Source organism: Oryza glaberrima, chromosome 3 (genome assembly GCF_000147395.1).
Source record: "Oryza glaberrima chromosome 3, OglaRS2, whole genome shotgun sequence".
In the NCBI taxonomy this organism is placed as follows: domain Eukaryota; kingdom Viridiplantae; phylum Streptophyta; class Magnoliopsida; order Poales; family Poaceae; genus Oryza; species Oryza glaberrima.
In genome coordinates this window covers 15,436,322-15,508,045 of record NC_068328.1, presented here as the reverse complement: position 1 = coordinate 15,508,045, position 71,724 = coordinate 15,436,322, and the positions used below count along the sequence as shown (strand labels likewise).

The window sequence follows — 71,724 nt, the reverse complement described above, 5'->3', positions numbered from 1 at the left end:
GAGGACCAGTCCAACTGGCTTGGGATGCCTTTCTTACAACTTTACCGTGCTCTAAACAAGCAGTGGTGTCGCTCAAACAGGTTTGATGCTCTCAATGAATATACTCCTGTTCATGTTTCTTTTCTTAGGACGGTGGAGCGCCAGGTTGGGCCCAAATTTCTCTTTCCAATTGGTGTTAATGACACTGTTGTTGGGATTTATGATGATGAACCTACTAGCATCATCTCCTATGCACTTGCTTCCCATGAATATCATCTTCAGCTATCAGATGAACTGGAAAGCGACACAACAGATAATTCACTCTCAGTAACTGATTTGAGAGGTGCTTCATTAACTGAATCAGTGGATGAAACTGCTTCTGAACTTCTAAGAAGTTTTGTTTCTACAGAGGACAATATCCTCTATATGTCAGGAGGCAAGAATCCATCCCCTTCAGATCCACTCGCATACAGAAAAGCAAGTCACATAAAGGTGAATTTTGGAGATGAAGGTCCTTTAGGACAAGTGAAGTATACTGTAATTTGTTACTATGCAAAACAATTTGATGCTTTGAGGAGAATATGCTGCCCATCAGAGCGTGATTTTGTCAGGTCACTTAGTCGTTGCAAGAAATGGGGTGCTCAAGGAGGAAAAAGCAATGTATTCTTCGCAAAATCACTCGACGATAGATTTATAATTAAGCAGGTTACCAAGACCGAATTAGAGTCTTTCATGAAATTTGCTCCAGAGTATTTTGGATATATTTCAGAGTCAATTGTGACTGGCAGTCCTACTTGTATTGCGAAAATTCTTGGTATTTATCAGGTAACTTCATTTTTCTGATTGCAGAACCTGCTCATAAAAAATAATTGGTATCACAGTAAAAAAATAATGATTGCTAGTAATTTTTTGACAGTCGTGGGGGAGCAGTGTCCCGAATTGTAGTCGTCCACCTTTTTGGTACTTTAATACATGTAAAGCTGCGTAAAAATAGTATTGATAAATTTTTGTATTGCAATATACTTCAATCATATATAATTTTTAATATGTACTGCTATTAGAATATATAGTCAAAGTCTTCCATTGGAGACTGTTAAAACGTTGATAACGGTCTATATTTTGGTACATGGGGAGTATTTAAGTACTAAATACTAATAAAATTAACTTGGCATAGTTTATTGCTTGATTAAATTAAAAGATGATCAAATGATACCAGAAAGTTTTATAACTATTGGCATTTATTTTTAGAGCAAAATTTATGTAAGCAATCGATACCTGCAAAAACTTCATTTTTGTTCCAAATCAAGTTTCTCAATACTACCAAGGTATTAACTACTCCCTCCGTTCCATAAAAAACAAACCTAGGATAGGATGTGACATATTCTAGTACTACGAATCTTGACAGAGGATTGTCCAGATTCGTAGTACTGGATGTGTCACATCATGTCCTAGGTTTGTTTCTTATGGGACGGAGGGAGTGTATCCTAATCATCCAATGAATGATCTGACAGCCTTAAATTGATCGAGACACTGAATCCAAGCTTCGTTGATTTTTCTGTAGTCGCAACCTTCCTATATATTTCAAAGGATTGAAAGCATCATCTCACTATTGCATCCAGAATTAAAGTTATCTTGTTAACAGTGCTGTTTTTGGATTTTGTATATAACATTTGTTTTAACCTTCAGTACCTTTTGTGAAATTTTTTTTACTGAGTCTAATCCTATGATGTCACATAGGTTAAGAGCCTGAAAGGTGGAAAGGAGATGAAGATGGATGTTCTAGTGATGGAAAATCTTCTGTTTGAACGTCATGTGACAAGATTGTATGATTTAAAGGGATCTACAAGATCAAGATATAACCCCGACTCAAATGGTAGCAATAAAGTACTTCTTGATCAGAACTTACTTGAAGCTATGCCAACCTCCCCCATTTTTGTTGGGAACAAGGCAAAGCGGCTGCTAGAGAGAGCCGTTTGGAATGATACTGCATTCCTTGCTGTGAGTATAAATCGGGCTTTTACTGCTAAGTGCTTACATGTTGACATTTGTATTTTCTAGATACTATATACATTCATCATTCGAGGATTTGCACTTACCATGAGAAGGCATTCTAGTTTACATCTAGATCAAGCAAATCCATGCAAAATCCCAATTTTGGGCAAACAAAATTGGAAGGAAGATTTTTTCTTTTTTTCTTTTTATTAAGAACTACTTGATTTTTTTCAGTCTGGTTGCGAGGTCTGAATAGTTAATATGAATCATAGTTTCATTTTTTTTCTTGATCCATTCTATCTATTTCGTGTTCCAAATACTAGAATAAATAATATCCGACGAATTAGAATCATCTTGATAGAGATAACAGGCCCTTTCTATGTATTATCAATAGGAGCAAATTCTAACAAGTCACCCACTCATATTCCAGAGATACCGAAACCAAAAAAATCACGGTCGAACTACCAGAATGTCTAGAAATATAGAGCTTAAAGTAGAAAGAGGCTCTTTTGGATGGAGAAACTATAGAACTTAGTAGTTCTCGTTAAGGTTGTTTCTGCTGTAACCCTTTAAGGTGACATTCTTAGAAAATCATACCCATTAAACCATGCCTTTTTAACATTAACCACAATTATTTTGTGAGAAACATATAAAGTTTATGATAATAACAAAAATAGTCCAAATTATGCTAGGGAGGTGTGACTCTCTGGCAGGTAATGCTATGTATGCATCAGGATACAATTGATATTGGAACAGATCGGCTGGCTTGTGTAAGTATTATTGTAATCTAGCTCAAGATATTCGCCAACTCTTTCAAATTTGAAATGTGCCTCTTGTTTTTGTTTCTCCTTAAGACTCTTCTTCTCTGCTTTTATTAATTAATTACACATTCTTCATGTTGGTAAAGGAGTCTAGTATTATCTTGAATTCTTGACTGAAAAAATAGAAGAAAAGCACTAGTAGAGAACCTGTTGGAAATATGTGATCACAATATGAAATATGAGAACCTGTTGGACCCAATGCAATCCGTTTCTAAAACATAGGGGGCTTGCCTTGTACCAGCAGCGCAATTCTTTTATGCAGATGAATTCTATGCATAAAAAAAAGGAAATGGTCAGCATTGATGCAATGTTTGCTTACAGTTGGTGGTGCCTCATCTTGACAGTTTTCTACTTTCGATTGTTAAATATGTGCTGTTGCCTGATAATTCCTGCTGAGTTTATATGGCATGCTTTTGACCTTGCAATTTGTCGGTGCAACTTTTGATGTAATTTGGCAACTTTGCTGCAGTCCATAGGTGTAATGGATTACTCTTTACTTGTTGGTGTTGATGAGAAGAAGCAAGAACTTGTGATGGGCATCATAGATTTTATGAGGCAATATACATGGGACAAACATCTAGAGACATGGGTGAAAACCTCAGGAATATTGGGCGGACCAAAGAATGTTGCACCTACAGTAATATCACCGAAGCAGTACAAGATGAGGTTCAGAAAAGCCATGTCGACTTACTTTCTTGTTGTTCCAGATCAGTGGTCACCTCCAGCAGTAGTCCCTAGCAAGCAAGGGGCTGAGAACAACCAAGATAACGATTAAATTCTCTCAACGAGGTCATGAAACATTGTGACCTTTTAAATGCAGGGAAGTACTCGTTAAATGACCCATTTTTTGGGGTGACGTGTATAGATTTTGATTCATTACAATTTTGCTCATTTCGATTGGGTAGCGCTATTTATATGGTGCCTTTTTGATTCCCTATTTATTATTTGGGAAGATCAAGTGTACAAATGTTAGCTGAAGTATTTGGATGCTCTAGATAGAATTCAACCAGTGTTGTATAGGACTATATAAATATTTTTCTGCACATCATATAGATCAGTAAGCGCACTGAGATATAATATACAATGTATAAGAAAATAGAAACATCCATTTTTGCCGTTGCAAAAAAATTTGTACCCTCTTGTTTATCCATGTTTAATATAATTTTATGGTGGGTAATTCCCGCGTACCTTGGATGGGACTGTCAAAATATTGAACAGCGGATGGAAATCTGTATTTGGGTTTGGGGCATCATTTTCTTAAAAAAACGCACTTGGGCCATGAGGCTTGTGGGGATTGCAGAGCCCTGCATTGTTGGTTACAATGTTTGCAGATGTATTTGGCAAGAATTTCGCTGTGGTACGATATCTATTTCCTCATATATGCATTATTTATTAATAATAACACAGTATTATTTCATCTTATCAAGAAAATTATAGTGGTACTAATTGGCATATTTTTTCTATACATAGTAATAACATCGTTAGCTAGAGAAATGATCCCACTGAAATATAAATATGGAGTAATGTATACAGTAATATTTGACTAGGCTTCGCCATTGGTTGGGGAGTTGCAGCAGGCGGCAATATTACCACAATATACCGCGATGAAGATCGATCTAGTGAAGGAAGAAGACAGACGCATCCGGCCAGGATTTACCCGAGACCAAGAAAGATAGATGGAGCCTGCAGCAGCAGGCACTAGTAGCATCTCCTGCTCGCACTGAAACTCTGCAAAAGGAAAAGACGGAGAAAAACAAAAGGGAAGACGAACCGCAGCAGCCACCGCATGCATGCAAATGCACATATGTGGTGTCTATAAATTTATTTTTTTTACTATGCAATAAATAGTAAAAAAATATATACATTTATTCTTGCCAGCAATATATAGATGGTGCAAGATAAAGAGCTTACCCCTATGCTTCCAGTTCCTGCTTTTTTTTGGAACAAACCGAGGCATAACCTCATATGTTTTTTTACATGTACTTGTGGGTGTTTATGTAGATATGTAATAGGTTGTTTGATTTTAGAAATTAAGTAACTCGTCGATACCTCTACAGCTGATAAGCCATGAAAAAAAATCGAATGAATTAACCAAAAATAGTAATTTATAAGTAAAACTTTTATATTTATGTTTTTAGTGATTTAAAAATTAATATAATTAATAGACTATAATGAAAAAAATCTCACAATCAACTTAAATATTAGGTTTTAAAATTCAATTTTTGGTTGCAGCTGGTAAGACAAAAGACAAACGGGAGAAGGCTAAATTATTTAGATAGATTTGTCTAAAGAGATTGGTGGTCTCTAGTCTTGTATAGCGTGGATGTATATTTTCCCACAGTCATATACCTAAAAATTCAAGTCTCCGATGTGAAACACAAAATGAGGCCTCACATTAAAAAAGTTAAATAAAAAACAAAATAGTGGATTTCACTGTAGCCTATGTATATTAACCAAAGTTGCATAATAAATCAAAGCTAATCAACCCACGTTTTCACTTAATGCTAGGTACGTATTTTGCAATCGTTGGGACGGGTCTTATAAAACATGTGGTAAATGAGATCTTCAACTTGAGGTTTGGATGGAGGACTTGTGCAAGAAGACTGGAATAGAAGACGATGAAGATCAGAAGAGTTTGTATATCCTTGTTGGAAATTCTGCTTCCAATCGATCCTCGGGTGTTCTATGTCCTTGCCTTAAGCCAATCTTGGTTCTGAGTCCTTGCCGTGCAGCGTGTGGTTTCTTAGCTGAAGGTTAATTTTGGCAGAATATTGTGGGATGGCACCTTGTTAATGCCAAAAAACATGTGATAGTTGTGTTTGATGTAAGGTCATGTTGTTTTGTAAAATTAACTAATTTCTGGTAATGGAAATGTGGGGCTTCCAGCCCTTTTTAAAAAAGAAAAAAAAAAAGAAAAAGAACTCCCCGCGAGATGGAATAACACCAAAGCAAAGCATGTGAAGTAAGCTGTAAAAAAAAGCATACGAACGCCGAGCAAAAATACACTCTCTGATTCTTTTTACATGAGGGCGAGCAAAAATATAACCAGCATCATATATTAGGGCATATAGATAGTATTACTATGAAAAATAGATAGGAGTAGCTGTGAATTTGGTAGGCCTGGTTTAGTTCCCTAATTTTTTTTTTAAAAACATCACATCGAATCTTTGGACACATGTATAGAGCATTAAATATAGATTAAAAAAACTAATTGCACAGTTAGGGAGGAAATCGCGAGACGAATCTTTTGAGCCTAATTAGTCCATGATTAGCTATAAGTGCTACAGTAGCCCACATGTGCTAATGACGGATTATGAAATTAGTTTTTTTATTCGTGTCTGAAAACACTTCCAACATTCGGTCAAATATCTGATGTGGCACCTAAAAATTTTCTTTTTGGGGAACTTAACATGCCCTTAGTAAGAGTGGTATTTGTGCTAGAGGTACAGCATACTAGCAAATCTGCAAATGCGAGTACTGGTAGAGGGAGGACACAAGAATGGGCATGTTGCAACGGAAGGGGTCGCGTACACGGTACACTAGGTATGTACGGACTGTAGACGGTGACTTTGCTACAGTACCCTCCAATCAACGAGCATGAGATGTGGGCGGTAGCAATAGCACACTGTAGTACAGTAGCCGTCTCGTAGTACTCCTCGCATCTACTGCTGCTGCTGCTACTACTCCACTCCAGCATGCATGAGACGAGACGGTGGCTGTGGGTGGCTGGATGGAGTGCAACGCGAGCGAGTCGTCGTTGTTGTGCAGAGGGAGGGGTCCCCGGCCGGGTGGCAGGACGGACAGGGCAGGGGCAGCGATGTGATGTCGTCCCCCATTTGACTTGCGTAAAGCAAAAGCATCCATCCATCCATCCACGACAACCCAACCCAACCCAACCCACAGTTGCTTGGCCGTTTGCAACCCCACTCTACTGATCAACTGGCAATGGCAGAGAGGAGAGACTACTCTACTGAGGAGGCTGTGTTTTGATCAACTTTAGATGATGGGACTGAAAAGTTATGTATGTATGACAGGTTGATATGATAAAAAAAGACTAAAGTCTGGATCTAAACACAGCCTGATCTACTGCTGCTAGTGTTTGTAGAGAGAGAAATTGAGGAGAGATTCCCCCTACGAGGACGGACGGACGGACGGACTACATGGTGAGACCGATCCGAGACAGAGAAAGGGACCGGCACGGCGAGGCAGGCAGCGCGTGTCGTCTCCTCTCTCTCTCTCTCCCTCTCCGCTGCTTTTGTTTTGCCTTTTGCCTTTGCGGTGCGTATACTACTCCCCTCTGGACTACTACTACTAGAGTAGGAGATGGTCAGCCGTGGACACTACTCCGTCTATTCTCTCTCGCCTTTGACATCCGATGCACGCGCGAATCACCATGTTCCTGCACCTGCACCACCCCGCCCTACACTACGTGCGCTAGCTGTCACCCCGGGCCCGGACCCTGCACCTGCATTTTTTCCCCTTCTCTCGCTTTCTACACTACGTAATTTTTTTTTCTCTCTTTTGCTCCCCATATGGCAAGATCTACCGATGGGTCCCGTGGGAAAATCTTGAAAAAAAAAAAGAAAGAGGATTTACAACACCGGTGTTGCTATACCCTTTGTGATCAATTCCATGGTGGAGGCTATGGAGTGCAATTGAGCAGGCGTAATTAAGATTGGTAATTCTAGATAAGGCGGTCTTTACTACTAGTAACTTACATCGTGTTTAGATCCTAACTTTTTCTTTGAACTTCTAACTTTTTTCATCACATCAAACTTTTCTACTCACATAAACTTTCAATTTTTCCGTCACATCGTTTCAATTTCAACCAAACTTCTAATTTTGGTGTGAACTAAACACACCCTTACTCCACTAAAGATGACGATGCCATTACCGCTCAAAATTAACCAAGGCAAGGGGAGAAACAGCAACCCGAATACTCACGGCTATTCGCTACAGTAATATGTATTCCTTCCTACCCCTCTCTCCCCTCCAATGGCTCTACTAGTGAAGGCTGGAAGAGGGGTCAGGTTCCTCCAGTATTAGTAGTAGCAGTAGTCGGATTCTCCCGTTGGTTCAGGTTTTTACCGTGGTCTTTACCCTATTGGTTCTTGAGGTGGTCGTTGGCGTCGGTCGGTCTCGTCCTAGCATTTGGGTGAGCACTGGCCTTCTCCCTGGAGGTGATTCACTCCATCGCTAGGCTTCTTCTCTCGGGTGCTACCAGGGTGCCTCTAGATCTGGGCAAACAAATTTATCGCCGGCCTACATCAACATCTCCCATGAGGTCTTTCCAAGGCAGACAACCTCATGCTATATTTCCGGCGACAAATTTTCACTAGGTGGCTGAAGTTTTCAAGTTGTGCCAAGGTGGCCTCAACATCCCACTCATTGAGGCCCCAATCAAGTACACCTCTTGGCTTCTTATGCAACACGCCATGCTTCTTCTACTTTCTTCACCGATGAAATACATCTAGTTGTGATCTTTGGAATAGTTATGGTCTTTGTACCGATTCTTCTCAAGAACAATGGTGGAAATCTAGAGTGGTGTTATTGAATTTCATTTTGCTCGCCAACACCTCAACCTCCATGTGTGGGAGGCCCCTTTAGGGATTGAGCAATGGTGCCACCTCATGAAGCTCACCTGGTTTCACCCTCCACATGAAAGTGAGCCTCAAATCTTTTCCATTGGTGACGAAGGCCAAAGAAAGAGATTTCTTCGATTGCTTTTTTTCTATTCTTTCTAAGTTCTTTTCTACAAAATGTTAAGAAAAAGTGTAATTTGTCCATTCACGACGAGCTTATTTGCAAAATTGGAAGTGTCCCAATTCTCCATGCTGTTAGCTCTGCAACAACTTATCTACTCCATCCGTTCCAAAATATAAGAACATAAAATTGGATGGAATATGATAATTACCAGTACTATGAATATAAACAATTAATAGAACTCTATGTAGACAGTTCTTTTAATAATTCTTATTCTTTTATTCTGAATTTCAGTATTTCTAAATTGTATTCCTAGTTGAGCTCTCATTTTTATTTTTTTTAATTTCAGCATTTATTTTTTTATTCTAATTTTTAATTATCTCGTATTTTGTTCTAGATAGCTTGTGTGTTTTTTCAATGTTCCTTATTTTTTATTATTTCCAAATTATATTCCTACTTCAACTCTTATTTTTATTTTTTTTAATTTTCAGCATTTATTTTACTTTTATTCTGATATTTAATTAATTCATGCTATATATGTTCTAGGTGGATTATTCTTTCAATATTTCTTATTTTTATTTTGAATTTCAGTTAAAACTAAATTGTATACCTACTTAAACTCTGTATTTTTATCATTGTAATTTTATAATTTATTTTATCTTTTATTGCTAATTTTAATCAATCTCGTATTATGTAATTGTGTTATAAATGGATTGTTTGTTCAATATTCCTTTTTTCGAATTTCAGTTATTTCTAAATTGTATTTCTACTTAAAAAATTTTCTCCGATAATGTGAGAATTTCTAGTTTCCACAACAAATGTATTGTCTTAAAAAGGTGGTTTTAATAATATAATTGATAAGAACGTGAGAATTAATATAATAATTGACTAGTTATACTCTCTACATTGTAAAATATAACATGCAACCATTCCTTTTATGTTATCTAATAGTACCTCCGTTTCAGACTATAAGATTTTTTAGCATTGCCCATATTTATATAGATGTTAATAAATCTAGGCACATATATATCTAGATTTGTTAACATATATATATATATATATATATATATATATATATATATATATATATATATATATGAATGTCGGCAATGCTACAAAGTTTTATAATATGAAACAGAGAAAGTACATGGCGCGCACGCATATATACATGCAATTAACTTTCACCTTCTCCTCCGCTTTAATTCATTTTATTAAATCACCCGCCCTCAAAATTCCTAATCCCGTTGAGTATTTGAGTTAGTGGTAGTTACGGGGTGTAGGGATCGAGTACGTACAACCTGCATGCGATCCCCGGCGAAAAGAGAGATCATCAATCAGTGAGTAAATTGTTTTTTACACAACACACTGCAGGCTTCGGTGGTCGGTTTGGTCACTTCGCAGATGAATATACGTGCAGAAAAAAAGAGAAAAATATGTAGCGGAAAACCTGAAACTATCGTTGATTTAAAAATAAACGCACGAGATTTATCCACATCAAGAGTACACATGATTGAATTCGCGAGTAAAATGTTTACTCAAAATGATGTGAACAAATTTCATACGTTTATTTTTAAATCCAACGATAATTCTTAAGTATTTATTATACGTGGATTGCGTTATGTATTTTTCCCTAAGAAAAGCAAGATGTACGCATGCTTGTCCCCGCAATTATATTATAGGCTCCACGTACGTTACCACTGTAGCAGTAAAACAGTACTACGTCACACGCGCGCCCAGTTGACACTTTCATAGCAGCAGTACACCAGTAGTACTAAACCCCAGTAATTAAACTTTACACATCTATTGCGTTGAATTGATCTGAGTAATTAATTAACTAAAGGAAAATCTCGTACGTATACTAGTACCACTACACAGGGACCAGCAGCTGGTTGCACGTCTAGGCCAAAAGCAAAAGTTCCAGCTAGCCTGAGCCCCCCTGAGAGATTAGGTTTATAAAATAGTAGTACTCCCAACAAAAAAAAAATAGTAGTACGTCTATCTAATTAGATTATCTACTCCTAGCAGAGCAGCGACATGCATGGGGAGACGACGAGCATGTGTGTTCCTCTTCCCTCCCTCTCCAAGCTTTTTTTTTTTCACCTTTCACATGCCAATGACACTTGTATTTTAGTCACCTTGGAATTCGTGCAGATTCCTGCAGCAGCAGAGGTCAAACCCCCTCTCCGTCATCCTGCATCTTTTCCTTGTTGCTATCCATCTGTGCTTACGAGCACACAACATATGGGGAAAATATACGGGTCACGTATCTATAAATCTGAAAACTACCGTTAAATCGAAAAATAGACGTTTGATATTCGTCTACATCATCACGGATAAAATTTTACTCGCGGATTCATTCATGAGTAAAAATTTTACTAGAACTCATGGAACGTAGACGAATCTCGAACGTTTATTTTTATCCAACGATAAGTTCTAAATTTTCACCCTCGTGATGAGTTTGCACTACATATTTTCCTGGATATTTTCTGCATATACGATGAAATCGATCGGAAAAAATATAATGTTATTTCTTCAGGAATAGTTATTTAGAAATTTGCGTATTTACTGATACTTGCTTAGATTCGTGGCCAGGAATAAATATATTTTTAATTATATTTTGAGAGGTATAATTATTTATTAGTCGCGTGCAAACCACAATTTCCTTACGGCCCATTGAATTGCATTGCAGGAAAGGAAAAACTAATGAATAAGAAAAACACAATATTTTATGTTCGTTGATGATATATTTTTTTGAAATAATACGTTTGTTCATGGTATTTATTGGATTTTCTGGTAGCTCAATATATCTAGGCCCACATCGTCTCTCCTTACAATACGAGGCTATTTTATTATCCAAATATTTTATGGCAGCATAGAGTAGGAGCGGAGAGCAGTGCAGTGCGGCAGGTCACACCACGTGGAACGATGCGTAGACATGCTACGAGCCAAACGCTGCGTTCGGTTGTGCGTGCACCTCCCCGCATTTTTAAGCAAACGGTTCACGGTCTTCCATCAAAACTCGCGCACGCTGCGCTACAACGACCATATCTACGTCACTGTATTTGACTGCAATTGATGGATATTTAGTTTACCTTTTTAGATTCTATAACTATGTATATTGTATTTGTAGAACGTAGACAAGAATTTAGACTACAGATGCTAGAACCCCTCTAAACAGGATCTACCGTACGTCTACAACTCAATGGTTTGAACAATTGAATTTTCTTCTCACGTTCCAAAAAAAATGTTGAATTTAATTTGACGAGTGATTTTTCTCAACATTTTTAAAGAGTGAACTCCGGAATACCCAAAAGAGACCTTTGTTTTTCTCTTCAAAACCTTTTTGGTTCTTCGAAATTCAATATTTTTTAACAAAAGATTACATGGGAACAAGGGATTTAACCAATACAGTAATTTTTTAAAAAACAATATTTTTAATGGTACACAGTAAATAATATGCGACAATAATCCGATAAAGCATCTAAAAATAATATAGACCTGTAAATTGCACATTTGTACATCCAACTGAGCACATAATTTTTTTGCAGTCTAAAATACCGGGAAATACTTAAATACTACTACCTCTTTGCACAAATGTATGACGTTGGTTAGTTCTTTTTAGCTAACCAATGTCAAACAAAAAAAATATGGAGGGAGTACTTCCTCTGTTTCATATTTATAAGACTTTCTAGCATTGTTTATATTCACATATAAGTTAATGAATCTACCCTCTTATAATATGAAACGGAGAGAGTACTTAAATTTTCTGCGGTCTGAAATGCAGTAGTATTTTTTTGAGCTGGGTGGACATGCATACATGCATCCTTATACTCGTCGAACGTAATATTATACAATAATTAACTACTCCCTCCGTTTTATAATATAAGACTTTCTAGCATTGCTCATATTCATATAGATGTTAATGAATATATACACATATATATCTAGATTCATTAATATCTCTACAAATGTGAGCAATACTTGAAAGACTTACATTATGAAACGGATGAAGTATAATACTATTCATTATCTAAAAAAACTACTTCCTCCATTTCATAATATAAGACTTTCTAGCATTATTCACATTCATATAAATATTAATAAATCTAGATACACATATATACCTAGGTTTATTAAAATCTATATAAATATAAGCAATGCTAGAAAGTGTTACATTGTGAAACGGAGGAAGTTTAATACTATTTTACATCGTTATACTACATATTTTTTAAGACATGCATACATGCATCATTATACTAGTCGTCGTCATATAAATAGCGGAGCCAGCCGTGCTGCTGCCTTTCACTTCACAGATTCACACACACACACTCTCTCTCTCTCTCTCTCCTCGCGTCTGCGTGTCAACGCCTACACAAACAGCTTCCTCCTCCTCCTCCATGGCGTCCATGGCGGCGAGAAGTAGCAGGAAGCGCAGGAGCCCGCCGCCGCGTGGGCTCGGGGACCTCCACGACGACGTGCTGGAGCGCGTCCTGGCGAGCCTCCCGCCGGCCACCTTCTTCCGCCTCCGCGCCGTCTGCCGCCGCTGGAGCGCCGCCGCCGCGTCGCCCACGTTCCTCCGCGCCTGCGCCCGCGTCCCGTCGCGGGACCCGTGGTTCCTCATGCTCTCCGGCGCCCGCCCCCGCCCGCCGCTCGCCTTCGACGCTGCCGGCCGCTCCTGGATCCCCTGCCGCGCCGCGCCGGGCGGCAGCTGCGGCGGCGCCGACGCCGCCGTCCCGGTGGCGTCGTCCGGCGGCCTCGTCCTCTACCGCGCGCCGGGCACGGGCGAGCTCCTCGTCGCGAACCCGCTCACCGGCGCGAGCCGTGCCCTCCCCTCGCCGCCGGGGGCCCACGGCGGCGCGCCGCGGCTCCACGCCATTGCCATGTACGGCTCCCCCTACCGCGTGGCGCTCTTCGCGGGCGAGCTCCCCGACCTGTCCATGTCGGTGTTCGACTCGTCCAGGGGCTCGTGGGAGGGCCCTGTCGCGCTCTCCCGGAAGCCCGACGCCGCCGCGCTGCTCCCCGACGACGCGCCGTCCCAGGGCGGCGCCGACGACACGGTCTACTTCCTCAGCAAGTCCGGCGACGTGGTGGCCACCAACATGCAGCGCAGCGCGTCGAAGCAGTACTCCTCGGTGGTGGTCGCCGCGTCGTCCGACGGCGGCGACGCCGTGGCCTACTTCCTGAGCCACTCCGGCACGGTGGTCGCCTGCGACACGGCGCGCCGCACGTTCGCCGAGCTCCCCCGCATCCTCCCGGTCTACTTCGAGTACTCCATCGACGTCGTGGCCTGCGACGGCGCCGCCTACGCCGTCGTGCTGGCGGAGTACCTCGACACGGCGAGCCTGCGGGTGTGGGGGTTCGCCGGCGGCGCGTGGCGGCAGGTGGCCGCCATGCCGCCGGCCATGTCGCACGCGTTCCACGGCAAGAAGGCCGACATCAACTGCGTCGGCCACGGCGGCCGCCTCATGGTCTGCGTGAGCTCCGGCGAGGCCAACGGCTGCTTCATGTGCGACGTCGGCAGCAACCAGTGGGAGGAGCTCCCCAAGTGCGTCAATGGCGATGGAGAGGTCAACGACTTCTTGGCCGCTTTCTCCTTCGAGCCTAGGCTAGAGATTAGCGTCTAATTAAGCGCGTGTGATTAGTTCTTGTGTGTTAATTAAGGAGCTCTGTTTTGTGTTGCTCCTTGTTTGCTTGCTTGATTACTTGATGTGCATTAGACATCTAGTGATCACTGTTTCTTTTTTGAGTGATCCAATTATGTGATTTCAGATTTGTTTCATGGATATCAAATTGAGTCCTTTTGTACTGTCAACTGTGCATGGTTGGTTAGTTTGGATTTTCTTTTTATGTTCTCTCTCTCTCTCTTCTTTTTATTCTTCTTGGAGAACTACATTAGTATAATCTTATACTACACATGAATTATATGAGGAAAATATAGAGAATTAACAAGTGAGGACCATCTCTTCAGAAACAAAAGGGAAAGAATGCATATTGCCTTCAATGAAAAGCCAGGAGACTGAGGTCGCATCAGGGCATCAAGAAGGGAAGGAACAGAGCATCAAGGCATTTTTGGCAAATTCTTGATTTTGTTCTTGAGGATGGCATTTACCAAGATGCCCCCTTCTTTCTTTTGATTAAAAATTGCTTTGGTGGAACAGAGCATCTAATCCCACAGGCAGTATACCTATGTAAGCCCCTTGTTTTTTAGCCACTGGCAAGACTTGTCAAAGCACCATCTTACAAAAATGTGCACCAACATTTGAAGATAAAAACTCTTCATGGAACAGGAGGTTCTCTCTCTATCTTGTTTGCTACTACTAGCAGTAGATCTCACTCACACATCTCATGTGCATGCATACATGCTTCAGGGGTGTTTGGAAACTAGGGACTAAATTTAGTCCCTGTGGAGGGACTTATGTTTTTGTGAGAGGGACTAAAGTTTAGCTCCACTTTAGTCTCTTCAACCAAACACCACCTCAGGCTGATCCAAGAAGAGCAAAACAAAATTACAAAACTTTAGTCTCTTCAACCAAACACCACCTCAGGCTGATCCAAGAAGAGCAAAACAAAATTACAAAAGGAGAGGAATAAAGAGAGAAAACACACACACAGCACCATTGTAGTAGGAAGGGTATAACTTTCTCCCTTTCTTTTTTCCCACAAGTGCAATGCAATGCAAATGCAAGGCAGAGCTAGCTATAGCTAAGCTACACAGTACTCCTTAGCTTGCCCATGCAACAGCAAAAGTTGGGACCTTTGCTTTGGAAGGAGGCAGTGTGGCTTCCACTGAGGGAAAGAGCCATCATAAGAAGATGTTCTTGCGTGCAGACTTTGGATGGAGGAGAGACAGACAGAGAGAGGAGATGCAGAAGAGCTCAATTACTCTTCTCTACTAAAAGCCACAGGCAGAATCATGCCATGTACTGCATGCTCCTCTCTACTACCCTTCTTCCTTCCTCCTCTTCTTCACCTTCTTCTTCTTCTTCTTCTGTCCTGCAGTCGAAAGGGAAAGCTAATGTGATGGTGTGCTGCTGCTGCTGCATTTGTGGTGAAGAGACAGAGAAATTGAAGCTAGTTATTTGCAAGTGCTCTGAGCCTTTGAGAGAGAGAGAGAGAGAGAGAGAGAGAGAGAGAGATGTATGTGCGAGCATGCGCGTGTGGTGCTTTCTTTCTTTAAAATTTGTTTGCTTTGATCTTTGCAGATGCATATGCCGCTTTAGCGAGTGCAAACAAGGTATTTAAAGCGTGCTTACCGCTTTAGTAGTTGCAGACTTGCAGTGCAGCGCAGCAGCCAAAGAGTGATCTACTACTACTTGCAGTAGCCTTCCTTCCTTCCTTTGCAGCTAGCTAAGCTTAGCTCCCTTTCTTTGGCGTAAATAAATAGTAGATCCTCTTGCTTAATTGCACAACATTTGCGACTGAAATCAAGTTGACAGCATGAATTCTCTTCTTGACACAGTGCATCCTTCATCCATAATATAGTAAACTAGTACTATACGAGATACAACCTATTATAGCGAATTTTAACCGTACAAAAATACGTCACATTTGATACTTAGTACGTGTGTTACTATATTTATATTTAAGGATGGATGTAACAACACATACTATAAGACGTTAGTAACTTAACCGGCATATACATCTCAACTAAATATGTACTCACTTAGTTTCAGATTATAAGTCATTTTGACTTTGGTCAAAATTAAATTACTCTAAGTTTGATTAAGTTTGTAGATAAATATACTAATATTTATAACACCAATTATTGAATCTATAATTGAATATATTTTTATAATATATTTATCCTGTATTGAAAATATTACTTTTTTTCTACAAAGTTGATTAAACTTGGAACAATTTAAATTTGATCAAAATCAACATGACTTAGGCTGCGTTCTTTCAAAGGAGATTGGGGAGATTGTCGCTCTTTTTCCGCGCGCACGCTTCCCAAACTACTAAACGGTGTATTTTGTGCAAAAAATTTCTATATGAAAGTTGCTTTAAAAAATCATATTAGTCTATTTTTAAAATTTAAAATAGTTAATACTCAATTAATCATACGCTAATGGCTCACCTCGTTTTTGCGTATCTTACCCATCTTCTCAATCCCCTCTCCCTCAAACACAGCCTAATATAATCTGAAACGGAGGGAGCAGTAAGCATGGTGATTACATACTACGTAGTAGATGTGAAGAAAGGGTGTTGTGCTGTTACAGCTACTGCTGGTGATGGGGATAATAAAAGAGGGAGAGAGGCAATGGCGACTGTGCCGGCGGCAAGATGATGGCATGCAGCATGTTGGTGTTGGATCGAAAGGTTTGGCAGGAGGGGAGGGAGAGCGGTGTGAGAAATGATGGGCGTCGGCGCGAGGGAGATGGAATGATGGCAGCGGTTGACACGGCGATAACAGAATTCCCTCGCAATCATCGCCATTTCGCTCGCGAATGCTTGATCGATGCCTGTTTGTTTGGGATCATATCATATCCTATCCTATCTATGATCATCTGCCACCATTTTCGCAGAGAAAAAGCTACATTGTCCTCAACTTTTCGTGCGACGTGCTTATTAACGGTATCTTTGATTCGCAGAGCCCATGTACTAGATAGTACCACTGTATAAACTGTAATCTACGCATACGTTGCCAGAATGCAATATAATACTCCCTCCTTATTTTTTTTTGTTTGATGAGTTAACCAACGTCATGCATTTGTGCAAGAAAATAGTATTATGGAACAGAGAGGGTGCTAAATTTGTTTTATCTCCCGTTTTTAATTTGATCCCAATAGTGGAGTTCTGGTGCTGGCCGTGTGAAGGAAGTGGCTCCCCGATGGCCAGGCTGATGTCCATTGTTGGATGCCAGAGCTGTTTTTCGCTTTGGTGACTTTCGTGGCTTCAGTGTCACTGTGGTTGTGAAGTCGGCGCTGCTGGGTCGCTTGGACGGCTAGCTCGGCAACAATAACACCTCTTATGTGATATGGGAGCTATTTAGTCGCTTTTGTGTTTAGCTTGGCGGCGACATCCTGCGTTTGGGCTCCGCCGTAGTTGTTAGTTGTGTACCGGTGGTTTTCAGCCGGTTTTCCTGTAATTAATCGTGCAATTGTATGATTTTCGGGCCCGGTTTTCCTTATAAATTGGGTCAATTCTCTTCTTCTAAATATAAAAGTGGAACAAAGTTCCGCCTTAGGTTTCAAAAAAAAAAAAGTGTGTTCTTTACTCCCTCTTCCAAACTTCTACTCTATTGTATTTCACGCATGCGCTTTCAAACACTACTACAGGAACGCAAAGAAGATGGCACTATGGATACTGGAACAACTAAAATCGATGCCTATAAACATTTTCCCATTATTGCAATAGAACCGGTACCATTCAACAACTATAGGTGCAGTTCTAAAGAAAAAATAGCACCAATATTATAAGTGTCGATTTTTCTAAAAGGATCGACACCTATAATATATTATATCAACACCTATAATATATTAAAGGTATTGGTTCTATGCCAACACAAAAAACCAAGCCGATCGACTGACACTCATATCCACTCACGTCCTTATATTATCCCTACCCTACTCTTACTCTCCCCTGCCCACCCCCCTCTCTCTCTCTCGCTAGCAGGCCTCTTCCCCCTCTCCCTCCGCCCCAAGATTTCCCGACTTCTCCTCCTCGTCACCCACCCTCTCTTCTCCCTCCTTGGTGGCGTCCCCACTGTGGCGACGCGCGCATGGATCTGACAGTCCTCTTCCCCCTCCCCCTCTGCCTCAAGCTTCTCCCACAGTGGATTTGACGATGGCGGCTTTTCTCGCAACGGATCCGGCAGCAACGACTTCTCTGGCAGTGGATCCGGCTACTATGGCTTCTCCCGCAGCAGATTCAGCGGTAGCAGTGGCGTTGGTGGCTCCCGCGGGCGGATCTGGCAGATGGTGATAGTGAGCAGTGGCGGCGTCAACCTTCTCTCCTTTCGCTCTTCCTTGATGTTATTGGATGTTCTTCGACTATGATGATGTTGTTGTTCTTCTTTCATCTTTTTTTAAGATGTTGTTGTTGTTGTTGTTGTTCCGTGGTGTCGATACTATGACTTGTAATCTACTCCCTCCGTCCCATTTTAAGCGCAACCATGAGTTTCCGCGCTCAACTTTGATCGTCCGTCTTATTTGAAATTTTTTTACAATTAGTATTTTTGTTGTTATGAGATGATAAAACATAAATAGTACTTTACTCGGGACTTATTTTTTAATTCTTTTAAAAAAATTTCAAATAAGACGGACAATCAAAATTGGGCATAGAAAACCATGGCTGCACTTAAAATGTGACGGAGGGAGTATGGTTTTGTGACGATGACTAGGATCTGTGATGGTGATGTTGACTGTTGGGAGTTCGTTGTGATTGATTTCGGAGGGCAAAGTTTGGTTGATTTTGGGGGCGACACAAGGTGGATGTGCTTGGAGCTGGCTTTTTTTTTTTATCCAAGTAACCTTAAAGTATCGGTTCCTAAACCGACATCTTTGAGGAGACTCAAAGGGGCTGCCTGCTTGATACCGGTCAGGAAATTCGGTACTTATGGTTGGTTCCCACCCGACACATAGGTGCATTTCTATACTAGTGCAAACTGGTAAACGATGTGTTTTTTCCAAAAAAAAAAAATACTCCCTCCATCTACTTTTGATAGTCATATTTCTAAATCTGAAAAATTTATTTTTGATAGGCATATTTCAATCCAACAACTTATCATCTTATTGCCTTTCTTGAATTTAATACGTGACTCTTCATTCTTCCACATAAGATTGGCTACATGAGCATCGAGAAATACAAATATTAATGAATCGCTTGTTTACGAGGAATGACTAGTAGCATGTTTAAATGGGTGATAAGTAGAATTACTTATCCTTGGTCTGTGTGCCAAGATAAAATATGACTATCAAAAGTAGATGGATGAAGTATTCTATAGTAAAGTTATTTTATAAAATAATAATAATTTATTTTTAGCTAATATTTAATTAATTATGCGCTAAATAATTACATCATTTTTCCATGCAGGAAAGGAGAGGCTTCCAACACCTTGGTTCGAACACACCCTGAAAATGCCATGGTTACTGCCCGAGAAATTTTGTTGGACAAGTTTTTCAGGAGGTATATTAAAACATGAATATTAGGGAATAACCTAATATCAAATAATTAGAAGGGTGAGGCTTTGAATCTAGGTCGCCTAACCCACCACCTTGTGAAGCTAAACAGAAAACCCCTAGGCTTTTCTCAAAGGAGGTATATTTGTAAAAGAAGTTTTTTTTAATAAATAAGCTAGAATGTAAGAAATCCAGACTGTGGAACTGAAAAGAGTATATGGGAGAAGATGAGGATCGCCTGCCAAATGCCAGCTGAGATAGCATTAGCTGATGTTTCAACTGTAATCTACTACTACTCAGGGGCGGATTTAGCGTACACACGATGGGGGCCCTGGACCCCAGTCAAAATTTACGCTCCTCGGTATATTCATAGTAGTATGACCTATGGACCCCCACTCCAATTGGAAAAAAGGACCCCACACCCCTTTGTTTTCGTTCCTTCCATCGCACACGCGCGTGAGTCAAGGGGTCGTCGAAGGTCCGCTCCTCTTCTCCGTGGACTCCGCCCATCCATCACGCTTCCCCCGCATCGGTTCATCTTCGCTCCTATCGCTGCTTCCTCCCTTCCTCGCGATCACTCTTCATAATCAGCACCTCAGCGGTGCTGCAGTTGTTGCTCTGTCTGTCCTCTCTGCCTCCCATGGTAAGTACTCCTCTTCCCTGTGAATAGATATAGTGGATGGATCCCTAGCCCTAGGTCTCCCTCTTCATGTGCTCTATCTAATCAACCTTCTCATGATTTTATAGGAAAGATAATGGACAAGTTTTTTATTAGATATCCAACAGCTATGAACACCACAAGAGGAAGTTCTAGTGCAAATGCATCTAGACCAATACCAAGAGAATTCTGCAGTGCCGCAACCAATTGATTTGGACAACTTCCTCGGGATCCTAGTAAAAGGAAGAGAATGGTAGATTATCATCCCAATCAACATGAAGATGAGAAAGTATTTAGTTTGGGGACCATATCAGCCACGTGGTGATTTTCAATATCCGTATAGGTTGATTGGGAATAAGAAGAGATGGTTCAATCATGTATAGGTCGTGAAAAGGATACACAGGATGCCATGTATGTTCTAAACCTTATTCCTTATCTATATATATATATTACTTTCAGTAATATTTTTATTGGTTTGTGTTAACTAATAACTTATGTTGTTTTTACAGGCAATAACATTATTTAGGATTTTGGAAGACATATCTATATATTACTATTTAAGATAATGTAATATCTCAGAGTTTTTATAAGTTGCAATGAAGTGAGTTTCACTCGGCTTTCAAATTGTTCTATGAGTTATAGATGCATGCCCCCAGTCATTTTTTTTTCTGCGTCCGCCCCTGCTACTACTCCTCTCCTCTGTTACTTTTTCCTTTTTCACTAAAGGTTCTTCAACTTGTCATTGAGTTGCAAAATCATCCCCCAACCACAAAACCAGATATATGCCATCCCTTAACTTACAAAAACCGTTCACTTTTGGTCCTTCCGTGGTTTTGACACCAGTTTTATCTGACGTGGCAGCTGAGTCAGCGTGGGACCCACGTGGGCCCCACATGTCAGGCTAACAGCGTTATTTCCCTTCCTCTCACTTTCCCCTCTTCTCTCTCTTCCTATCTCTCTCACCTCTCCTCTCTGTGTGGGCCAACCCCCGGCCAGCGGGTGGCCAGGTGGGGAGGAGGCCCGCAGGGCGAGGCGACCGGTGGGTGAGGCGAGAGAGGCGCCCGGCGACGGGCGACGCGGCGGCAGCGACGCGGAAAGAGGTGCTCGCGTCGATGTGGTCATCGTCGTCGCCGCCGGCGAGGTGGGGGAGGCGGAGGTGGGGAAGGGGAAGGGGAAGAGTGGAGGGAGTGGGAAGGACGGCGACCGGCGGCGAGAGTGCGTGGAGAAGGAGGAGACAAGGAAGCCAGCGGTGAGCGCGCAGGTAGATCCTCTTCGTCGCCACTTTGGGCCGTCTCGTCACTCGCAGGAGGCGGCCTAGTCGATGTCCACAGTTCTACGTCGCCTCCATGTACTGGTTCATCACCACCCTCTCCACCGTCGGCTACGGCGACATGCACGCCGAGAACACCGGCGAGATGGTCTACACCACCGCCTACATGCTCTTCAACCTCGGCCTCACCGCCTACATCATCGGCAACATGACCAACCCTGTCGTCCACGGCACCAGCCACACCAGGAAATTCGTCAGTAGTCACTTTCTTTGATCGATCCCTTGCTATTTCTTGATCAGCAGCAATTCTTTGGTGTTCTAGCTTGGTTCAGTATACTCTAGTACTCACACTAGTACTCACAAGTCACATCACATGATGGTTTCTTGGCGTGTGTACGTGGTTTTAATCACATGATCACATTTGATCTCAATGTGATCATGTGATTTTTGTTTCTTTTCAATTCTTGTTGGATGTTCATGAGTAGTTGATATCTTCTGTGGTGTAATTTAAGTGAAGGTTTCAGAGATGAGAGTACTTCGCGCCGGGAGAGGATATCATACTGCAGAATGAAGCGCCTATAGATTTCTACATCTGAAGCAGCGTGTTGACATTAGTCCTGGCTTGCTTCAGAAGTTTGGTTCCGTCGTGATGGGCGCATGGAGCGGAGCGAGATGTCAGGAGGACGCCATTTTCTTAAGATCAAATAAACAGAAATAATAGACGCAATGCAGGTTGCGAGAGTTGCGTGGAGTGCGCGGTGTGCATGTGTGTTCCAGAGTCCTGAAGAACCGGGTCGTGGGATGGCGCGATTTTTGGGCATAGGATTTGTTTTTTTTTCTGTTGAGTATATTTAGGAGAGTAGCTCTAGTTTCCGTTTTGTAAGTTTACAGTTCAGTTCAATGAAAGAAACCAGAAAATTGCCCCACAATTCCTCTCTCACTTTCGCTACTCTGAAACTCTACTTTTCTCTGTTATGAATCCCGCTCTGAATTTCTTCGTTTCTCTGTCTATTGCCGTGCTGGACGCGCACAGTTTGCACGCGAGGTGTTCGATCCAGTGCATTGTCACTAACAAGTGGTATCAGAGCTTCTCAGGTTGGGGGGCGGATCTGACACTATGGCGTTGGTTCCGGCAACGGCGGATCCAGCGAAGGGGAGCTCGGGAAGCGCGTTCCTTTACCCTCAACTCACATCAACCAACTACACTAGTTGGGTGATACGGGTGCAGGCAATGATGGAAGATCAAGGCGTATGGGAGGCGATCGAGCCGGCGGCCGGAGCGGCTGTCGACCCGAGGAAGGACAAGAAGGCGAAATCCCATCTTCTCCAGTCACTGCCGGAAGATCTCTTGATGCAGGTGGCAAAGAAGCGGACGGCGAGGGAGGTTTGGGACTGTCTCAAGACGAGGTTCGTCGGGGTAGACAGGGTGCACGACGCGCGCCTGCAGACTCTGAAAGGAGAATTCGCCAGCATGGTGATGGAGGCCGGGGAGTCGCTTAACCAGTACGCTGGCCGGATCACCACGATGGGGGTCCGGCACTCTGCTCTCGGCGCGACGTTGAACGACGCCGCCATGGTGAAGAAGCTGTTCGACACCGTCCCGGAGAAGTTCGTCAGCCTCGTCGCAGGGATCGAGCAATTCTACAACGTTGACAACATGCCGTTCGAGGAGGCAGTGGGCCGCCTCAAGGCATACGACGAGCGGGTGCGCAAGAAGAAAGCGGCAGCTGGCGGAGTGACCGCCGACGGCCAGGTGCTCCTTACTCAGGCTGAGTGGGAAGCGCGCTTCAAGAAAGGCGGGGGAGAAACCTCGTCGCCACAAAAGAACAAGCCCTCTGGTGAGGGGGCGAACCGCGGCCAGGCCGGGCGCGGTCGTGGCAGGGGTCGCGGACGCGGCGGAACGCAGAGCAGCGGTGGCGACTCCAGCGGCGGTGGCCACGACAAGAGCCACATCAAATGTTTCAACTGCGAAGAGTTCGGCCACTACTCAACGCAGTGCCCACATCCGAAGAAGAAGAAAGCCGAAGCCCATCTTGTGCAGACGGATGACGCCGGTCCAGCTCTACTCCTCGCGGTGACGGAGGCGATGCAGAACGCGCCGGGGCAGGGCATGGACTGTGGGCTGGTCGTGCACGAGGAGCGTGTATGGCCTCGCCTGATGCTGGCAGAGAAGGGAGCAGCTGCTGGTGATCTATGGTACTTGGATAATGGTGCTAGCAACCATATGACTGGGGATCGACGGAAGTTCCGGGAGCTGGACGAGACCGTTACAGGGGTGGTCAGATTCGGCGACGCCTCATCAGTACAGATTATGGGGAAGGGTTTAATCCTTTTCACATGCAAGAATGGTGACCAGTGGCTGCTTGATGACGTCTACTACATCCCCAGCCTGTGCTGCAACATGGTGAGCTTAGGGCAACTCACTGAAACTGGCCACCGAGTTGTGATGGATAATGATGACCTTGAGGTGTTCGACAAAAATCCCTGGCGCCTGGTGATGAAGGTAAGGAGAACCTCGAATCGTTTGTACCGGATTGAGTTGCAACTAGCGTCCCCTGTGTGCTTGCTGGCCAGTCTCGGCGATCCAGCGTGGCTGTGGCACGCGCGGCTTGGACATGTAAACTTCCAGGCGCTGAAACTCTTGGTGGACAAGGAGATGGCAGTGGGAGTTCCTCAAGTACATCATCCCAACCAGCTTTGCCAGGCTTGCCTCGTGGCGAAGCAGATCAGGCAGCCATTCCCTGCGATGGCGAATTATTGAGCAGAAGCACCACTCGAGTTGGTGCACATGGACCTATGTGGCCCAATCACACCGTCGATGTTTGCCGGCAATCGTTATTTTCTGTTGATTGTTGATGATTTTTCACGTTGGATGTGGGTGTTTGTTATCAAGACGAAGGATCAAGCACTGGAGATGTTCGCAAAATTCAAGCCGCTGGCCGAGAACACGGCCGGTCGCTCCATCTAAACACTCCGGATAGACCGCGGTGGCGAGTTCCCGTCCGGCGAGTTCGCGTGGGTGTGCGACGAGGCCGGCATCGAGCGACATCTGACGGCGCCGTACTCACCGCAGCAGAACGGCATTGTTGAACAATGCAACAGATCGGTGATGGCGATGGCGCGCTCCCTCCTGAAGGGAATGTCTGTTCCCGGCAGGATGTGGGGGGAGGCGGTGCGGCACGCGTGTTCCTGCTCAACCGGCTGCCAACCAAGTCGATGGGTGAACGCACTCCGTTCGAGGCATGGACGGGGAAGATGCCACACTTAGGACACTTGCGAGTGTTCGGTGTACTGCGCACACCAAGGTGACAACTCCAAATCTGAAGAAATTGGATGATCGGAGTGAGCAGTTCGTGTACCTTGGCGTCGAGGAAGGGAGCAAGGCTCACCAGCTGTTTGATCCACGACGCCGCCGAATCCATGTAAGTCGCGACGTTGTATTTGATGAAAACACACCTTGGTAGTGGAGTGCTGCTGCAGGAAAGGAGAATTCCACCGAGTTTGTGGTAGAGGAACCTGTTGGTGAGCAGCAGCCGGCGCCGGCAGAACAGTCTGTCACGGTACCGTTGTACCGGGCGCCACTGGCAGGGAGGCGAGCCGGCAAGGAGCCAGAAGTGGCGGAACAGCGAGGAACTTCTCCGGCAAGCCCGGTGAGGTTCTCACCCTTGTTGCCCAGCACGCCCACGCCTGGCTCGACATCAACATACTCTGCCGAGGTGGAGGCGTCACCGAGCACGACAGGCAGCGACGACGGCCCGTTGCGGTACAGGAGTCTGGCGGACATCATGCTGGAGGCACCACGCGTAGACTTGGTGGATGAAGAGGATGGTGAAGAGGAGTCGTCATCGTACCGCGAGGCCGCAGGGGAGCCGGCGTGGGTCGACGCAATGTAGAAGGAGCTGGAGGCCATCGAGAAGAACTCAACGTGGTCGCTGTGCACATTGCTGACGGGCCACAAAGCAATCGGAGTCAAGTGGGTGTTCAAGTTAAAGAAAAACACTACCAGGGAAGTAATCAAGCACGAGGCACGACTGGTCGCAAAGGGCTATGTGCAGAGGCACGGTGTAGACTTTGAAGAAGTGTTCGCGCCGGTGGCGAGGTTGGACACGGTGCGTACCATACTTGCTGTCGCAGTGGACCGAGGTTGGCAGGTGCATCACCTCGATGTCAAGTCAGCTTTTCTCAACGGGGAGCTAGAAGAAGAGGTGTATGTTGCCCAACCGGAGGGGTTCATTAAGAAGGGACAAGAGCACCTTGTGCTGAAATTGAGCAAGGCACTATATGGCTTGAGGCAGGCGCCACGGGCCTGGAGCTTGGACAAGAGTCTGAAGGAACTTGGGTTTGTGCGGTGCAAGCAAGAACAAGCCATATACACTCGAGGGAGAGGAGCAGAAGCTGTGATTGTTGGCGTTTACGTCGATGATTTAATTGTGACAGGGGAGAATCCTGCCAGGGTAGAAGCATTCAAGAAGCAAATGATGGGGGAGTTCGAGATGAGTGATCTAGGGCTCTTGAGTTATTATCTGGGAATTGAGGTTGGACAAGGTGTGAATGGAATCACACTTAAACAAACTGCCTATGCAAAGAAGGTTTTGTCACAGTTCGGGATGTTGGACTGCAATTCGACCTCAGTTCCTGTTGATCCAAAGACACAGCTTCAGAAGGATGCAGATGGACACCCTGTTGATGCTACTGAATATCGGCGTGTGATCGGTTGCCTTCGGTATTTGCTGCATACAAGACCGGACCTGTCATATGCTGTTGGAGTGGCGAGCAGATTCATGGAGCATCCCACCATGATGCACTTGAAGGCAGTGAAGCAAATTCTCAGGTATTTGAAGGGGACAATCGACTGTGGCCTTGTGTATACCGCAGGAAGTGGTGAGATCACAATCACGGGGTACACTGACAGCGATCTAGCCAGAGATGTTGATTATCGTCGGAGTACAGGAGGTATGGCGTTCTATATCAACAACAGTTTGATGGCGTGGAGCTCGCAGAAGCAGAAGACAGTAGCTCTTTCTTCTTGTGAAGCAGAATTCATGGCAGCCACTGCAGCTGCCTATCATGCACTTTGGCTAAGGGCATTGCTTGGAGAGCTACTCGGTGAGGAGGCAAAATTGGTAAAGTTGTTTGTTGACAACAAATCAGCTATTGCTTTGATGAAGAATCCTGTTTTTCATGGGAGGAGCAAGCATATAGATACTCGGTATCACTTCATCCGTGAGTGCATCGAAGGAAGACAAATTTTGGTCGAATTTGTTCGTTCAGAAGAACAGCGTGCAGATGCGCTGACAAAAGGGTTGCCGGCGGCGGCAAGGTTTCTGCTTGGAGTTCGTGATCTTGGAGAACGCCAGGCCTAAGGGGGAGATTGTTGACGTTAGTCCATGCTTGCTTCAGAAGTTTGGCTCCGTCGTGATGGGCGCATGGAGCGGAGCGAGATGCCAGGAGGACGCCATTTTCTTAAGATCAAATAAACAGAAATAACAGACGCAATGCAGGTTGCGAGAGTTGCGTGGAGTGCGCGGTGTGCGTGTGTGTTCCAGAGTCCTGAAGAACCGGATCGTGGGATGGCGCGATTTTTGGGCATAGGATTCGTTTTTTTTTTCTGTTGAGTATATTTAGGAGAGTAGCTCCAGTTTCCGTTTTGTAAGTTTACAGTTCAGTTCAATGAAAGAAACCAGAAAATTGCCCTACAATTCCTCTCTCACTTTCGCTACTCTGAAACTCTGCTTTTCTCTGTTCTGAATCCCGCTCTGAATTTCTTCGTTTCTCTATCTGTTGCCATGCCGGACGCGCACAGTTTGCACGCGAGGTGTTCGATCCAGTGAATTGTCACTAACACAGCGGCGAGCTTGGAGAGCTAGGGCAGGGCTCCTCGCGGCAGCCGGCCCGGAGGCAGGAAGCCCTACCTCGCGCGCCGGATGTGGGCGGCGGGGAATGGCCGGTGAGGTGGTATGTCGCGTAGAGTGCGTCATGGCGCCGACGAGGTCGCCCGCCACCGCTCCGTCGCCGCGGCGAAGAACCTCCTCACGGAGCTCCACCCGTCGCCCACATCCCCGCCGCCATGCCCTGCGCCGCTCGCACCCCCCGCTGCCCGCGCCCGCCGCATCGGCTTGTTGTGCCCAGCTGCTCTTTGCCGCCACCGCCCGTGGAAGAGAGGAAGAGGAGAGGAGAGAGGAAGCCGGGGCTGACATATGAAACCTGCGTGGGTCCTATGCTGACTCAGCCGCCACGTCAGATAAAACCAGAGTCAAAACCACTAGAGGACCTAAAGGGAACGGTTTTGTAAGTTGAGGGATGTCATATATATATATATGGTTGGAGGACGATTTTGTAACTCGATGACAAGTTGAGGGACCTTCGATGTACTTTTTCCTTTTCTAAAACGTAGTGGAGCAGTTGAGTTGGACAGATGGTTGTGTGAGCCCGGCAGACGGCGACCGCGGGCCTACGTTGTGTTCCGCAGAGCAGAGATGGGCCAGGAAGACGTACGCAGGCTGAACTATCTTTGGGCCCATTCCCTTTCGCTCGACGCCTCACCGGGTGACTGACGGTGAGGTCCGTCGTGCCCAATCGTCGCTACAGAAGACCATTGGACAAAAGCCAGGAGCCCAGGACGTACCAGAATCTCTCGACGAGATCCGTCCTTTACTATTTTTATTATCGGATCACTTAAACCTAAGGATTTTTTTCCCCTACATTTTCTCGATAAACTATTAAAACCGCTCCACTGACCATTTTATACATTTATATTAATATTTTATTTTTTATGTTAGTGCTCGCTCTATTTTTTTTAATATATGACACCGTTGAATTTTATTACAACATTTGATTATTTGCCTTATTAAAAAAAACCGTGCAAATATTAAAAATAGAAGTAATGCTTAAAGCTCCCTTAGTGCTAAATCAAACAAAAAAAAGTATTTATTTAAATTTTTTAAATAAGACGAATAATCAAACATGATGTAAAAAAATATCAACAACATCATATATAACAACATCATATATTAGAAAATGCAGATAGTATTTTAAGCTGAAACTTTTTACAACTATATATGACACCATTATCAATGTTTTAAAATATTTTCAGATTTTATGATGATTGTTTGCTTGAGCTTAATTCAAAATCTCGATGTTTTAATCAAACTTAAGTGCTTCCAAGCCAAGCAATGATTAAATTTTTAAAAATTGTTTAGTGGTAAGTTGTAACGCATATACCAATCCTACCAAATTTTAGAACAAAATATGACTTATGTAGCAAGAAACATAAAATAGAACTACCTGTTAGGAGCTAAAGTGAACCGGTTTAAAATAGTTTAGGGCATAAAATAAGTAAATTGTAGTATATTAAACGATGGGGCAAAATAGTTATGAGGGAGTGAAATGGATTTTTTTTTCTTTCTAAAAAAGCTACTTTCAAATGTGTACAATTAATGTCTTAGAGGCATAACTTCAGCTTTATAAGTTTGCAATTTCATAACAAACAATATTATCAAATACGTATGTATTTTTACACAGTCATGCCTCAGACAGATATACCAATAATCTTATCAAAATATCCTTGCATGGGTGAAATTTACTCGCTTTTTATTTTTATTTCCAAGTGGCAGCGACACGAATCGTTAGGATTACATTTTGTAGGAACTCTACGGAGTAAGAAACATGGTGAATCTTGTGAAATAAGTGATGAAACCTAGCTATACTGGTTAAATTTCCTCGTGATGACACTGACCGACTTAGCCGAATTTAAGTGCTAGACTTGATACAGATTTCACGTTGTTTATCGTCAATCTGATGCTCATAGAGATGACTAGATAAGAGAGGGAGAGAGAGAGAGAGTATTGATCTACTTCCAGCTTTGTTCCTTTCAGGCAGTTGGGAACCCATTTTTTCTGCACGAAAAACGGAGCAGTACATTAGCGCATGATTAATTAAGTATTTGCTATTTTTTAAAAAAATGGATTAGTTTAATTGTTTTAGTAACTTTCGTATAGAATTTTTTTTTAAAAAAAGTATCGTTTAGCAGTTTGAAAAGCGTGTGTGCGGAAAATAAAAGAGAGGGTTGGGAAGTGGCTGAAACGAACGCAGCAGTATGTGCTTGAACCTTGAACATGGTCCAGTGGGCTATGGCTGTTCCTGCGAGCTGTCTCCGGCAGCCCGGAGGACGGTTCCTCGTCTGGAAAAAGTACACCGAAGTCCCTCAATTTGTTATCGAGTTAAAAAACGTCCTCAAACCGCAAAACCAGATATACGGGGTCCTTAACTATGTAAAACTGGTCACCTAAGATTTCTGGGCAGTTTTGATCCCGGTTTTATCCTATGTGACACTTTTACCACGATCATCGGCGGCTGAGTCAGCGTGGGACCCACGTGGCCCCATATGTCAGCGTGTACACCTCACCCTCCTCTCCCTTTCCCCTCTTCTCTCCCTTCCTCCTCTCTATCTCTCTCTCAATCTTCTCTCTGCGGCTTTGGGCAGGTCGGCGCCGCTGGCCGACGGGGCGAGGCCGAGCAGCGGGGAGTCGGCGGCGGCGGTGTCAAGGTGGCATGCTCGCCAGAGCGCTGCTTCGCCATCGCGTCCCTCCACCTGCATCCCGAAGAAGCTCCTCCTGGCCCGCGTGGCGTCCATCTCGATCCGCTCCCCCTCTCCCCGTGTAGGACAAGGGCTTGATGGGCGGCGGCGTTGGGCTGGAGCCGGAGCCAGCGTTAGAGGAGAAGCGGAGGAGCGAGAGGAGACGATGCGGCTGGGGGTGGTGGCGGCTAGAGTGGGAGAGGAGGAGGCGGAGGTGAGCCATGGCGATGGCGGGGTGTGGCGGCGGCTGGCTTTGGGCAGGCTGGCGCCGCCGGCCGACGGGGCGAGGCCGAGCAGTGGGGAGTCGGTGGCGGCAGTGTCGAGGTGGCCTGCTCGCCGGAGCACTGCTTCGCCGTCGCGTCCCTCCACGTCGGCGTGCGGCGAGCTGCACGAGGACACGAGGAGGTCGGTGATGGCGAACTCCCTGGGGCGCATCGCGGCGGTGGAGGGCGGTGACCACGTCTGTCGCGTCATGGCGGTGCTCATCCGCCCGTCCTCCCACCACCAGCGCCGCCGCCGCCACTCTCCATCCGCGGTGGCGGCCCGTGGGAGGAGGACATGGCGACGCGGCGATGCGGGAGCAGGAGGCAGCATCTCCCCTGCCGGCCGAGCGCCGCCACTCCCCATGCGCTCTCCCCTGTCGGCCGCCATGCGCCTCCCACTCTCCCCTGGCCGTCGTCGTTCTTCTTCCCAGCCTGCTCCCGCCTCGCCGCTGTTCTTCTCCCCTGCCGGTCGCCGGCCGCCGGCCGCCGGACCTCTTCTCCTCTCCCGCCTCTCCATCGTCGTCGCCGCATCGCCCGTCATCGCTCCACCAGACAAGGAGCAAAGTGAAAGAAAGAGAGGAAAGGAGAGAAGGGAGAAAGAGAGATGACGTGGCATCCTGACATGTGGGACCCACGTGGGTCCCACGCTGACTTAGCCGCCACGTAGGATAAATCCGGCGTCAAAATCGTCGAGATATCTCGGATGACCGGTGTTGTATAGTTAAGAAACCCTGTATATTTTGCGGTTCGAGGAAGTTTTTTATCTTGCTGAGAACTTCGGTGTACTTTTCCCTTCCTCGTCCTCCTCTGGTTGGTTGACCATCAAATCGACCTGAGGCCCGTCCACGCCAGGAGAGAAGCCCAGCACACTAGTACTATAGTAGTTTACAGGGCCGTTTCTTCCACTCCAGCGAGCCCTCTTGCCCTGCCGAGTACCGACTGCCGCCGGTCTGAGGCTTCTCCGTTGGACCTACTAGTAGCATTTTGGCTGAGCAAATTGGTGACATGCAAAACGAAACAATAAGCACTTTGTCAAATATTTCGTCTCTATATTTATTTATTTGTAATGTTGTTCTGTCGCGCACTAGTTTTGTAATTAGCACTAGCACTAATGTTATATTTGTATATTTTGTAATGACGTCAGACTACGAGCACGTTGGATCAAATGCGTATCTCTCTTCACGAAGTGAGCATAGCTTAACTGTTTAGGTTTTTGTGTTGAACTAACACACCCGGGTTTAAGTCCTAAACTTGACAAGAGTACTCGTATTTACGGCTAATTATTTTTTTTAGTGATAGACGACGTGTATCCCTCGACAACGATGCGTCTGTGATGATTTCATCAATTTCAAGATATGTCAGTCCTAATCTTTTTGAGGTGCATCTTAAGATATGTCAGTCCAGTCTTTTCGAGGTGTATATTAAGACATGCTGACCTAATTTTTCAGAGATGCTCATAAGGATAAGGTGAGTGCCGCGCGTGGTGAGCTCCTGCCATAGTACTATGTTTTTCAAAGAAAAAAAAAGCATCTCTCTCTTCTGCTTGCTCCACATGTAACCATTTTGTACATACGAATTTAACCCCACAACCCCCCACCTAGCACGCATCAACATACACACGTAACGCATGGATGAGCGAGCTAGCCACCGAAGAGGCCTATCGTGACGGGCGTGCCGGTCTCCGGGATCCAGTCGGCGCCGTGCAGGAAGCGCCCCACCGTGAACTGCATGGCCTTCTCCCTGTCCAGCACGTGGAACCCCCGCATCTCCATCCTCCCCGTCGAGTTGGCGCCTTGCCCGCTGTTGCCGTACTCCCCGTAGAACGCCTCGCCCAGGTTGTCCTTCCCCTCCCACGGCATGTACCCCTGCGCGTGCACGAACCCTCCGATCACCGACTCCATCACGATCGTCCTCGCGTGCTCCTTCCACGGCCGCCCCAGGTACGCCAGCCTCGGCGCCGGCCCCGACGACGACGACGTGTTGCTGCTCCCGCCGCCGGCGCCGGCGAAGTCCTCGTCGGCGACCACCTGGCTGTGGTGCAGCACGAACCCCGTGGTCTGCTGCCGGTCGCGCCGCCCGTGCGCGGTCACCACGGCGGGCTTCCCCGGGAGCGGCGGCTTGACGAGGATGATGCAGCGCTGGAACATGGCGGCCGCGTCGCCGAAGATGAAGTCGACGGTGCCGGAGATGACGCAGCTCCGGTAGAACTGGCGGTAGGCCTGCGCGAACAGCGTGTCCTGGTTGCCCTCGATCCGGCAGTTGAAGAAGATGCTCTTGTCCGCCTTCACCCGCAGCGCCAGCGCCTGCTGCTTCTCCTCCCCCGCCGTGTTCCGTATCCCCAGCCTCATCGCCGTGAACCGGTCGCCGTCCACCGCTGCATCCATCCGTCCATGTCAATGTCCATGTCCATGTCGATCAATGCATGAATGGATATGAGTCGTCAATGGCGGTGGCGTACTGTACCGAAGGTGGCTGTCTTCCACATCCTGACGCCGTCGGCGATGTTCTTGCTGCCGGTGACGATGGATTTCTTGGAGCCGTCGCCGTACATGGTGATGTTGGCCATCCGGCTGGTGACGTTCACCGTCTCGTCGTACACGCCTTCCTTCACGTAGATGATGTACTTCCCGGCGTACGCCTCCGGCAGGGCGTCCAGCGCCGCCGAGATGTTGGTGAAGTCGCCGCTGCCGTCCTTGGCCACCGTCACGTTCGGGGTCAGCCCGGCGACGAACTCCTCGCCGCTGGTGAGCATCCTCCGGTCCTCGTCGGACAACCACGGCGGGACGGGTGGTAACGACTGATCCTCGAGGTGGCGGTCCACGTGGTGCTGGATGTCGTGGTCGACGTCGAGCTCCTCGCCTTCGGCGGCGTGGCTCTCGCTGGCGTGGAGGTCGAGCATGGCGGCGAAGGCGGCGCCCTGCTGGATGATGGCGATGGCGTTGCTGGAGATCTCGCGGGCCTTCTCCATGGCCTCCCTCACCTGGTCCTTGATGGGGCCCTGCGGGAACATGTCGACGCAGGAGCCCTGGAACGTGATCACCGCGCTGAGCCACGCCTGGAGGTCCTGCGACACGGCGTCCACGCCGCGCCACGCGATGCTGGTGAGCGCCCGGCTCACGTCGCCGCGGCAGTCGCCGAGCAGCGTCCGGCAGTCGCGGAGGGCCTCGGCGACGCGGCTGTCGTTGCTCGCCCGCACCGCCTCCAGCACCGACGACCGGTCGAACCCGCGCGCCAGCTCCCGCTCCACCGCCGTGATCGCCGCGGCGGCGGCGGCGTGGGGGTGGTCGGCCGGGTCCGACGACCGCGCCAGGACGCGCTCCAGGGTGTCCTTGCACGCCACGCGGTAGTCCGTGGGCGCGCAGAAGAGGTCCACGCTGCGCATCGTCGACTTCATGCCGCGCTTGCTCAGGCCGTCGTCGTCGCCGGCGCGGTCCACCACCACGTACGCCACCGTGCCGAGCACGATGGCGAGCAGCATGACCACGGCGGCGATGATCAGCTTGGTGCGCCCCGACCCATCGTCGTCGTCGTCCGACGACATTGCCGCCCGCGCGAGCTAGCTAGCGCGGGTCACGACGTCGACGGCCGGTGCGGCGGCGCGAGGCGACTCCTCCGATCGATGGATGGATGGATGGATGCGACAACGACGACGGCGCATCAGTTTTATATATTTCTCATGCGGAAAAACGAACGAATCCAACGATGAACAAGCTAAACTGGCTATGATTAGCAACAAAGCGTGGCTAATACAAGTTTGTTTGGTTTGTGTTTTGTTGGGTACGTGGTTGTGGTGTGTCCTTGTTCTGAGGAAGAGGAGGTCGTTGGATTTTGCTGGAGAGAGATTCCGTTCTAAAATGGGTTCAGATAGCCAGCTTCTTTCTTTTTTAGGAAAGATAAACACAACTAGTTATGGTGCCATGCAAGAACATAACATAGGATTGTAGTATTTGGTGATCATAAAAATGAACTAGATCTGGGTGTTCCGTTGTTGGATCCTGATATGCTTGGTCATTATAAGGTGGGTAAGACCCGGAGCGAGGCTGTCCACGAGCGGAGGCCCCTCGAAGAGGCGAGCCCGGAAACCACTCGTTTTTCCGTTCAGTCCATCTAACAACGGTTATTTACCAAGATTTAAAAAGAAAAAAAGTTAATTATACCCGTTATTAAACTTTTACAGTAGTTCGATTTTCCCCATCAACTCCAATACTCAAAATTCTATATCTGTCAACTCTTAACATCGGATAATTACGCATAACTCAATTTGAACGGTTTTAGTCTGACATGATGCACACATGATAGTCTAAGCTAATCAGCAACCAACCGGTGAGGGCCCACCTGTCAGTGTTTCCTCTTCTTCATATTGCTCTCCGTCAGTCTTTCCGAATTTGCACTATGGTGAGAGAGCTCACTACCGTCGTCTCTAGCTCACCTAGTATTGAGCTCTGCTCCGCTAAGACCTACCTCCACCACGCCTTCTCCCCATGCCACCTTTCCTCAAGCTTTGACTCCACCACTTGCTCCTTGAGCTCCATCATCTTCCTCCTTAATAACTCCACTACCTATTGCCCCACCAGATATGCTCGTCATGTGCAGTATGTGGGAGAGAAGGGCCACGAGCGCATGCAAGCAACTTCGAGCTTCCCCTATCACTTGTGTCATCCACGAGCCCGTTAGTTGCCATATTCGCTACAAGTACTACACTTGCTTTGCTACACGTTTCTCTTATCCTTCGTGCTTTGCATAGGCTAAATAAGTCGCTCATCATCCTTCATGGAAGAGGGGAGACATAGGGAAAGGAAAAGAGCGGCGGAGTAGATTTGGACCTCTTGCCATGCTAACCCTCTCCTCGTCTCCCAACGACTCCTCTGACACCACGGAGGAGTGACCAATGTTGCGGGATGAAGGAGGTTGGCGGTATCATCCTAGATCCATGTTGCAGTCACTGCCATATTCAGTGTTGCCCTAGATCCACGCTCATGTTCGTCACGTCAAGGAGTAGGTAGTGGGGAGACATGATCGGGGCTAGCCGCGCTTCAAGAAGGAGCACAGCCATACAACAGATCCATAGTAGGTTGTCGCCTCAGTCTCTGTCGTAAGCCCATAACTGCCTCCACAAAGTGGTAGAGGAGGGAGAGGGATTGCCTGGGGAATGATTGGTAGATCAGGATCCTCTGCAGTCAATTGCACTGTGCCTTTGTCACTGACATGTGGGTCCGACAACACATCGTGTCCATATGTTAGTGACAAAAGCACGGTGCAGTTGACTGCAGAGGATTTTTAGCGATGATTGGTGGGTCTCATGTTTTTTTTTTCATTTGGATTGCTTAATTCGAAACCACTCACAACAGTGTTTGGGATTATTCATTCGGTGTCAAAATTTTAAGTGTTGAATTAAATGTTTGGGTTTTGTAGTTAAGTGAGAAAATTTCGAGGGTTGCAATAGTTCAGAAGGTATTTTGAACTTTCTGGCGGACTTCAAATTTGTTTAGCATTATCAGTCTGTAAACATGCTAAGAAAATATCATTCCGAAGATATTGATTGTTTAAAAAACTGTAACCACAGTATCACACATGTCAAAATATCAGTGGAAAGGTCAGGGCATGGGCATCCAAAGATGCGAGCTTGCAGAAAGAAAACAATGTGGATCGATCGAAGTCGGCTGGCAATGCATGCATGCTTGCGTGCCTTTGACAGAACCATCTAGAGGTGAGAGCACAATTAATTACATGTGGACATGTGTCCCTGATTTGATTCTTTAGGGAAGAGAACAAAAATAAGTCAAATGAAGGTACTGACACTACACTAGCCTATCCACGAACCGCCGGACAGAGCCAAAGTGGTCGCGTCACGCACTTTGGGGAAAGAGATGGATAAGAGAATCACTGCACTGCTATGGTCGCTCACGCAATTGGGAACAACTGCCAATTAACATATGAGTTTATTGGTTTCGCTATTTAAAGATTATTAGCGAATGGTTTTGGTGATAAATAGGGACTGCTGATTGTCGGTCCGGTCAAACCGGGCATTGGTTGTTGGTCAGACCGGCGTGCTTCGAGTGGTCAGACCGGCCAGCCCACGGTCTGACCGGCGGACTTTGTGTTGGTTTCGGTTTCAGGTTGTTTCATTGAATATCTGTGGATAAATTATATTTATGACTTCTAGATGGATACTATGCATATGAAATTCTGTTGTTTGCTAGCAATGAGTCAAGTTGGAGATAGCTTGTGCTCATAATATGGTTTCTTATTTGATTCATGTGTAGGTGATCTTGATGCCTACGGAGAGTGTTGCCGGTGATGGATCGGGAGTCAACTTGGAGATAAGGTGACGTCTGGACGGTCATATATCATGCAAATGCTTAGGCTAAAGATCAATACACGTGATTGGTGATGATTCCATATGGCATACGATGGAGGTGTTGTGTGCGTATAGATGCGGAGTCATATTTGGAAAGAGTCCAAATTTGGAACAATTGGAGTTTATAAAGTTAGTTTCTTGTACGTGAAGGTTCCCTAGGGGATTAGGATTTCTTGTACAAGTTTGGTTCGTGGCTTTAGGCTGTCTACCTCGGGTATATATAGAGAGGGAGAGTGTGGTCTCCCGGTATCGCTTTAGAGAACATTGAGTTGAGATAATAGTTAGGGTTTCGAGTTTAGTCGAGATTTTCGTGAGGAGTGTTGTTGTTGCACTTTGTAAACACAGAGAGAAGTAATAAAGTTGTCATTTCAGAGTTCTTCGATTTGTGTTTGCTCGGGTTCAGCGATTCAATCGGCGGGATACCGGCGGCAACGCACCGGTCAGACCGGTGGGACAACAGCGGTTAGACTAGCAGCAGGATCGGGCGACTGCGGCATCTTCAGGTGGTTAGACCGAACGATCTACTCCGGTCAGATCGACGGCATCGGCATGGTCAGACCGACGGCATCGGCGTGATCAGACCGGCAGATCAACTCCAGTCAAACCGATAGACATCGATATGAGGGTAACTTTTAATTCCGCTAAAAGTTTTGGTTTTTGGGTACTACAACCATTCACCCCTCTCTGGTTGATTTAGTTCTTGCAGTTCGATCCTATAGGGTTAAGCAGCTGGTTAGTAGTTAATTTCTGAGAATTTAAAAAAGCTAGGTTTTTCAGCTTTGGATTCCTGTTTTATTTTTTAGATTTTACAACTATAGTTTCTTAGAATCTATATAAAAAACTAAATTGTTTAGGAAGTTTCTAATTTTGGAAGAAGCTGCAGCAGCTAGAAACTCCCCAAACATGCCCTTATACAGTGACACTACTACATAAACGACGAGACTTCTTTTAGATTACAGACGGACTATAACGTCTGTAAAAAGCAACCATTATTTTCACATACGACTTATTAAGCAAATCGTAAAATCTATTTGGAGATGACGCCTGAACACGGAGAAATGTGGAGAACTCCAGTTACTACATGGTACTACATGCATACATTTTTTTAATATACATGTACGTCCTTTTCCTCTTCAAACAAAGTTTTCTCTCAAATTACTTATCCGATCTACAATTCGATTGCACCATTGTGTTCGTTACAATTAAATCTTCACAACAAGATCTTACATGATTATATTATGATGAAAAATATTTATATGTAAATTACTTTTATTATATATGTAAGTTATTTTTATCATATATATATATATAAGTTACTTTTAGAGTTGACTAAATTACTTCTTAGACATATAAAAGTAAATTTAATAGAGTCTAAAAGTAATTTACATCTATTATAAAAGTAACTTAAAACAAAACGGAAGTAATTTTATTATGACATTAGAAGTAAATTCGTTGTATGGATAAAAATATGACTTTATCTAGAAATTAAATTTAATCAGCACATATAAACACACATAAGTTTAAGAATTTTTAAAACTAACTTCAATGTTAATTGGAAGTAACTTTTGCTCTCTGTAAATCTGTTTAATCATCGATTGTTTTTTTCCTTTCATTTTTGTTTTTCATGTAGAATGAGAAAAGAAGATACTATTATATTTTTCAAGTTGAAAGGAGATACTAAATGGAGTACAAACTAGCTACGCTGTGTAGTCACATCCAATTAAAAAAGACATTCATTAAAGTTACTTTCTTTTTTTTATAAGTTACTTCTATAATATATGTAAATTACTTTTAGGCTTCATTGAATTTACTTTTACATGTCTAAGAAGTAATTTAGAGAAATCTAAAAGTAATTTAGATATATTATAAAAGTAATTTATAACTTTCCATCAGAATATAATCATGTGAGATCTTGTTATAAAGATTTAATTGTTATAAACACAACGGTGCAATCAGATCGTAGATCAGATGAGTAGTTTAAGAGAAAATTGTATTTGAAGTATAAGTAGATAATGTCTCTCATAGATGGAGTGGTAGCTAGTTTAGACAAACTAACTACTACTAGCTGTGTAGTCACATCCTAAGAAAATCATATGTAAAAATTGATTTTGGCAAGTGAATCTCTTTTAACACATCCACATACAAAATAGATTTTGGAATGCGGGTTAGAGAGCACGAGGACCCTACTTTTTTTTTCTCGCACCATTTATCTTAAAACTTTACTCTTCCTTTTTCAAGATAATGGAAGTATATATAACTTTCGGCCTCGGTGTCAGTTAAGGATACAATACATGGACACTTTGAACTTTGGCCACATGTATTAGGCGGTAGAATTGAAATTTATATTTTGTGTGAAAAACTGGACAAAAATGGTATTTATTAGGTAGTAGAATTTAAATTTAGCCGTACAGGTTTTCATATGTGTTTAAAATATCTTATTCAAATTTTTACTAAGGTACCATTATCGACTTATCTATTTTAACATGGTTAGAAAAAAATGCCCGTGCGTTGTAACGGGTAAAAACATTTTTGATCACTATACACTTTACAATCCCAACCCACCCCACCGTCTTCCTCTACTTGGCTTGCCTCTCTTTGACCTAGCCCACAAGTGGAGCTGTAGGCTCAACTCGTATGGTCGGCTGCCGTATTTAACCTTCGGAAGATAGTTCCGTGTCCGTACAATGCCAGAACAGATCATTTCTATCAAATCCGGTCAAATATTTCTCGATCTTCCAAAATTGGTTAATTGGTTAAGGGCTTTTGATACACTCAATCTCTTCTTTCTGTTTTTATCAAAATTGAAACGAATCTGGAAAACTCGGGATAGAACAGTAACTTTTAAATGGTGATTAAATCCAATAAATCAAAGTGGGATTGAAAGGGAAAATCATGTAGAGGAAATGATGAGGGAGAGTAGTGGGGAATCGATTTTTGCAATCAATTGGAGGAGAGAACATATGATGAGGTAGATCGACATAGCGGCGACGTTAGGGTTTGGCCTGGTGACGAAAAATCTGAGCAGATAAAAAACAATCCTTACAGCCTAATGACGAAAAAATTGGTTAGATAAAAAAAGAATCCTTATTGCGTGCGCACACTCTTACACATGTAAAAGAACGGGATATAAAAAATAACGAAAAAAAAGGATGAAAATGAAAAAAGGGAACGAAAAAAGAAAATAACGATAAAAAAACGGATGGAAAAAAGGAGACAAGAAAAAAGACGAAAAAAACAGAAAAGGAAGACGGGAGAAAAAAAAAAGAAAAACAGCGCAAAAAACGGATGGAAAAAATAGGGAAAACGGAGAAAAAAAAAGGGGAAAACGGAGAAACGGCAGAAAAAAAACGGACAAAAAAAAGGGAAAATCACGAAAAAAGAAAAATGGACGAAAAAAATATAGAAACCTTGCGTATTTTTATATTAGATATAGATATAGATATAGATTTGTGACATGTGAATTTACCATATCATTATATATCTCAGGCTCTATTTAGATTTCAACTTTTTTTCTTCAAACTTTTAACTTTTCCGTCATATTGAATTTTCCTATACACAAACTTCCAACTTTTCTGTCACATCGTTCCAATTTTTTCAAACTTCCAATTTTAACGTGGTACTAAATACAGCCTCGATTCTAATTACTGCTATAAAATTTCTACTACGGGTACTATTGGGAAGTGATGGGGTTAGAAAGACTTTTAGCCCCGATAAACGTAAGTTAGAATGTGTAATATCCCATTCGTTTCAAATTATCTGTAATTCTATCACATCTCACGATAACAAATAAGGGTGCGTTCGTTCCATGGACAATGAGTGAGATAGCACATCTTTTTCCGCGCGCACGCTTCCCAAACTATTAAACGGTACGTTTTTTACAAAAATTTTCTATAGGAAAGTTGCTTTAAAAAATTATATTAATCCATTTTTGCAATTTAAAATAGTTAATACTCAATTAATCACATGCTAATGGCTCACCTCATTTTACGTATCTTCCCAATCTTCTCAATCCTGTTCCTCAAACTCACCCTAAGATGTGACACTTACATTGCTATCCCACTTGCTTTGCTCACGGCTTTGGAAAAATAATTACTCCCTCCATCCCATCCACTAAGACCAAAATTAATTTAAATAACTTCAATCGAGACACTATGTACACATTTTTCCACAATGCATACATCGATTAAAACACCATGTCATTTAGTACATCGTAGTATGCATATATTCTCTCATGCTGCATTAATTGTATTACAATGAAATCTGTGTTCATGCGGTTATATGATCATCAATTTGAGAAATTTTGAATTTTACTATATGATGATCAATTTGAGAAGGAGGGTGTAGGATGTACAACTTCAATTAGTTAAGACTAGCCAATAAGATGTGTGGCTGCATTAATGAAAAGTAGGGAGGGAAAATTAGCTTCTGAAAGTGCTTTGGAATTTGGAATATAGAATGACAACTAATTTGAATCAGATATCGAAATTCTTCCTTCAACCGCAACAACATGAAAAATTAATAAAGGGGTGTTTAGATTTATGGGTGTAAAGTTTTGACGTGTCACATCGGATATACGGACACACATTTGAAATATTAAATGTAGACTAATAACAAAACAAATTACAGTTTCCGCCTATAAACTGTGAGATGAATTTATTAAGCCTAATTAATCCGTCATTAGCAAATGTTTACTGTAGCACCACATTATCAAATCATGCAGCAATTAGACTTAAAAGATTCGTCTCGCAATTTACACGCAATCTATGCAATTAGTTATTTTTTCGTTTATATATAATACTTCATGCATGTGTCCAAACATTTGATATGATAGGGTGAAAAATTTTAATAGGGGATCTAAACAGGCTGAAAGTGTTCGCCATGAACCTGGACGGTGGCTCCGCGCCGTATATTAGAGTTAAACCTTTTGGATCCAAAGCAACAAACGGCTCACAATCGGATACTGTGAAAGTTCGGGTCAAATGAGGGGTTCATTCGGGTGTTCTGTAATTAGCTTTTATTCCTCTTAATTCAGAGATAAGCTGCTTACGTATTCTTAAAAAAAAAAAAGAGGTTCACTAAATCATCCGACACTACGAAGTGGAATATCAAACATACCACAAAGAAGAGGACGAACAACAATTAGCCTAAACATTAGGCCTAATGAGTCTGCTCCCATTATTAAAAAAAAAACTTAGGCCTAATGAGTAATGAGAATGCTTTGACTAATAATCATGGTCACTCCCAAAAAGGAGAAGGCCTCGAGTTCATTAGGTTCGAAAAGCGGCCGCAAAAGGGGCTCCTGCAGGAATCCATCCTCTTTTATATTTTTCGGCAACTTTGAGCTCACGCCAATCATCGTGGCGTATTTTACTTAGAGCAGGTTTAATAGTATCGTCGGCTACAGGCTATAAATGTGTACTATGTCATCTTATAGCTAGAGAGTACAGTAGTAAGCTGTTGACACGTTAAACAAGTAATATCTTTATTATTTTTTTAATCACCTCAATCTCTTTCTTCTTTACCCTTCCCTCTCTCACTCAGCTGCAACACTAACAAAAAGCAATGCACATACGCCTAGGAGCTCGTGTGCGCTGGCGACTAATTTACCGTCCGCTCGCATCCTCTTTCCTCCCTTCTCTCGTCCTTGTCATCGTCCAATCTGATGTGTAGCTCATATCCCGACTCAATCTACCTTATTAAACCTGCTCTTAGTATTTGCATGGCTATTATATTCGTCTGGGACAAGTTATATATTGATCGAGCATGCGTGCGTGCGACTCTGCCGGCCGTTGCCAAGACAAATTTCACGGCGTCCGCGGCTGCATACACCGTGCTACTACTACTTTCGTCTAGTGCATCATCATAATCACTCGAGCTGTGTGCTGTGCCAATGTGCAGACGGAGTATACTACAATTATGGTTTAGTACCGGAGAAATTTTATGATCCTTCATAAAGTATCCATAGGTATCTAAAGTTTAGTTTTAAAATTTTAATAACTCGAGATACCTAGTATCTAAAGATACCAAATTTTACGATAGAAAATATGGTATCTCGCAAAATTTTGTTAAAAATGGTAAAATTATCCTTACTATTGCGCAAAGCTTTGGTTACTTCTCATCGTGTGTCCCTAGCTTGTTAAAATTTCAAACTTGATATATTCAATGTTTAGTTTTGGCTTTTCATATAGTTTTTTTATTGTTTTTAAATTGCTAAGAGCAAATATAAAAGTTCTACATATATTTTTTATATGGTTTTTTTGGCGGACGAGGGAAGAAGCTTTGGTTACCACATAATTCTCAAGGAATAAAGGAATGTAATGTCTGTTTAGATGATAGGAGTGATATCTCTGTCCTCTACAGCAAACAGGGCTGAATATAACACGCTAAAATTGGCAAAAACAAAAAAAAAGCTTTAAGAAAGAGGAAAATCCAGATCAGATCGACCAATATCACCTTACTAGGAAAACTCTGGCCCATGCGATGTCGCCCAACAATTCTACCGAGGAACAAGATCTGGCCAGTTCTTTTCAACCGAATGGACCGATTATCTAATTTTATGATAATATTTAAGAGGATACAGATATATATATATATATTTAGAAGCTCGGGAAGCGTACCGCCTATATAATCTTCATATATTCATTACAAGTAGATTTAGAACGGGTCAGTTCGAGGTGGAAATTTGTGCTAAATCTCGGTAGGTCTCTAGTTGCTCGAAGCAGAAATGCCGGACATTCGATTTTTCTTCCCTTTGAGAATCACGCCGATATGTATAGTAGTCAAAAGTATCGGAAAGTTCAGTTGCACATATTTTAGTACTTAGTAGGACCATGCATTTTGGATATTGCGTACAAGTTTATTCGTGAACCGTGTGATTCTAGTCGGGGACCAAACCATGTAAACAACTTATGCAGCTTGGGGCGCCCATTTATTCCTGCTAATTTCGACCCACAACGTCATTAAAAGATTTCAGAGTCATGGGCACAATCATGTCAGCAATTGTTCCATATTATACTTGCTTAAAAGCAAAGAAAAGATTTCTTTCAAAAGCAAAGAAATAGAAACAAACCATTTTCAAAAAACAGATATAGATTAATGTTGTCATGTACACATACAGAGTCAACGTTGTTTCTCTATCATCACAGAAGAAAAAAAAAAAGACAAGGCCAGGTATATATCTCTATCATGTTGTCATACATGTACATACGATACAGCCAACCTGCTGAAAGACAAGATTAATTGAGAATTCAAAATTAACAAGATCGCTATCCGCATCCGCAACAAGCAGATCATCGCGTTCAAAATTTAAATTACATGATCCATCTTGATCAGCCACCCTCAAAGAGAAAAAGAAGAAGAAATTGGTGGTTAAGAAAGTGAAATAAGCACATCCATGGATACTTTCTGATGCCAACCACTTGACCATCTCGGTAATCACCAAACCGAAACAGAGACACTCCATAGGTAAAAGCAATTAAGAAACAATCCAAAACGCCAAAATAAAGAAGGGTCAAAATCAAACCACATTTTTTCATCATCTGCTACTGTTAACATCCTAGAGATGAGTTACAACTTACAAGATTGAGCAGGTTTACCTAATGCCGAGCAACTAATTAAAACTAGATATTGTTGGTAAAACTTCAATATACAGGTCATTAACGATTTAAAAGGTAATCTTAAAAATAAACTGTAATAAAAAAAATTAATAATCAGCTTCAAAAGTAGATTTCAAAATTTAAATTTTGACAGCGATGGAAGCGTTAGTCTAGAAATATCGTGAACGACAGGTGCACATTACGTTTGCAATCGCAAGAGGAAGGAGGAGAAGAAGACGAACTCGTTCTCATCCGCGGTCAAAATATATTTTGGCATAGCAAGAACAGAAGAAGCGCCCCCATCGTTTGGCTTCTCAAGGAATAAGCCAAACCACATATTTAAACGAAAGATAATTTATGAATAAAACTTTTATATACGTGTTTTTAGCGATTTGAAAACAAAGATTAAAAACAACTTTGATAAAAAACCCCAAAATATCAACTTCAAATTAAAAATTAAAAATTTAAATTTAACTAATAATAAATATAAGTATAAATGAAAATATGCGGTTAGAGAAGAGAGCAGGTTGAGGAAGAGAGGGGAAGCAAACCGAGATGAACCATGCGGCGATGGCGATTGCTCTCTGCTCGGACCCCGCGTAGAGAGGGCGATATTTATTTAATTAATGAGTAATCATCCGGACAGCGATGGATTTGTAGCCTTGTGATTATGGGGGGCTTATGGCGATGAGGAGGATGACACGGCCAATGCCTATCCAAATCCAATCCATAACGCATTTCCGGTTCAGATTCAGAATTTCAGACACAAACAGCGATCCATCGTCCATGTAGTATTATACCCTTTTGATTTGATTACTCATTCCTCCTTAATCCTTGCCACGTGTGCAGTCCGGCCAACTAACTACCCGGAGTGTCCAGTCAGCCTGCTTTGTTTGTTCAAACTTGATCCAATCTGATTGGATCTGATTAACATGCACTGCTCGTACTAGGAGCAATATAATTATTACACCAGGCCCCCTCTCCTGCTTGGTTCAGTTCAGTTCAGTTGCTACTAACTGCTTTCTTCAGTTGTGTTTGTTACCACAGTGTTTCAAATTATTCACTCGAGCACTAACTTTGAATTTGCTCAGATCGTCCTACCAGTGAGCTCTAACAATCTCATTCGTGGAATGCGGCCTAAGCTTTGTACGTACTCCCAATCTTAATAAAATTTGGTCGGTCTAATAGCATGTCACAGAACCGTGTCAATGTTCAAAATCTTAATGAAATTTGGTCGGCCTAACAGCGTATCGATGTTCAGAACGACGAGCGTCGGTCGGAGTCACTGTACAGTTGCGGAGAGCAAGGGGAAGTAACTCGCATTGGCTGACAGGATTGGTCATTTGGTCCATGGGAGAAGAAGATGCCAAGGAGGAGGTGAGAGCTAGGACAAGAGTAGTACATAAGCTGATGCATTTGCTGCATTAGGGTAAAGTACAGGTTTTACTTAAGCTGAGCTTAGCAGAGACAGAGCAGCTGTTGTTGGTTTCTGTAACAGGGACGGCAGGGTTTAGTGTTAGTGTACTCAGATATTTGTCAGGTAGGACTGGGGTAGTAGTTAGTAGGAGTAACTGGTTTTTGCTTTTAGTCAAATCTTTTGCTTTCGTGTCCAACATGACCACATGTGCCTACACAGGACACAGATGATGCTGCTCTCAACAGAGAGATGATTGAGATCACGAATTTGACATTTTGCACTAATATATACTACTGGGTTAAAGATGTGTTTTTTTTTTTTTACTTCTTCCACTCAAAAAAAGAAGTGATTTTTACTCTTCCAAGCACTGGAGATGAGTAGATATTTTATTATGCAAAATAGTAGCAGGAGTAATTGGATCATCCATAAGCTATGGCAATCAACAGCAAGAAGAGATTTGACAAAATTCATCCAAATCTTGTAACTATATTATAGATTTATATATAGTTGGTTATACATATTGGGGATCTGTACACTTGCTTCCTCTCGATGCCTCAATGGCTCAAAAGGAGAAGAGTGGAACAAGAAGAAGAAGAGGAGGAGGATTGGGAGTTGATGGAGGAGAAATCTCGCAATCAAGAACCTGGCTGCGGCTTCGTCGCCGGCCGCGACGCGCTGCTCTCGCCGCCGGGGAGGCCCATCTCCACGTCGCGGTCGCCCTGCGCCGGCGCCGGCGGGGGCGGGGGCGTCGCGCCGCCGCAGCCCAGCAGCCGCCGCAGGGCCGCTATCCTCGCCGCTTCCACCACGGCGGCGACTCCGGCGATGGGTCCCGCCGACGGCTGCGGCGGGAAGGCCGGTTGCTGCTGATGATGGGACGGCGGAGGCGGCGGCGGCGGCGTTGCCGCGGCGGCGCCGCCTGTCCTGACGGCGTCCTGGGAGCCGAAGAAGAGCACGTTGGTGGGGAAGTTGGGCGACTCCGCGTCAGCCTCCGGCGGGCGCACGGCGGGCGGCGGCGGCGGCGCCTCGTCGACGACGGCGCAGCGGCAGAGCGGGCAGGTGGAGTTTGACCGGAGCCACATGTCGACGCACTCGACGTGGAACCCGTGGCCGCACCGCGGCAGCACGCGGGCGGACTCCCCGGCGGCGAGCTCCGTGATGCAGACGGCGCAGTCCGCCGCGGGGTCGCCGCCGTCGCCCCCCTCGGCCGCCGCCGCCACCACCTTCGTCGGCAGCGCCGCGATGGCCGCCTCGTCAAGCCCCCTCCCGCCTCCGCACCCGCCGTCCCCGGGGCCCCCGAACACGAACCGCGCGCGTCCCCTCCCTCCCCCACCGCTGCCGCCGCCGATCGTGGGCGCGGCACCGCGGTACCTCTTGGCGCAGAGGAAGAGGTAGAAGCACACGACGAACGTGATGAAGATCGCCGCCGCCGCCGCCAGCATCGTCGCCGCGGCCGCCACCGACGTCCCCGTCACCGCCATCGATCCCTCGTCGCCACCGAGTCCGCCCCTCTCCTCGCGTTCTTGGCCGCCGCCGCCGCCGCAAGAAGAAATCTGAGTGTGAATTGGGGAGTGGAAATGGAATGGAATCGAGCCGCTGTGCACAGGAGAGGGGGTGTTATATACGGGCAAGTGGTGAAGGATTTGGAATTGGAATTTGAATTGGAATTTGGAATTTGGGGAGAGGATAAGAAGAGGATTTGAGTTGAGTTGAGTTGAGGTGAATTAAATTTGGACGGGGAGGTGGGTTTAGAGGGAGGGAGGGAGGAGGGGAAAGTGAGTGAGTGAGGGAGGGAGGGAGGTGAGGAGACAAGGGGAAGGGATATAGTGGTGTGAGTGCCGACTGGTCAATGTTGGAGGGATAGAGACACATCAAAAACAATTTTAAAAGGTTTTTTTGAAACTGATTATTAGTAAAAAGAAAATCTATGTATTTTGGGATTAAGAATATGTGAATTGTGGGGTGATATGAGTCACTGAGCGAGGGCGATGGACTACGGAACCATTCGAATTTCTTGTGTCATGATTTGGAGGGAAAAGTTTGTTTTACTCGCACAATTGATTCTGTTTGATCACTTTTAGTCTCCTAAGACTATTTCTAACTCATTTTATGTCTAAACTATTAAAGTTGCTAATTGTTTTTAGTTACATGTAAGATCTCATATATCCACAGTTCCATACCGCCATACATTTCATATCTGATTTAATACAAAAAAATTGCAACATCATATCTCTCGGAGGTTATAATCAAGACAATGGCCAACCACATCAAGTGCCTACAAGCTACAACATAAACACCCACTACTAGAAATCAAACATGAACATGGCATCCAAATGCACTCAACTTTATTCAGGTTAAGGCTGTGTTTGGAGCATTGGGTTCCTAACCCCTGCCTATCGTATTCCGCGCGCACGTTTTTTAAACTGCTAAACGGTGCTTTTTTTTTAAAGTTTCTATACGAAAGTTGCTTAAAAAAATCATATTTATCCTTTTTTAAAAAAATAGCTAATACTTAATTAATCACGCACTAATAAACCGCTCCATTTTTCGTGCACACCGTGCATGTTGGGAACGGATGATTCCATGTGTATATGCTCGCACACATGCCTATGAGTACTCACCCTCTAATAAACTTATCATGCAGAAGATAAAAACACACCCACAAAACATAATTATAGTTATCGAAATTTAAACTCTAATAAATGGAGTCATATACACACTACTTTGTCACATTGAAAGAGTTATGTAATTATTTATCACATTGAAATGTAAGAAACTAATGGTAGTGCTGGTACGCACTAAAATATAATAATTATTACAATATCAAGATAATTGATGCATGGTGTGCACACTACACTGATGTCTTTACGTGAATTAAAAATATCATGGAGAGGTTTTAGTAAATGGCCAGTGGTAAAGAAAAGAAATGATTAGAAGGAGAACGTACACACCTACATCTAACATGCTTGTACACACATCACAACGTATGCACTCACGAATATACACTTTTACACTTGTTTAAACCGAGAAGAGACTCGTATCACATTCGGAATATTTGTAAGCACTGAGATTTAAATTAAACCCTTAATAGTGAATACAACTTCACTATTTTAAATAGCATGACATTAAATAGCATGACATGTCAACTTTTTTATTGATGTGATAAGAAATTAATAAAGTGAGAGATGAAAAATCATGTCTATTCCCAGTACGAACATCTTTTATATGTTACTCATGAGTATGTGTGAGAGCATGAAATAAATACATGGAAAAATTACAAAATCATCCCAGAAGTCATCTGAGGTTTAACATTACACTCCATAAGTCATCTTGTTGCAAATGCTCATCACTATACTCGATTTTGTTGCAAAAACTACCCCAGTGCACACGTGCTTAACCATCATCAGCGATTCTATTTGTGCAATCTCCAAAAACTGTTAAGATTATATTCTTAGAAGTATTTAATTTTGTTAAATACCACGTAGACGCATCACAATTTATGAAAACATATCGATTCGGTTAAGCACACATATACTAGGACGATTTTTTAACAAAATTAATTAGGGGTGGGGATTTACAATAAAAATAACTTATGTTGTGGAATGCCAAACTTCAATTGAATTATAGGATATATTTTTAATTTTCCCAAAATACATTGTATAAGCTAATTTAATTATCAATTAAATACCAATTACTTATGGGACAATTGCTTATTTCTACCCCGTTTTGAACCCCTAACTACCAATTTGACCCTACTTTTTGGAGTTTGCTTATTTGACCCTCATTTTCAAAAAGGAAGCTCCCGTATGACCCTGATGACCCTGTTCTGTTAAGGGCAACTAACGGTGTTAACTAAAGCACAAAATATCTCTTCTGCCTTACTCATTTGACCTATTACATGTGGGACCCACCCATCAGTTCTCTCTTCTCCACCCCTCCTCTCCTCTCTACTCTCTTATCTTCTCTTCTCTTCTCTTCTCCTCCACGGATCGGCAAGACGATGAGCCGGCACCGGTCTTGGTGACGACGAGGAGTGGCGGCGGTGAGTCTGGGTGGTGGAGCTCGAGCTGCGGTCAGCAGATCTGGAGCCGCCGCCTCCGCCTCCTCCCTCCTTCCGCGCGCCTGTGCCTTTGCCGCCGGCGCCTCCATCATTACGCGTCGAAGCCACCTCCTTCTTTCCTCCACGCACCGGCTGCGCTGCCGCTCCCTCCCTCCACGAGGCGCTGGCAGCGTGGGTCTTCTCCCTCAGCTGCTGCCGCCGCCGCCGCCGTTCCCTCCCTCCACGAGCCGGCGAGGCCGCTCACCCCCTCCATGCGCCGCCGCCGCAACTTGCCCCTCCGTGAGCCGCTGCCGCCGCTCCCTCCTTCCGCCCCCTCAAAGCGCCGCTGCCGCCGCCCCATCAGCGCCGCCGCCGCAAGGAGAGAGAGAGAAATGTGGATAGGGTTGGGTGGATGGATTGGGTTTCCTAAGGGTATTCTGGGTATTATGAATATTAGTTGCATTTCTTTTTTTATTTTAAATCAAAACTTAACGGGCTAGTGGAAACAGGGTTAGACGGGAGTTTCGTTTTTTAAAAGAAGGGTCAAATAAGCAAACTCTAAAAAGTACGATCAAATTGGTTGTTAGGATTCAAAACATGATTAAATAAGCAATTGCCCCCTTACTTATTTGTCACCATTAGAACACACACCTCAAATGGAGTGGCCTTAACAAAAAAAAATATTGGCCTTAATGCATGTCAAACTTTTGATTTAAATTCTATAGGATATATATACTCGGAGAGCGTGCCATAATAAAAGATGTTTTCTCAAGGCACCGTACATAATAGCCATTGATGAGTTAAGTGTAGGGCCTAGATGGGCCGTATCTATGGCAAATGAATGCCCTAGATGAGGAGCAATAATGGAAGGATGGGGGGCACTGACTTCTCTGTTCGCGATAATTAAAAGCCTATGTGTCCAAATTCATAATCCGTTCTGTCATTTTGCTGTAGTTACAGGACCAGGTACAGTGTCTCCTTTGCACCGTTCGATCGACAAGCTTTGTTTCCAAGCTGAGCTGAGCCATTTTATTTGCTCCTCAGCGCATATGTACAAACAATATGATTATATACAGGTACTACTCGTAATTAATAATCGACGGCCACGGTTGGTGCTTAATTGTGCGTGAATTCGTAAACATAAAGCTTGTTCCCGCCGTACTAAACTCGGTAGATATTGAGCGATACTCTTTGTCCCATAATATAAGGGATTTTAACCTTTTATTTGTACAGTTTGACCATTCGTCTTATTCAAAAAATTTTAGAATTATTATTTATTTTATTTCTGACTTACATTATTATCCAAAGTACTTTAATCATAAATTTTCATTTTTTTATATTTGTACAATTTTTTTTAATAAAACGAGTGGTCAAAAAGTGCAAACAAAAAATTAAAATCCTTATATTGTAAGGACGGAGAGAGTAGATAGCATGATTGGTTGTGGTAACTTGGTTCGTACCTACACACAATGTGACCAGTTCCTAACCAGAAGTACTGACTGATGTGAAGCTTTGTTAAAAAGAATATACTGAAAAATGCCAAATTTTATAGTAAAAAATGGTAAGTATGTCCTTAAAATTCGATTTTCAAAAGAAGTAAAAGAAAGTTTGTTCTAAAAATATCTCCCACTAAATGGTAAGGTTAAAAATGTCAATAAATCAAACATGATTTGTTATGTTTTGCAGTATCTGGACTGCAGAGGCTGGAGATGTATTTCCTATCTTTCATCGTCTTAAAGAGAAAAACGATATGTTCATTTTTGCCTATGATAAGATTTGTTTAAGCTATACTAGCAAATTCATTCAGTGGGATTTGCCTAATTTGGAACCTGTTGGTGCGCAATTAATTAATTAATTAATTAAAATCCGGCGGAGGCAGATCGGAATCTCCGGCGGGACGGACGCCTGGAGTCGCGCGGTGGGCCGTACGGAGGCAGGCATACAGGAGCTTTTCCCGGTCTCCTCCCTTTCATTTCACTGATTAGGTTCTGTTGATTGTCCTAATAAGTTAAAAAAGATTAAAAATTAAATTTTCAAAGTTATTTCTCAAGTTGATTTTAAAATATTTTCAACGCAGTTTTTTTTCAAGTTATTTTTAGATTTATAAGAACAGATATATAAAAATCTTATCTACAAATTAAATTTTATTCTATAATAAACTGATGACACCGGTTCACACCACAAAGATAGAAAATATTGGTCTCATGAGTACGTCTTTTAAACTACTAAACACTATATTTTTATTAAAAAATAGAGAAAAAACATTTTAAAAATGTATTATTAATCAGCTTATTAAATTTAAATAATTAAGACTTAGTTATGTGTTAATGACCCATCATTTAACATATTTCTTCATTTTTTTCTTCTCCCAGACACAGATCAGCAGGAGGACGAACCAAAGCCGAAAGAAAAGGCCAGGCAGCGAGTGGGCCGCCGCTAGCTGCTCGTCTCGCCGCCGATTGCTGCCGGAAACTTACTCATTTCCCCACTTTAATTAGTTGTCCATGGTGGATGGATGGACTCGTCCCTGTGGGGCTCTGCTTGCTGCCTTTTGCTGCTCATCTTTTTCTCATTCCAAACAGCCGAACCTGCCGACTATATGGCGATTAATTCTACTACCTTTTCTTTTCTTTTTTGGCCGGTTTTCCTCTGGGGGATAATGGGGCCAAGATATGTGAAACCAAACCAACCCAGTGTTATTGCTCTCAGATTTGTGCCACTATTATCTTTAATTTCTCGTTTTTTCTTTACACCTTAATTATGTATTTACCAACTATCGCGATCTCGCTACCAACCGGTGGCACCCAACTTCCTTCTTGACTACGTACTCCCTCCATACTCATAAAGGAAAGGAAGTCGTTTAAGACAATATTTAAGTTAAACCTTAGGAATATAAATCATGAATAACTCTTAAATTGTTGAGTTTGAAAACGTAAAAATTATATGAATAGATTTGTCTTGAAAAATATTTTTATAAATATATATATATATATATATCACTTTACAATAATTTTTTTTATAGAAACAAGAAGTTAAAATTGTGTTTTGGAGAACGTGTCGTTACATGTCCAAAACGATTTTCTTTACGAGTACGGAGGGAGTACGTATCTACCGTTGGCAATCTTTGTCTATACGTAGCGGTGGCACTGTTTCAAATGTACTGACTGGGTTTGTATTTGTTTTGTCACGTACGTTGTTTTGGCTGTATAACAGTGTACTAGTAAAAGGCTAGTTTCTCGGAGAGAAATACATGAGCAATAATTTGCGGTTAGTGACTAGTAACTCTGAGACAACTCAATTTATTGATAAGATAAGTGTCATTTGCACATACTATTAGAGCAGGTATAATAGCAGGCTATAAGCTAGTTATAAACATATTTCGAGAAGATAAAGGGTTATTTTGGTTTGATGCCAAAATATGTCCTACAAAATTGTTGGCATTTTAAATAGTAGTTTGGCTAGTATTTGGTTTGATATCAAAATATGCTACTAAGAGACATAAGTTGTCAAAAACATTTGGAATTATCAAAATTTGCCTATGGTTTGGTATTGCTAGTATTTTGGCATGATAGCAAACCAAACAAGCCCAAAAGAGAATAGAGAAAAACAGTGGGCTAGAGATAATTTGTAGCCAGCTGCAGTACGGACTATAAGATGCAATGTGTGTACAACAGGTGAGACCAAATATTAATAGTGTATTATATGCTTATACTCCCTCCGTCCCCATATGTAGCAACCTAGGATGGGATTCGAATGTGTGTAGTCCCCATATGTCTATTCTCATCCTAGATTGCTACGTCTATATTGGGACGGATAGTAGGTAACTATTTTATGAATCGGCTATTAAATTGACTATAGATGATCTGGAGCTAGTTATTGGCTATATTATTAAACTTGCTCTTAGCAATAAAAAGAGAGAGAAAAAAGTAGTGCTAATGTTTAACCCTCAGGTGATGTGCAGCATGTGCTAGCGTAGCATGTACAAAGTTTTTAACCGGTACTGAAGGGAGTATATGACAAGCTGTAGTTGATGTGATTTTCTTTTCCAAAACACAGCGTGAACGTATACGCTGATCATATACGACCACGCGAAATGATCAACCCTGTTTGCGCACGCGTATATGGACGCTCTATCCTTACGAGCACTTTCGAGTGATTGAGTTTTTACATTGATAAAGTTACCACATTCTCCCTTCGTTTCATATTTAACTTTTTTCTTAGCCTAACAAATTAAGTTTGATAAATTTTATATAAAAATTTAGTAACATCTAAAATAGATTATAGTTTAATTAAATATAACATTGAATGTATTTTGATAATATATTTGTTTTGCGTTGAAAATACTACTACATTTTTTTATAAATTTGATTAAACTTTGAAAAATTTGACTAAGAAAAAATTCAAACGACTTATAATATAGAACGAATTACATATGAGTATATCTTTCTAGTTACCCGTAAATCAAAGCATTAGTATTAAATTTAGAACTTAAAACTCGCGCGAATATGTTCTATCACAGGAAATCTAAAAGTTAGCTTTCGCTCGATCGATTCGAGAAATTTGACCTGCCGACCAAACAGGGCGATATGTACTCCCGCACCATATGTGATTGGCAGCTTGGCACATTGTACAGTACTTCTGCCTCACTGCCTCAGGATCTTCACTCTCTGGCAACTGCAATTGCAAAGCAACAACACAGCCACAGCCTCCTCTGATCTGGAGCCTGCAACTACTCTCTCCGTTTCACAATGTAAGTCATTTTAGCATTTTTCACATTCATATTTAACTGTGAAAAATATAAATGTGGCGCACAGTTAAATATGAATGTGAAAAATGCTAAAATAACTTATATTGTGAAACGGAGGAAGTAATATTTAACTGCGTGGCTATCCTTTCACGACGAGGGCGAGCCACATATTTGCATGGGCTTTGTCACCGACATTTGCTCCAATTATGAGCGGACCAAAGGTCGGTCGTGGAGCTCTCACGGCTACACCATCCAATTTCATCGCTGTAGGGCACGAGGCCCACCGTACAGGCAAACATGGTAGGCCAGGTTTATATCAAGTTCAATAATATAGTTAATTAACTGATATCACATAATTTACCACCAATCTAATAGTCCTTTGCTGTTGATATACACTAGAATATCATTAATATATATAGCTCACCTCTCTAGCTCTCACAAAAGTACTCCATCTGTTTTAGAATATTGGATGTATTTATTTCGTAGGGGAAAAGTCTTAGGCCTCTTTGTTTAGGCTTATAAGCCAACTTATAAGTTGAAAAGTCTAAGCTAAAACAAACAAGCAGCTTTTTCATTTGGCTTTTTTGAAGCCATAAGCCACTCTAACACTATTAAGCCAAAAGCTAGGTTGGAGAAGCTTTTTTGGCTTATATGAGACAGATGTATGACTCCACCACTAAACTTAGGACATTAAATTCATTGGCTTATAAATCATATAAGCCAATAAGCTAACTTAAAAGTCTAGGCCAATAAGCCTAAGCCTAAACAAAGAGGGCCTTTAGACCAACAATTACTTTGCGAGGATATAATTTTTGTTACACAAAAATAAATAAATAAAATTCATATTTAAGAATACTTAGTTATGATTATATTTTTATATTATCTAAAAAATGATTATATTTTTATATTAAATAAAAGATATCTTATTAAATAATTGTTGATTGAAGTCTTATCCTAACAAAACAAAATGTGTCATATATTTTGAAATGGAGTGAGTAGTTTATTAGAGCTTATGATACAACTGACTATAAATGCTCACTTTTTATCTCTCTTCTTCATATAATTACAAATATAATGTTAAAACTTACATCTTAACTTTCGAATTAACTATTGTTACGATCTTCACTTTTGGACTACTTACGTCAGAATGTAAAGTCTTACCGTAAAACATGATAAAAAGAAGTCTTACCATAAAACTATATTTCATTACATTGGTAGTATATCTGTGGCTTATAAGCTGTAACTAAGAATAAATAGAGTCTTGATCCTAAAATAAACAAACTTAGTATGAGATATCACACATAAGTGTGTTTTGTTCTGGGACTAGGTGAGATGGAATGAAACCATCCGTGATTTTTAGGGTTGGGATGATTCCACTCGCGTGTTTGGTTTGTAGGATAAGCTAATTTGGTTTCACTTGGCTCCACAATGGGCCCAACTGAAGCAACGTATATTTGGTGGGAATAAGTTCACTTAGGTTTCTTAATTTGTCGCAAAGTCTGAAATTCTTCCTTGAACCGAAATACCAGCCCATCCGCCAACCTATAATACCGTGTCAATTTTGCTCCCTTGGTAGTATAGTGGCCGGTTTTTGCAAATGTGGTAAGTGGGACCCATGTGGGCCCCACATGTTAATGGCCCTCTCTCTCCCCCGCGCGAGCCTTGGAGAAGGGCAGCTGACCCGAGGGGGCGGGGGGGGGGGGGGGGAGGGCACCGATGGGAGGGCGCATGACGAGGACACACAACCTGCTGGTGATCTTCATCAAACACCACAAGTTGAGGAGATCACTGACGTCTTCGACATGGTGACGCTCTACGGCACGCGGGAGCTCTTGTACCGGTCCTTCTACTTCGACTCGGACCGCCTGGAGCACATCCACGCGCTCGCCATCGCTAACGATGACAACGAGAATCTCCTCAGTAGGCGGCGCACCACATTTGAGGCACTGTCTGGGCTTTGGACCTCGCGTCGGAGCAACAGATGAAGCTACGGTTCATCATGGACAGGCGACGTTGCCGCTCCCGAGGGGGGTACTGCGGTACGAGTACATGAGGTCAGCATTGGAATACTTCAACGTGATGCGGGCGTGGCCATCGCTGGCTTCGACACTGTTGATCATGATGTGGTCCTAGCTTGTCTTCCACGATGCCGACTTCAGGTGGGGGGAGCCAATGATATCCGACCCCGTCACGCTGTTGGAGGAGGTGATCCCTCTTCCTCATGCACGGCAAGGAGAGAAAGAGCATCAACGTCTTGCTTGGCCTTCCAACATCTGTCATGGACGTCTTCCAAGTGCTCATGGACGGGGGAGGGCGCGTGACACGGGGGAGGGGGAGGGGGGGAGAGGAGGGAGAAGAGTTGGCCGCTAGCATGCATATGCATGTCTCACATGAGTCCAACTCATCACGTCAGCCAAACCTGGCCACTATGCTGCTGAAAGACTAAAGTTGATACAGTATTGTGAGTTGGGGGATGGTCTAAACCTGGTATTTCAGTTTAGAGGTGAATTTTAGACTCGGCGACAAAATGGATGACCTAAAGTCAACTTATTCCTATCTGGTGGAGCAATGGCTTTTGTCTGTTTCAACGTTTATAGTGCTAATGTGGTGACAATTGTGAAGACATATTCAGTTAATTAAACACTTGAATCTAGAACGACTTTGCTACTAGAGGACCGGTCAGGCCAGCTGACCATGCCTTTTAGGGTTTATTCGGTTCGTGGAATTTCCAAATTAAAGGAAAAGGAAAAAAATAAAGAAATAGGATGTGCACTTTATTTCTTAGGAATTTTTTCAAGAGGTCTCACCTCGAGCTAAGAATCATATGAAAATAATAAGGTTGTAATACTACAAGTCTACAACCCTTAACAATTTGGTAAGAGGTCTCACATCGTGCTAAGATTCCAAAATTTGTCCGTTGAAATTCTTTTTGAGATACCTGCTATCCGTTGAATAAAATGCAAAATATTTTTGTTGATAACGTATAATATGCTATTGCTGAGAAATGTGCATATGTACATGAGTGTTTTGTTATAAATTTCTGTTAGTGTACTGTTTGCCTTCAAGATTACTATTACTATACTTCAATAATAGGTAAAATATAATTTAGAAATGTCGTTGCGTTATCAACTGATGAATGATAAATTACAAACCTAGACCTAGGATAGTCACTCTCCCAGAAGAATAATAGATAATAATTCAATTAACAGTAAATAAGGAAGAAATGACGTTATGCTCCAATGAAAAATAAACAAAAACCAAGGAAGAACATCCAAAACACAGGATTTTACACTTCAATGGAGATTTGCCAGTACTTCCGGCAAAAACAACAAACAAACGTATTTTTCAATCACGGACCAATTAATGAAAAGCTGAAGAATTCAGGGCTTTAAAGTTACAAATGAAAGCTCTATATATTTTAACAAGGCACTGGAGCGTATATGTAAGCATCAGATGTGTACAGCTAGAAAGCAGCAAGAACTAAAAAAAGGACCTATCTGTAAGATGTTGCAAAAAAGAGAGGCGGTGGGGCGTATATATAATGGAGAAACTGCGAGGGAAAAACTGCAAAGATGTAAGGGCCTGGATGTAAGAAATAAGAATAGGCGAGGGCGCATAAAGAAGGCCCAGGGGCATATCTGTAACAAAATGTATGGCCTCCAGGGACCTGGACAGAATTCTCAAAAAAATTTGGACTATTTCTCGATTTGTGCGTGTCATCCTTGCGTAGGGGCCATGCTAATCTTCTCTGTATCGTTCCAATTTTATCGGATGTCTCCGAAGAGACGCCAGGGCAGTTGGCGCGCGGGTTTATAAGTTGGTCTCATCGTCCCTAGGATTCTGATGTGGTGCTAACCTCTCTCGCAGCGCCACCGCACAAGCCATCGGATCTCCATCCAACGGTCCAAAGTGGCCAGCGCCACCCGCGCGGTAGGATGCGCGTGGGCTGCACCTTCCGCCGCGGCCCAAATCAGCGTACGGACCATGGTATTTCGATTCTCCCCCTCCCGGCCCACATCACATGCATGCTGTAATCAAGTTTGAGCATTATCCGCCCGAACTGATCGTCAATTTCAACACGTTTAGGTTAATTAAGAATTTGAGCCACTGATTTGATTTGGTTAATGGTTTAAATTTGATTATTTCATCTAGTGATTTCGGTGTTCAGTGTTGCCCTGTATATAATATCTTGCCATGTAATACTGCTAATTGCTATCTGAACAATTTTGGCAGAAGAATTTGTAGCTTTACGTTAATACTGCAGTAGTTTTGCTCCTCGATAATTCAGTCGTAATCCTTGACAGCCAAAACTTGACGTTATTGCTAATCAATTGCCAAATGAATATTATGAATTACTCCATATGCTCAACCTCAATTGATTGCTGAACTTTATTCTTGTAATTAGAAAACCTGCTCTCTTCATTAGAAATTTATGAACAGAAAATTCTTGCCAGGCCGGAAAAAAAAGTCGGAAACTGATATTATTTGCAGATATTGCAGGAACTGCAAAGCCCTCTGAACTTGCCAACAAAAGTTTGTGCGTATAATTAAGTAGTAGAAACAGAGCCATTTATTAAACGGTTTTGCTATACTTCTGGCGACATAATTTTCACAAGATTACAGACCATTTTTAGCTCTTTGATTTTAGTCTAGCAAGAATCGTGCCGCTAAAGTACTTCCTCCGTTTCATATTATAAGACTTTGTAGTATTGCCCACATTCATATAGCAACATGCATGACCATTTAATTACCCATCCTATCAAGCTTTGGCCATCATGAGCAAGAAAAGAGTGATATACGCGTAGAGTAAATACTGCTAGCTCATTTTGGTTAAAATTACATTTTAGTTACATACTACTTACACTCTAACTTTACATAATTGCATTATAGTTACACACTACTTATACTATAACTTTGGATAATTACAATGAAATTACAGTAACTGTTGTAATTTTTAAATCTTTTGTAAGCATTTAAAATTTATCTGGAACACATTCATATGAATTTTTTGAAGTTCGTTGGTCATACACTCATACATAAGGGCATGCAACATATTTTGTGGCCCAACTGGAAACCAAGCCAGACCATGATCGTGCGGAGGTTGTATGGGCCTGTCGATCATGGTGAAACTTGATTGTATTTTGCCTCTGTTTTGTGACAACATTATTATAGATATTATAATAGTCCCTTTATCAAGGCCGTGTTTAGTTTTCCCTATATTCCTAACTTTCCATCACATCATATCACATCAAAAACTTTTCTACACACATAAATTTCCAACTTTATTTCCAAACTCCTAACTTTCTTCAAACTTCAAACTTTTTTCAGAAACTAAACACATCCCAAATTATGCTCCGATTCTAGTCTCCGAGAAGACCGGATGCTCCGTCACCTGCTCCGCTCGCAGCATTTGTTGCCTCTCCTCCCCAACCGAAATCGATGGTGATGGAGACGAAGGATTCATGGCAATTTGTAATAGATAGAGCCAAGAGCTACCTAATCGAGGCTTCCACCATAGTGGAGGTTGAAGTTTCTATGGCAGCACAAGTGAAATAGAATTTTCCCTTGATGATTCGCTATCGATGCCTAAGGAGAAGGCCATAATCTCATAGATTTGCTTGCTATAGGTGTGAAAGGCGGTTTGCGCAGACTGTGTGCACAGATCTAGAGCGCTCCTACCTACTCTTTGTGCACTAACTCATTCAAAACCATTAATAACTAACCTAAAAGAACCCCTAGAAAAGACCCGACCAAAAAAAACCCAACTAAAAGCTAAAACCTATTAAAAGAAAGGGACGACTCCCTTTAATTGTTAGGGTTGAACAGCTAGAATCATCTAGCAGGACGAGCGATTGAGAGGGAAAGCTTTTTTTTTCTTCACGTATGTCGGTGGAGTTTCATGAGCCTCATTTTTCAGGACACCGTCTTATCATTGATAGATAAATTCTCTTTTGTGACTATCAAATACAGTATTACGTACTCCCCCTATTACATATCGTTAAATGTTTTGCTTTTGTCTTCAAGTTATTTTTTTAAGTTCACCAAATTTATAGAAAAATAAACCAGTATTTTTAACACAAAATAAGATAACAATATAATATAAAAGTATATTCAATACTGGATTTAATTAAACTAATTAATATAATATATTACTATATTTTTTATAAATTTAGTCAGCCCTCGGAGAAAATTTACCTAGGTTTCGTAAAAAAAAACCTAGAAATATCATCTCTTACAGGAACAATGAACGGAGAGAGAGTAATAACCATTAGCAAACAGTAACAATATATGGAAAAGAAATGGAGGCTATTGTTTTGATCGAGATAATAATGATCAATCAGAGCTCCTACGCAGACGGGCTACGCGTCCACACCACCCGCCCGTCGCCGAACTCGCACGCCATCCTCGCCGCCCTCGACCACGCCGGCGCCGCCACCGCCGCCGCCGCAGCTTCGGCCACAGCGACGGGCGCCTGCCCGTCGGCGCCGGTGACGACGGGCCGGCGGCAGATCGGGCACTCGGCCCGCAACGGCAGCCACCTGCCGATGCACTCCGCGTGGAACCCGTGCCCGCACCCCGGCAGCGTCCGCACGGCGGCCGCCGCCGCCTCGGGTTTGGAGCACCCCGCCGCTCCGGCGAGCTCGCACAGGCACACCGCGCACTCCTGCGCCGCCGGCGCTACTACCGCGTCGCACTCCTCGCCCAGCCGATCGTGCTGCGTCGTCGTCATCAGAGCAAGAATCGCCGCAGCGGCGGCGGCCGCACCAGCGACCATCGCGCCGGCCATGACCATGATCGAGTGGAGGGCCGGTGTGCTCGTGTGCGGTTTATAAGGGTAGCCGCTAGTGAGGAGGAGGACGACGAGACGAGACGAGACGACGTGGATGCATCAACGGGGTGCATGTAAGGTGTATGATGAAATGCGGTTGAGGAGGCGCACATCACACAACCGAAAGAACCCGACATGCCTGAAAGCGATATCTAAACCTTTTCTTTTTCTCTCTCTCTTTCACAGTGTTTAATTTCCTGATGCTTAAAGAAAGGAATACAACTAGTATTAAGCTAGTTAGCTGATCCAGTTGTTGGAGAAGTTTGTTGCATATATATACAAGCGTGCTTAGCATGATGAGAGACCAATTATATGCGCCCTTAAAAGAATTATGGTTATGTTACAAGGGCTGATATGATCCAGCCTATTTTTGCCCGTGCATATTAATTAAAATTAGGATGATGGAAATACATTCTTTTATTATATACGGATGATTCCATACATATACCGGTGAGTCCACCCGTTTAATTAACGTACACACATTCAAATTAAATCCCTTGCAACACACGAACAACTTGATAGTTCAAAAAAAAATCACATGCATGCATGAATGTTACAAATTCATGCGCAGACTGAACTTCTAACAGCATTGGAAAGTTTTGAGATGAAAAATTCACCCTCCCTTGCCTGGCAGTGGTGAGCCGAGTGACAAGGGGTTTCTTTTCCCTTTGTGGAAAATATATATAGTGGTAACCACCTATGTAATAAAAACCTGAAAACTGCTGCTGGATAAAAAATAAACACCTGGATTCATCCACATCATTAAAAACTTTACTCATGATTTAATCTGTGAGTAAAATTTTTACTCTTAATGACGTGAATAAATCTTAGGTATCTATTTTTTAATCAAACAACAATTTCTATATTTTCATTATTTATGTGGCTTTCACTGTATATTTTTACTTCTTTTGTAGCGAAGCCTTTTTAGGTTCCAAACTCTCCTTTCTCATTTTCTACGTGCGTGCTTTTCAAACTGCTAAACGGTGTGTTTTTTGCAAAAAAAAAAGAAAGTTTCTTTTAAAATCATATTAATCTATTTTTCAAGTTTTTTCTAGCTAATACCTAATTAATCACGTGCTAATGAACTACTTCATTTTTCATGCCGGAAGGGAGTGTTCCCAACCAATACAAACGAACACAACCTCTCATGGGCGTTCGGTTTGACCGAAAAATTCGTCTCGGTCTTCGGTCTTTCGGTCATTTCTGTCGACGTTTGATAGTCACGACTAGGATATTTGGACAGTATAGGGATCGTTGGTACCGGGGTATATGTGAGATTGAGTTAAAAGAGATGGAGACAGAGATTTTTATACAGGTTCGGACCCCCTTATCTTACAGGTAATAGCCCTACATCCTGTTAGCCAAAGCCGGTGTCACTCTTTGTTCATCTAGATCACACAAATACAATATTTGGGATAACATATCTAACTATTGCTGACTTGACGTCTAGAACTCCAACTCGTAGTTGACGACAGGGTAGTCTTCCTCCTCGAGTCCGTACTTGGCGAGATCAGAGATGGCGCTAGATCCCTCTTGCTGGCTTCCGTAGGTACCGGATGGGGTATGGCTAGGCTAATCTCTGATGTCGAGATCTGGCGGCGTATTGGCTTGTATTTGCTTGTGGATCTGTGGCATATGATGGGTGTGTCCCCTCTCCTCCTAGGGGGCTTGTATTTATACCCATAGATGACCCCTTATCCAAGTAGAACTAGGGAGATGTCACACCCTAAAAATCCTAAGTATATAAATTGTTGTCTAAATTGGAATTATTAGAATTTATTTTAAAAGCCTTGAAAAGAAGATCTAATTTTAAATAATAAATTCCAATATAAAATGGGGCCAGATAAAATTTCATTAAATACTTTGCTTAATTCTATAATTCCTAGATTTTTCTGGGATTTATTTGAGCTAAGGAAGTATTTTTAATAAATGGAACTGCATTTCATGAATAATTTAAATGGAAAAAGGTTTTTTAAAATCCTCTTTTGGCTTTGGGCCGAAAGTTGGCCCAAAATCCATCTCTCTCTCCCTCGGCCCAAGCCGGCCCGCAGCCGCCGCTCGCGTGCGCGTCCGCCCGCTGACAGGTAGGGCCCGCCTGTCAGGGTCATCGTCTTCCTCCCGACGAAACCCTAGCCGCGCCGTGCCACCGCCGCCATTCCAAATCCGGCCGCCCCTTTCCGTTCCGGTGAAATTGGTTGAGGGGAAAGGATCCCCGTGATCCACTCTACCTTTTCCCTTTTGGAATCATCGTCTAAATCGCTTTGGAAATCCGTGGATTCGAGTTCGATTCGGACCGATCTCTCTCCTCCGAACCCTAAACTTTCCTTCGCGTCGCCGGTCGCCGTGGGCCTTCGCCGCCGCCTCCTTGCCCCTATAAAAGGACCCCCAAGCCCGCTGCTACCCGTCGCCACCCTCGCCTTCGTCTCTCGTCGCCCGTGGAGCCCTAGCGCCGTGAGCCCTCGCGCCGCCGTCGTCGCCGCCGCTCCAGCCATGCGCCGCCGTCGCTCCAGTCGTCGCCGTCGCTCGGGGAGGTCACCGTCGTGGTCGCCGTCGCGTCGCCGTCCTCGTCCGCCCCTTCGCCGTCGCTGTCAACTGCCGGAGCACCGTCGCCGTCGTCAAGCCGAAGGTCGCCGCCGCTTCTTCTTCGACGCCGTCGCCGTCCGTTGCTCCTTCGCCGCTACTTTGGTCACCGGTGAGTTCGTCGTGCCGTCCGCTACCCGTAGGTGCCCTCCGTTCGCGTTGTCGCGCCGTCGTTCGCCGGCGAGCTTGCGCGCCCGAGCCGCCACCGGTGGTGACGTCATCGTCGACGTCATCGTTGCCGTCCGCTGTAGACCGGTCGTGGACCGTTGGATCTTGGCCGTCCGTTTTGGATGGATCGATCTCGGCCGTTCGTTTCCGTGAGCCGCCGCCATGCACCCGGTCCACCGCTAACCCTAGCCGCTGACGCAATAATTCCCTTTTCTTTTCAAAAATAATTCATTATTGCGTCATAATTCAATTAAAATCCATATAAGTGTTTTAATCCGATTTAATATTTAAAAATTCATAACTAATTCATCTTAGCTCGGATTTAGTTGGTTCAAGTCTCTAAATTTTTCTAAAATTGAGATCTACATGTTAAAAATATCCACATGTACTGTTCATGCTTGTTTATGTGCTGTTTTGGTGTTTTGCTCCTTTCTATTTAGATTCCGACGTTTCCGGAGAGTCCGTTTTCGCAGGAGAAGAATTTGAAGAGTTCCAAGGCCAGCAAGGCAAGTCACACAGATCCCAAACATCTCTTTGAGCATGTTGATCCTGTTTAAAGCTATTGTTTCTATTCAACTATTGCATTTATTTTCGAATGTCATTGGGTGGAATTAACCTATTGTTTGTTATAGCCCTTTTGTTCTTGATTACTTTATTCCTTGATACCTTGGGTTATTATAACTTGACTAGTTGGGCTTTATATATTGGTTCAGCTAGATATTAGATATGATTGCTTAGCCATGCTTAGAAACATTAGCACACTATTGGGATAACTTATGACTCACTATTATTTAATGATGGTTTAATGATAGCTCACGATGGTCAATCGTGATTAGTTAATTAATTAAATTGCCAACTAAAACTTGATAAAGGTGGGTTGTGAGTACATGGTTTTGATGGTTGTGCTCATGACAATTAAGGACCGGTTCGCGAGCTACTGTTGTGAAACATTTATCGTGCCAACCACAAGCCAGCGTGGGCAACGGCTTTACTTTTTGTATAGCATGGTTCATTGCGGAGCACCAGACTGAGAAGTGGCGGAGATAAGCCCACGGGGGTCGCTGGGGAGTCCATGCCTTGTTTATAAGGGGGTGATTATGATCCAGGAACGGTGCGCTGTGGTGGATTGTGTTGTGCGAGGGGTACTGTCACAGCTCCTTTCCGAGGTACCGTGGTGGTATTGAGGCGCATGGTGACATGTTGTGGGGCTGTGTCTTGTGGGTACAGTGGTACACCTCTAGCCAGAGTAAAACTATTCGAATAGCCGTGCCCGCGGTTATGGGCGGGTCTAACAATGTCTTTCGTGATTAGTTTCACACTTCTCACCATAATAAAAGATGCTATAACTAGTAATAATTTGATTAGCTCCTGGTTTGGAATGGTATATTCCTGGTTTGGAGATAGAACTGTGCAGCCGGGATGGTTGTTCAGAATGGTTGGGCCTATGCAACAGGGTATGTTGTATAGCGTTGGATTAATATTGTTTAATTATTACTTAACTGTTTTTTTAAATTCTGAAATGTTTATTAAATGCTGTTTATGCAAATGAAACCCTATTATGCCATCCTTCGTTATCCTGTGCACTTGCATATTTGCTGCGTGGCTTGCTGAGTATGTCATATACTCACCTTGCAATCATTCATCAGAGGAGGAGTTCTACAGTGATGCCGATGGTGTGGAGGATTAGGTGTAGCCCTGGTCAAGCTGCCTGTGGAGTGGAGTCGTCTGCGCCGTTTATCTTATTTTCCGCTGCTTAGATCTTTATTGATTGAGAGGAACTATCTACCTTTGTAATGATATTTTATTCGCTTATTAATTAGAGTAATAATTGTACTCTATTATCAATTTGTTATTGTGTGCCTCGGCTGATTCCTGGACGAGGGTTCACACACATGTAAGCGTTTGGAATTTTGGATAGAAATTCCGGGCGTGACAGGAGATAAATATGGATACGATCCGAGTAGTCCTTGTCGTTTCCATATAGAACTCTTCTTGTCCTTCCTTGTAAGACATGGCATGTGGTGGGCCCTGCCGAGCTTAGTCGATTACTATTGGGTATGTGGTATCCATAACCCTGACAATTTCGGTCTTTGAAAATTCAGGACCGAATTCCATCCAAATAAACTCAGGACCAGCAAATCTGGTCATGGTCTGACCTAATTTAAAATAAGAAACCAAAATAAAAGTTCATTACAATTCAGAAATATTGACAGAAAAGGCAACAATCCCCTTATCTTTTGCAGCCGCGGAAGCAAGAGGTAGGTAGGTAGTACCACTCAGCGACGCTGGAGACGTGGACTACCCAAGTGGGCAGCGAGAGCGCATTCGCCGGCTCGGCAGCCAGCGCGGCAAGCGTTGGTGGCGAGGTTGCGGCTACGGCCGCCGCAGCGGCGAAATCCACACCGCCGCTCACCAGGCGCACTGTGGACGGCGGCGCTCGTCGGGGCCGCAGTGGAGGCAGCTTGATGAAGCCTGGAGGCGGAGGGCGGAGGCGCGCGATGGAGGCGAAGGCCGAGCGCGATGGATGGGGTGGGAATGGATTTGAGGTGGCGCTGGTAGTGGTGAGGGTGTGAGGTAGTGGGAGTGGCTGACTTCTAGGGTTTAGCAAATTATTGGACTTATTGGGCCTACTATGTCTATTGGGCCAAAGTTCGGTTTTCTCGGTTAATTCGGTTAAGTGAGGCCAATGACCGAAATGCCCGAAATAAATTTGGTTTTTCCATTGCTAGGACTGAACTACTAACCGAATTTCTCGGTCTCGGTCTCGGTCTCGGTCTGTTGGTTCGGTCTTATTTTGCCCACCTCTACTCCTGGATGATTTGTCAGCCTAACTCAGGCTTTAACGAGTGGCTGGCAACGTGACCGTGATCTTGGATGATTTGTCAATGCACGCGGCTTTTGGTCCCCGCCCCTGTACATATAATCTGTTTGTTCATGTGTTAGCTTTACATAACGATCCGTGTCGGTCACATTTGATGAGAAAAAAAATCGGGCTTAATTTGCGCATTTCTCTTTTATGTCTTTGACCTATTGCATGATCTCCCTGTGCATAGTCTTGTAGTAATCACAGGGATACGTAGCAAAATATTTTTTCTGAATTATTTATTCAATTTATAATATGATTATAACGTCTTATTCAGTGTAATTAAATTTTAAAAACAAGGTTTAAGAATATTATGTTTTGATGAAATAAGTTTATTTATTTTAACTATTAAAATTAGATCATATATATGCGGGAACAAATTGTCTTGAACGTACTACTTCCTACTTCCATATTAAATTGATCATCATATAAGTTTATACATCGAGACTAATATAATTTAAATAATATCAATTAACACATCATGCACATATTCTCCCACAATCCATACATCGATTAAAACACCATGCTAATTACACATTGGCATGCACACATTACTTCATCCTGCATTAATTATATTCTAATAAAATCCGTGTCCATGCAGTTATATGATGATCAATTTGAGAAATTTTGTATTCCATTATATGATGATCAATTTGAGAAGGAGAAGGTATATTATACTGTGTTACTTATTTCGCATTCTCTTTTTCAAACGTTTGAATGACTAAATCTTTTTACTTCACAATTCATAACTTGATGCTGAACTAATGGTCAGATAATACATTCTGACTGTATAATTCCTAGACTTGTTGTTTAATATTTTTTTCTGTTAATTTGGGCCTTAATGCATTTACTCAGCTATTTTCTGTTTGGGTTTGTCTCGGAAGGAGCAAGGAGCTGGAAGCTTGGTGGGCTTTTGCAGCCCCGAGATATCCATCAACAATCCTGGGCTGGCAAGCTACGGAGGTTTCCATCAACAATCCTAGCTTTTTCCTTAGGTAGTACGTGCAGCCGTTCGTGTTGTTGTTTGCGTTCTACTCTTTTGTAATCTCTCGTGTACCTCGGGCTCATACTCTTTGCAGACAAAGCTATCTTTTGTAAGGACCTAGGGAATACACGGTGAAAACTATAATACGATTCATGTAAAAATTTTCTATATAAAAGTTGCTTTAAAAAATGAAGGGTGAATAGCTAATTTAGTTCCTCAAGTTTCAGCGAAGGCTCAATTTGGTCCTTCACGTTTTATTTTGTCCACATAGGTCCTTCAAATATTTGTTTTAGCTTGAAATCATCCTTGGGTCCACTTAATATGCCATATGGCTATTTCTAGTCAATATTTCTATTAGAAAATGTCCCTTTTGCTCTTAATTTGTATACATCTATATACTAGAAAAGAGAAAGCCAACATGAATAAACAATATTACAGATGTACTTCTCATTATTTCAACATGTGCACATGAAACTTAATCAATTGCTATTGTATACACTTGTTAGTACATAATTTTTTTTTCGTTTTACATAATATACTATGTATTATCTATAAAAAATTCAAGCATGCAATTTTTCTCTTATATATGTGAATGATAAGGGGTATAAGTGTCATTTATGAAGAGAGTTGTTGGTTGAAGGATAAGTTTGAGCTAAAATGAAAACTTGAAGAGCTAATATGGATAGATTGAAACATCAAGGACTAAACTGAGCCTCAGATGAAACTTGAAGGACCACTTTGGCTATTCACCCAAAAATCAAATAATTATTTTTCAATTTTTTTCATAATTAATACTTAATTAATCATATAATAATAATCATGTTTTTTTTGTTTTTTTACCTTTGTTTAGAACGCACCCTTAGATGGAAACATAGAATTTTTTTTAGAAGTTCTATTTTGATATGAAGAAAACTCGCATAAGTAGAGGATATGTAAATAAACAAACATACCAAGTTATAAACTTAACTTTTTTTTATAAAATACAGTACAAATGCAGACACGTGCACACATCCTACTACCCTTATCTAGGTGGGTTGGTTCCATCACAAGGAACCTAATAAGTTGAGTTATGATCATTTCTTATAAACCTAACTTTGTTCATGAGATACTATAAAATTAACAAATTAATGGCGAAAAAAACACTATTCTGTGTTTTTATCTTTTTTTTTTCATTATTTCGTAATTTTGTATCGCACAAACGAGTTGAAGTCCTTGTTAAAACTTTGCATGGTTTTTTTAATATCACCTTAGCTATATATATATGATATTTTAGAACTTTTATAGCATTATTTTCATGGTTTCCACCCAGATGTCGTTTTGCCCACATGTTTACCCTAAGAGCATCTCCAGCAGGGTCCTTGAACAAAGTCCCTAAATAAATTTTGAGAGTTGATGAAAAAAAATATAGGTCCAGCAGAGTCCCTACTAGAGCCCCCAATCTAGGGAGGCCCCTAGATCACTCCTCCAAGCCCCCAGTCCGGGGGCCTCAACCCCACAGTCCCCATCCTCTTTTTGGCGGGGGAAATTTCTGATCGCGCGCCATCGTCATCCTCCCTCCCGCGTCATCGCCATCCTCCCACAACCTCCCAGCGAGCAAGCCGCCAGGTCGTTTTGCTCCGGCCGGCGACCACCCGACATCCCTCGGGAAGAAACTTCGGCGAGATCCCACGGTGTGCCGCCTCAAGCCATCACAATCATCGGTTTTACTCCGTCACTCACTGTCGCCGACCTCCTTGCATCTTCGGCCAACGCGCGTCGTCACCGATCGATCACGCCCAGGTGAGTCTCGATGTCCTCCCCGAACTAGCTGCTCACCCGCTGTCCACAAGGCCTAGCGCCGACCATCGACAGCTATCTATCACCGGCCGCACACATGCTGCAGTAAAAAAATTCAGAGATGATGGTGATTAAAACAAATCACAATAGTAAAGTTCAGTTTCGTATGTCTGAGTCTCCTTGTTTGATTTTGATCTTTATGGGCTTACTAGGCGTCTAGGCCCATCTAAATCATTCGCACAGCAAAACGTACATTGTCATCATTCATGTTTTATATGCAGTGTCTTGTTCTATGTCAGAGAGCTAATCTTGCAGAGCATATATAATATTTAAGAAACAAATTTGTGTTTGCACTGAGTCCTTAGTACTGCGGAACCAATATATATGCTAAATAAATACATATTGCAAACAGTATAACCTGATGTACATTGCAATCATTTGTTGATGTTTCTGAGATAGATTGGAAAGGTTGTCAATTTATATATTTATTGCAGTGACTAAATTGCAATGACAAGTGGAGGTGATTCCTTTGTGCGCATGATGTCCGAGGACACTGATGTCGAAGTGCTAATGCCAAATGAAGACCTTCGTACTTCAACAAATGGTGCAAAAGGAAGTGCCAAAAGATCAAGCAACTATACTCGTAAGGAGGACATTCAATTGTGCATTTCATGGCAGAGCATTAGCTCAGATCCTATTATTGGCAATGAGCAACCAGGGAAGGCATATTGGCAGAGGATCGCAGAGCACTACCATGCTAACCGTGATTTTGAGTCTGATAGGAATGCAAACTCTCTTGAGCACCGTTGGGGTAACATTCAGAAGGAAGTAAGCAAGTTTCAAGGTTGCTACAATCAAATTGAGCGTCGACATCCAAGTGGCATACCACATCAAGAGCTTGTAAGTTAAATTGTTTATTTATTATTATTAATAACAATCTTGTATGTATGTGAACTAAAACTTAAATTATGTTGCAGGTTCTTGAAGCTGAGGCATTATACTCGTCCACTGCACCAAAGAATAGGGCATTTCAGTTTAATCATTGTTGGCTCAAGTTGAGGAATTCTCCAAAGTTTCAAACACTAGAATCCCACAAGAGGCCACGGTCTAGGAAGTCTTCGACCCCAATTGAGAGAGCTGGTGAAGAAGATGAAGGAGATGATGCTAGCAAGAGTACAGCTCCTGATTTATCTCAGCCGAGTGCTAAAAAGAGACCAATAGGTAGGAAGCAAGCAAAGGAGAAGTTGAAGAATGGAGGAGAAGATGGACCATACAAAGAGGCGATGAAAGATTTGCTTGACGCTAAAGAGAAAGAAGCGAAATTGAAAGTAAGAGAGATGGAAGGAAACTAAGGAGATTCAAGAGCGCAAGCTCTTATTTGCTGAGCGTAAGTTAGTGTGGGATCAAGAACAGAAGATTATGTTTTGTGATGTTTCCACCTTGGAACCGGATGTGAGAACGTATGTGTTGGCTATGAGGGCATAGATTGCAGCTTCAAAGGTGGCTGCCCTCAATGGTGGATTTGATGGTAGTAGTGGCTTTGGAGGTGAGTTTGGTGGCGGTAATGGAGAAGTTTGAGCACTTCGATGAAATAAGTTGGATTCTATTGGATGATCCATGTGTCCTTTACTAGTAGGATATGCCATTATCACGATTGGTCTTTGGAGTCCTTTTTTGTTAATTATTTCAACAATAATTTTAGTGTCACTTGCTAGTAGGACATATATTACTTTCAGATTTGTTATTTATAATCGAACCATTCATGGTTGTAGGATGTATTATTTTTAAATTATATAATGCATCATTGGGTTCACATAGTCTATTTTTTATGAGCAATTTTCATTTTCATTGGTGAATTACGAATCTTGGTTGCATCTTGTTGTCGTATATGGCACTGTACCCATACCATATTTACATGTTTAAAAATTTTAATTTTGTATTCGAATTGTAGTGTTTGAAATTGTGAATTTAAGTATGGTTAAATTATGTGAG

The 71,724-nt window shown here is 43.0% G+C and overlaps 5 protein-coding genes, 1 long non-coding RNA gene and 1 other non-coding gene across 10 annotated transcripts in view; 2 read left to right on the top strand and 5 right to left on the bottom strand.

The window, feature by feature from the left end:
• Positions 1–4,175, top strand: part of LOC127766074 (1-phosphatidylinositol-3-phosphate 5-kinase FAB1B-like) — a 12,608-nt gene extending 8,433 nt beyond the window's left edge. For 2 of the 4 annotated variants that reach the window (XM_052291103.1, XM_052291104.1), the window contains exons 10-12: positions 1–804; positions 1,717–1,977; positions 3,262–4,175. The exon at positions 1–804 is cut by the window's left edge and continues 678 nt beyond it. In XM_052291103.1, the coding sequence (XP_052147063.1) occupies positions 1–804; positions 1,717–1,977; positions 3,262–3,567 (1,371 nt within the window). In that variant the 3' untranslated portion in view covers positions 3,568–4,175. The remainder of the gene's footprint in view (positions 805–1,716; positions 1,978–3,261) is intronic. The other 2 variants (XM_052291101.1, XM_052291105.1) reach the window with 1 other exon arrangement.
• Positions 4,176–12,819: 8,644 nt separating this feature from the next.
• LOC127767794 (F-box only protein 13) lies at positions 12,820–14,373 on the top strand. Its single transcript, XM_052293239.1, has one exon. It carries the CDS (start codon positions 12,893–12,895, stop codon positions 14,117–14,119), a length of 1,227 nt encoding a protein of 408 aa, XP_052149199.1. The 5' UTR covers positions 12,820–12,892; the 3' UTR covers positions 14,120–14,373.
• A 65-nt stretch (positions 14,374–14,438) lies between these two features.
• Positions 14,439–15,829, bottom strand: LOC127768371 (uncharacterized). Its single transcript, XR_008016578.1, has 3 exons — positions 15,749–15,829; positions 15,036–15,488; positions 14,439–14,970 (listed from the first exon to the last, which is right to left on the bottom strand). It is a non-coding gene; the product is annotated as an uncharacterized LOC127768371 (long non-coding RNA).
• A 16,067-nt stretch (positions 15,830–31,896) lies between these two features.
• LOC127765788 (pectinesterase-like) lies at positions 31,897–34,239 on the bottom strand. The gene is made up of 2 exons (XM_052290744.1): positions 32,842–34,239; positions 31,897–32,752 (listed from the first exon to the last, which is right to left on the bottom strand). The coding sequence occupies exons 1-2, from the start codon at positions 33,917–33,919 to the stop codon at positions 32,019–32,021; spliced, it is 1,812 nt and encodes a 603-aa protein (XP_052146704.1). The 5' UTR covers positions 33,920–34,239; the 3' UTR covers positions 31,897–32,018.
• Positions 34,240–46,214: 11,975 nt separating this feature from the next.
• LOC127765363 (E3 ubiquitin-protein ligase EL5-like) lies at positions 46,215–47,558 on the bottom strand. Its single transcript, XM_052290244.1, has one exon. It carries the CDS (start codon positions 47,224–47,226, stop codon positions 46,384–46,386), a length of 843 nt encoding a protein of 280 aa, XP_052146204.1. The 5' UTR covers positions 47,227–47,558; the 3' UTR covers positions 46,215–46,383.
• Positions 47,559–58,215: 10,657 nt separating this feature from the next.
• Positions 58,216–58,318, bottom strand: LOC127769140 (U6 spliceosomal RNA). The gene has a single exon (XR_008016707.1). It is a non-coding gene; the product is annotated as a U6 spliceosomal RNA (small nuclear RNA).
• Positions 58,319–60,763: 2,445 nt separating this feature from the next.
• Positions 60,764–61,499, bottom strand: LOC127768056 (E3 ubiquitin-protein ligase Os06g0535400-like). The gene has a single exon (XM_052293566.1). The coding sequence runs from the start codon at positions 61,322–61,324 to the stop codon at positions 60,878–60,880; it is 447 nt and encodes a 148-aa protein (XP_052149526.1). The 5' UTR covers positions 61,325–61,499; the 3' UTR covers positions 60,764–60,877.
• Between the last annotated feature and the right edge of the window lie 10,225 nt (positions 61,500–71,724).

Excerpts from the sequence above, each read along its gene's own strand:
- LOC127767794 (XM_052293239.1), top strand. The coding sequence starts at position 12,893 with ATGGCGTCCATGGCGGCGAGAAGTAGCAGGAAGCGCAGGAGCCCGCCG.
- LOC127765788 (XM_052290744.1), bottom strand. The coding sequence starts at position 33,919 with ATGTCGTCGGACGACGACGACGATGGGTCGGGGCGCACCAAGCTGATC. Across the intron at positions 32,753-32,841 it reads GTGGAAGACAGCCACCTTCG|CGGTGGACGGCGACCGGTTC; the intron begins GTACAGTACGCC and ends GGATGGATGCAG.
- LOC127765363 (XM_052290244.1), bottom strand. The coding sequence starts at position 47,226 with ATGGCGGTGACGGGGACGTCGGTGGCGGCCGCGGCGACGATGCTGGCG.
- LOC127768056 (XM_052293566.1), bottom strand. The coding sequence starts at position 61,324 with ATGGTCATGGCCGGCGCGATGGTCGCTGGTGCGGCCGCCGCCGCTGCG.